General features: G+C 39.5%; 3 protein-coding genes across 3 annotated transcripts; 2 read left to right on the top strand and 1 right to left on the bottom strand.

The window, feature by feature from the left end:
- Positions 38216-40174, top strand: LOC109235459. The gene is made up of 2 exons (XM_019401578.1): positions 38216-39220; positions 39987-40174. Exons 1-2 carry the CDS (start codon positions 38626-38628, stop codon positions 40172-40174), a joined length of 783 nt encoding a protein of 260 aa, XP_019257123.1. The 5' UTR covers positions 38216-38625.
- LOC109225369 lies at positions 51000-53763 on the top strand. The gene is made up of 3 exons (XM_019390009.1): positions 51000-51735; positions 52463-52758; positions 53319-53763. The coding sequence occupies exons 1-2, from the start codon at positions 51154-51156 to the stop codon at positions 52754-52756; spliced, it is 876 nt and encodes a 291-aa protein (XP_019245554.1). The 5' UTR covers positions 51000-51153; the 3' UTR covers positions 52757-52758; positions 53319-53763.
- On the bottom strand, positions 55612-61083 carry LOC109225361. The gene is made up of 4 exons (XM_019389998.1): positions 60288-61083; positions 59561-59748; positions 56397-56468; positions 55612-56312 (listed from the first exon to the last, which is right to left on the bottom strand). Exons 1-4 carry the CDS (start codon positions 60955-60957, stop codon positions 55932-55934), a joined length of 1311 nt encoding a protein of 436 aa, XP_019245543.1. The 5' UTR covers positions 60958-61083; the 3' UTR covers positions 55612-55931.

Raw genomic sequence — 72089 nt, 5'->3', positions numbered from 1 at the left:
AGTCCTCTCCCTTTAGTGTCCCCTAGGCTAATCCACCAGTGACTAGTGACCAGTTTCCAGTTTATCTCTTCTGTTTCGATGACTCTATGGTAGTTGTTTTTGTTTATATTTTTTGTGGTATGGATGGAATTCAACTGTACTGCTCTCGCTGTTAACAGTCCAAATCTGCCTTTTCTATAATGGCAAAGGCTTATGTTTTATAAAAATTAATGAAGACTCTCCTCTTTTGCTATAAATGCTTATGTTACTCTGCTTCTCTTTTCTATCATGTGGTGTGCACATATGTGGCATGAGTTAGCTAGGCTAGACTTCTTTATGTTGATTGCTTGCTTGTGTATTTTTAATGATGCGAAAAGGGGGAATGTAATTGAAACAGGGGATCTGATTAAGGGGGAAGCATAAAGTCAGGGGGAACTTGTGAAGTTCCTGTTACTTCATCTGGTTTATTTTGCTCTGCATATGGGTTATCAATTTCTAAGTTTGTCATCATCAAAAAGGGGAAAATTGATGGGTTTACAGTACCTTAGCTTTATTTTTTGATGATCTAACAAACTTACTGTCAAAGAACCAGATAAGGGACCTGACACACTTGGTACACAACTCAATCATCTGACTCGAGCTAATGTGAGTTGCTATGACTTCAGAAGATAAAGAATCAACAAAGGGACATGATCCCCTTGTGTTTCCCCGACAGCAGTACGAAGTCAATTGTCTACAGCTGGAAAGTGACTGCCTGCACTGTACACGCAAACAGTGCAGCACAGTAAAACAGTCACTCCCTTTTGACCAACCAAGTGATTATATCATTCAAGTGATGTCATCCAAGTTGTATTAACAAAGAGCATTATAACAAAATATCACTTGAACACTCGAGAATTCATTCAAGCACTCCAACCGTTCATCTATCAAGCATTCAATTCTCAAGTGCATCAAGAACAAAGTACAACACTACTACGGACCAGTTCCTATAGCAAGTCTATTGAATGTCCTTAGTTGAGTTGTAACTTTGAAATTGTTCTTCATTGTAATTCCTACTTTGCTTATCTAGAAGCTCTAATTAGGAAACCCTCAAAATCCATAAACTTTCAGTGTTTGTGTCATGACTAGAGTTAGTCATGAGTTGAAGTCTTTGTAATAGGTGTATTGCAAAGTGGCTTGCAATAGGTGTATTAAAAGTTAGTGAGGGATTAAGAGTTTAATTCCTAGATTGCATAGGTTGTAATCTAAAGTTTGCTCATAGTGAAGTTGAAATCCTACTAGTGTAGGTCGTGGTTCTTTTATCCCCTTGAGTAGGGATTTTTCCACGTAAAAGTTCCATGTTCCATTTACTTACTGTTACATTAGCTTTATCTGTGAAAACCTATATAAGACCTGGTCTCTATATAGTTTGGTGGACTCATATATTCGATCATCCTTCTAGTTAAAATTTATGTACATCAACTAACAAAGAAATTGGCTTTGTCATATCTTGTTCTAATACTAGGCATTTGACATTTGTCTAGATGATATGCTCCTCTAGCTTGTCTTGGAAGTTGTCGGTGATCGTAAATAATCATACTCTCATTTTGCATAGCAGCTTGTTTGGTCAAACAGTCCGCGATTTGATTTGCCTCTCTGAAGCAATGTATGACATCTACATTGGCTTGTTCTATAATCCTTGTGATCATGTCCATAACATGTTTAAGCTTGAGGTTCCTGGAGTCTCTATTCTTTAGCATTTCTACAATTATCATGGAGTCAATTTCCAAAGAAAACTTAGTGCAGCCTTGTTGGCTACACCATTTCCCTTCAAACTCGGCTGCTAAAGCCTCTGCCATATTGTTACTGCTATAAATAATAGGGACTGAGAAAGCCATAATCATATCACCATTCCAATCCCTAATAATGCCGCCAATACTAGCTCTATTAGTTTCCATGAAGAAGTTGCCTTTAGTGTTTATCTTAACTGTACCTTTTTATAGATTGTTCTATCTGACTTGAATACACTTTATCCTGGATCTTAGTCTTTCCGCCATAGCGCAAATGTTAGGCTAGTGAGTAACATTATCAATACAAGAAACCATCTTAGATATGGCCATTCTTATGTTCCAAATTCCCTGGTATTCCATCTTGGATAGCTGAAATTTTCTCTGTGTGCAATAAGTGTATGTGCACTTTTGTTTTCACAATTCCCAGCATATAAATATGGGGGTAACCGGTAAAATCAACTTTTGAAAGTTGTTGCAAGGTTTCATATCCCATCACTTCTTAAAGACTCCAATTACTGATGCATTGTTGTGCTTTATTTCAAGTGGATTACCAATCACATTCCACATGAATTTAGCCGCATCACTTCCCACATAGACATGTTGTATAGTTTCACGTTGTGGATGCCTACAACAAGAACATCTTGAAACAATGTTAGTACCAAACCTGTCCATAGTATCGTCAAAAGGTAATCTTTTTTGTAAAAGCCTTCAGTTTAGGAAAGAGATTTTAAAAGGAATTTTGGCATGCCAAACCATACTTAAGAAGTCATTTTTTGATTATGAATTCTAATGACCTGCCAGGCAGACCTATTAGTAAATTGGCCATCTTCTGTGATATTCCACACCGGATAGTCATTGTCTCTTTGATTTCCAATAGCAATATTGGAGATTTAATTGATCAAGTGGCTAGTAGAGCATGATGAAGCTTTTCCATATTCCAAGTTGCATTCTCAATGAACTCGCTAATAGTGAGCTTAGCAGAGTTGCCAGGACCCGGACAAAGTTTGGCTAAAGCACATTTTTCCGTCCAATTGTCCCACCAAAAACTAAAATTCTCTGCTTGAATTTTCCAAATAATATTTGGCTATGCTTTGATTTTGATTTCATAAGACTTCTCGAGGAATGAGAGTTTGCAGATGTAAGCAACCTTAGTGACTGGGTGATATCTTTTGCAATATTTAGTTTTAAGAAAGGAGGCCCATAGGGATGGCTGAGTTCTAAATCTCCGCCCTCTTTTCAAGATGAGGGACTCCGTAATGTCGTCAATTCTTCTTATCCCTATCCCACCTTCCTTTTTAGGCCTGCATATTTTGTTCCAAGAAGTCCAATGATACTTATCCTTCCCTTCTGAGGAACTCCAAAGAAAATTAGCAAAATATTTTTCTATAAGTCTTAGAGTGCCTTTGGGAGGGTTCATAGCAGATAAGGTGTAGATAGGCATTGATTGGAGCACATTCTGCCACCATAGGAAAGCATCTTACCCCGCCAACCACTCAATCTTTTAACAACCGCTTAACTAATTAACTTCTTTATGATGAGTCAATGTTAATGGCACATATCAAGCTTCTCTTTAGATAAATAAAAGAATATAATAGATGAATAAATAGAATGTGAGTCAGTCAATTCGTGCAATGTTTACCTACATGTAGTATACAGGAGTTTGAGGTATCTCAAGGATTATCTTGGCAAAGTTATGATCATACTAATCATGGCCCACATGCATCTTTTTTTTTTTCATGGGCTCTTGTCTGCTCCGAGTGCATAAAAAGCTATCAACTTTCGAGTTTTCATAGCTCTTTGTGATAACAGAAAAACAAAAGTTACTATGTGTCTGGCTTGACATTGAATGGTGGAGATATGGTTAAATCAGATGCGTGATGAAAACCAAGACTCCAAGCCTATGAGCTGAGAGCCTTTTGTTGGATGAAGTTATTAAAGATGTCTTGCCTGAGGCTGAGGATTTTATGTAGTTGCATAACATGTTTCAAGCCAAAGCATATGGTGTTGTGATCCATCAATCGTGCACTCGGCTAAATTGAGGGATTTAGTCCTTTTCGATAAAGAAAATAGATGTATTGGGCTAAAACAGCATAATGATACTTTTAACATGGTGTAATATTATTCGCTTTAGGCCAAGCCGATATAGTTTTCCTCAAAAGGCATCACACCATTAAAAGATCTCTACACCTTATATGTAGGCTCCCAATTTTCAGCTACCAATATATGACTTTGTTCACACACCCAATAAAATGTTGGGGCTAGCTCAAACCCAAAAGATAGCACAGAAAATAAGGATTGCAAAATACCATATAGGAGGCAGCAGCTCATTTCCTCAACCAACCTGGACACTAACATTTCATAAGTGAAAATTGTGTTGCATTGTTACGGGTTCCTTTTTTGGTGTCTTTACTATATATCAGGGTGTTACTTGTTACTTACTATTTTTTCTTCTTGTTCTTTTTATGCATATGTCCTTTTCTCATTTGGTTTTTTTTTTTTTTGTGAAAGTTAATATAGTAACATCTTCTACCTTATATCTGCAGACTCCACAGGCCTTACTGGCCACAGATGCTATATGCAAGTTGACAAAGATATAGAACAATCTCTTCGTCAGCAGTATGGTTTTTTAGGTCAAAAACCATGGCATTGCCTAAACGGCCCTAACTTCTATTCTTGTTTTAATCAAAGCCGTTCTTGTAATTTAGGTACGTAGATAATGATATGTCAAATTACCTAAGGATATTTAGCAATTATATATGTGATGCTCTGCGAGCATTCCAAAGTTGTCCAATTATAAATACACTTACACTTATGTTTCATTACATTCAATCAGGTTCACTAAGTAATTATTAAGAAAAATTGAACATGTCAGGAAGCAGCATTAAGTTTCTGGGAACACGACCAAGCCCATTCGCAAATCGAGTTGAAAATAGCCCTCAATATCAAGTCTGTGGACTATGAGTTTATTACAGACGATATCTTCAACAAAAGTGAGCTTCTCCTTCAATCCAACCCTGTCCACAAGAAAATCCCAGTTCCGATCCATGGTTACGATCCCATCTGTGAATCGCTAGCCATTGTCCAATACATCGATGAGACATGGACAAATGGCCCTTCTATTCTCCCTTCTGATCCCCACGACCGTGCCATCGCCAGATTTTGGGCCGATTATGTTGATAACAAGGTACTCTTAAATTTACTTCCATATTTGCAACTTCAGAATAGAATTGACATGAGATATTTTTATACTGGTTCAAATGAAAAATGCTAATTCTCAAGGTACTGTAGTAATTTCTTGTTTAACTCGCTCATAAGAAACGGTTTTTACACAATCAGAAAAATGTGTGGTTTTCACTGGAGCACCAAATACCTATGTTGTTAGAACTCTCCAAAATGTAATCGCACATGTGTTGGTCTTCCAAAAAATGCATGGCTTTTGAAGGATATCCGACACACACAGACAGCATTTTTGAAGAGCCCGAGCAACGTAGCCACAAATAATCACAAGTTGATTTTGACCTCTCGCTAGCCGAGAATGAATAGCCTGATGGTTTTAGCTCACTCACCCAAAGTAAACGTACTGTCATGATTATACTTAATAGTAACAATTAATTGGTATCACCTTCCTATATATATATATATATATATATATATATATACGGGGCAGATTCAGTTCAACAGCTACGGGTTCCTGTGAACCCAGCTGCTTTTGTCTGGAACCTGTATTTGTATTGAAAAATCCATTAAATGTATAAAAATATTTAACTTGGAACTAAGTTATCTAGTTAGTATTGTATATTAATTCAAGATTTATGTAAGAACCCATAAACCTAAAATCCTGGATCCGCCTCTGTATATATAAATCTTTTTTCTTCTATTGTGCCTTAATTATTTCTTGATGTTGAGATTACTTCAAGATGACAAAAAGAATGCATGGTTATCAGTGGTTCCCTTTGATGTTGGAAGTAGGAGAGGCAGTTGAAAAGGATACAAAAGAAGCAGTGCTACAGAAAATCATAGAAGGGCTATCCCTGCTGGAGGAAGCATTTGTCAGGTGTATCAAAGGGAAAGATTTCTTTGGTGGAGAGACTATTGGTTATTGTATTGGGGAAAATAAATATTACATGTGGAATTAGTTATGTGGATAACATGGCAAGACATGTGGATCACTAGAAAACCGACAGTTGGGGAAGAGTATTTGAAAAGACGTGAGTCTTAATAGGTACGAGCATAACGTCTAAAAGACAAGAAGAAACGGTTGCTCGAGTCTCTTTAGCGATTAAAAAAGGCACCGGGTGAATGAACCAAGACCGTAAAAAGGGGATATTCATTGATCTTTAATTAATGAGCAAGAATGGTTACAAACATTACAGAATCTTCACGAAATAGTTACGATTACCAATTATAACGTTTCATTAATGTCATTAATGCTCATAATGACTCGATCATAAAGGGGAAAAACGTTGTACTTAGAGATGACTATGTAAGGAACAGAAATGTCATATGTATGGATACGTTTTGATTATTACTGGAATATAATTAATTACTTTTGCTTTCTACTAATTACTTGGCTATTCTAATTTTCATTCTTTCTTACTGCAAGAATATCAATTTCTTTGGTTATCAGTAACCCGTGTACTTCTAAAATAGGCTTTGACCGAAATTCCTATTTTTTGGTTAAATAAATTGATTCCGTTACCGGGAAACTAATAATCCATTCACTTTCCAAATTCTTTTTCCTATCAAAAAAAAAATCATGTCGAATGTTAACGACAACTACCAACAAAATCAGCAACACCAGTTGAACCAGCAAAATCAACAAGGGGATGGAACTCCAGTCCCTTCACCACGAAACTCTCCTCGACAATCCCGAGAAGGAACACCTTACAGATCTGAATCATATGTGAATGACCAACATGGGGATGATCAAGCTATTGATGAAGCATTAAAGCAATTAATCATAGAACAGGTCAATAATGTTCTTCAAGCTTTTGTTAGTGGGTTGCCAACTGCACCACCGACTCCACATCTGAATAACACCGCAACCATAGAAAATCCACGCTTGGAACTTGCCAATTCGGGCAGTGGAGGAACTCCCAGCGAATCTCATGATGGAAGGTCAGGTATTCTAATTAATTCTGATTTACAAAGTTTAGTACTAACTTTGCAGAAATAGCTCAAGGAGCAGAACGATCGCATAGAGCAGATACCTCGTGTTCCACCTATAATCAAAGGAGTGGACATGGATAAATATTCTCAACAGCCTTGGAAGCCAAGTGCTGCTCCTTTACCTATTCCAAAAAAGTTCAAGATGCCCGATATCCCGAAATATGATGGGACAACTGATCCACGAGACCATGTAACCGCGTTTACAACTGGCGTGAAAGGCAACGATTTGACTAAGCAAGAGATTGAATCAGTGCTGGTCAAAAAATTCGTTAATAAAAGCACACTCAGGAGCTCAGAAAGTTGGGAAGAGGATGGAAGACATCTTCAAAATAAAATAAGGAGATACGGAGCTACTTAGAGAATTCGTGGATAGATTCCAACGTGAGAGAATGATGCTACCACGCGTACCTGACAATTGGGCGGCTATGGCATTTGCAAGTAATCTGAATGAGAAGAGCTCGGAAGCCACGATGAGACTCAAAGAAAGCTTACGAGAATTCCATGCAACAACTTGGAATGATGTTTATAACAGGTATAGCATGAAGCTGCGAATAGAAGAAGATACTGTCACTCAATCACGGGGAGATGAAAGAGTAAGCTCGAGGCGACCAGAAACTAAAAAAAGGTCTGGTAAGAACAGGTACGAACCGTACATGGGGCCTGCAGGAAGGGCTTCATGTTCAAAATAGGAGAACTCAAGGTACAATTCCAGATCAAGGGACAGAGATTCGGGTTCATCATCCAAGTTCGGGAAGGAGCGAGACACACGAGATACGCGGAACAACGACAGAAGTTCAAAAGCAAAGATTGGCGGTTACAGTTTCAACGTTAGTACATCTGAGTTGATAGCTGTTTTACGAAGCATGGAAAATAAGGTGCGGTGGCCGAAAGAAATGAGATCGAACCCCAACAGAAGAAATCCAGATTTCTGGTGCGAGTTTCATAATGATCACGGTCATAAAACAACAGAGTGCAGATTGTTACAAGGTGAAGTAGAGCACTTATTAAAATAAGGTTACTTTACTGAATTGTTCAGTGAGAAGGGTAAGCAAGCATATATGAAGAATAGGCAGGAGCCCCCGAAACCTCCATCACCAAAGAGAACGGTTAATGTCATAAGCGGAGGAGATCAGGTCAATGGTGTGACTTATACGGCTGCTTAAAAGGTATCAAAAATCACAGTCACCCACGAGAAGCGAGTTCGCCAAGTTTTTGATGAAGACAGTATAACATTTGATGATGCATATGCCGATGGCGTGTTAACCCCACATAATGATGTACTGGTAATATCTTTACTTGTACATGATAGTAATGTGAAACGGGTTTTGATTGATCCAGGTAGCTCTGTCAATATCTTCTTTTAAGAGTGGTAAACGAGATGCAAGCTGATAACAAATTGGTACCCAAAGCACGTACCTTATCTAGATTCGACAATTCAAGCATTGTCTCAAAAGGGGAGATAATACTCACCGCATTCGCAGAAGGAGTAATCAAAGATACGAAATTTCAAGTAATTGATATGGACATGGCATACAATATGATTATTGGCAGACCTTGGATTCATGAGATGGATGTCGTTCCATATACTTAACATTAGGTTATTAAGTTCCATTCTCAGTGTGGAATTAGGCAAATCTGTGGTGATCAACAAGCTTCTAGAAGTATCAATTCAGTGGCAGATTCAAGTATACAAACTGGCGTGGCAAATGAAAAATAGCAACTACAGAATTCGGTTGAGAGAATAGCAACTCAAACCTCAACTGAAGGTGGACAAACGGATGTATACTCAAGGCCAGATACTATTCAAGAGCCAGAGGAAAATGAAAACATCAAAACAACAATTGAGGAACTCGAAGCTGTAGTGATGTTTATACATTGGCCGGATAGAAAAGTTTACATCGGAACCAATCTGAGCCTAGAGTTGAAACGTAAGTTAATTGAATTTTTAAAAGCTAACGCAGATTGCTTTGCTTGGTCGCATTCAGATATGACAGGTATACCCCCGGAAGTGATGATCCATAAGCTAAATGAAGATCCAAAACATCCACCTGTCAAACACAAGAAAAGGAAGCAAGGATCCTTCAAAAACCAGGTGATTCAGGACGAGGTACAAAAGCTTTTAAAAATTGAATCTATCCGAGAGGTAAAATATCCTAATTGGCTAGCTCATATTGTAGTGGTACCTAAAAAGAATGGTAAGTGGCGGCTTTGTGTAGATTATACTGATTTAAATAAAGCCTTCCCTAAAGATTCTTTTCCTTTACCGCACATAGATCAACTAATTGACGCTACTGCGGGATATGAATTGTTGAGCTTTTTAGATGCTTATTCTAGATATAATCAGATAAAAATGGATCCTTTAGATGAGGAAAAAACTTCCTTTATTACAAAAAGGGGGACTTACTGTTATAAAGTCATGCCTTTCGGTCTAAAGAATGCATGAGCCACATATCAGAGGTTAGTAACGAAAATGTTCCAGGAGTACCTGGGAAAAACCATAGAAGTCTACATTGATGACATGTTAGTCAAGTCAACACAGGCGGAGGATCACATCAAACATTTGTCAGATACATTTCAGATTCTCCGCAAATTCAATATGAAACTAAATCCCGAAAAGTGTGCATTTGGCGTGTCATCGGGTAAGTTCTTAGGTTTCCTTATTTCTAACCGAAAAATTGAAGTAAATCCAACGCAGATTAAATCTATTGAGGAAATACCGGATATACTCACGAGCAAAAAAGAAGTGCAAAGATTGACAGGTAGGATAGCAGCATTGAGAAGATTTATTTCTAAATCTTCGGAGAAAAGCTTTAAGTTCTTTTCGGTATTGAAAAAGCAAAGCCAATTCGAGTGGGCTGAAGAATGCCAACAAGCGCTCAAAAATTTAAAGGCATACTTGTCAAACCCGCCGTTGCTAGCAATATCAAAGGACGGTGAAAAGCTACTTATATATCTCGCCATGTCAGAAGTAGCGGTAAATGCAGTATTAGTTTGAGAAGATAAAGGTAAACAATCTCCAATTTATTATGTTAGCAAATCCTTATTAGATGCTGAAACTCGATATCCTCATTTAAAAAAAACTTGCTTTAGCACTAATAATGGCTTCTAGAAAATAAAGGCCATATTTTCAATGTCACCCTATCTCTGTAGTGATTGCCTACCCTTTACGAAATATATTGCACAAGTAAGAGTTATCAGGTAGATTAGTTAAGTGGGCCATAGAATTAAGTGAATATGACATCACATATCAACCTAGAACTGCGATAAAATCACAGTTTTTAGCAGATTTCGTGGTAGACTTTAGCCCAGGGATGGTAGTAGAAGCAGAAAAGAACTACAGGTATTTAATGGGTCCAATCCAGGTACTTGGACACTGTTTACCGATGGCTCCTCGAATGTTAAAGGAGCGGGTTTAGGCATTGTCCTAATCCCACCTTCGGGAGAAATTATAAGGCAAGCCATAAAATGCCATCCCATCACTAATAAAGAAGCAATATGAAGTTGTGATTGCAGGTTTAGAATTGGCACGAGAGCTCGGAATAGAGTAGGTTATAATAAAAGCGACTCGCAGCTCGTAGTTAATCAAATGCAGGGGACTTATATAGCTAGAGAGGCGAGGATGCAAAAATATTTGGAAAAGGCACGAGACTTGATGAGGCAATTCCAAGCTTGGAAAATCGTGCAAATACCGAGGGAAGAAAATGTCAAAGCAGATGCGTTGGCTAATCTTGCATCCGCTGCAGAAGTAACGAATGAAGAAAACGCTTCTGTAATACATTTGTTTCATTCAGCACTCGATCAAATTAAAAACGAGGTAAATTTCAATAATTTAACCTGGGATTGGAGAAATGAGATCGTTAACTTTTTGCAGTATGGAATCTTACCTGAAGATAAGAAAAAGGCTCAGGCACTTCGACGAAAAGCTGGCCGTTATTGTTTGGATCGAGGCAATTTATATCGCAAGATGTTTGGTGTTCCTTTAGGAAGGTGTCTCAGACCTTCTCAAACAGAGTATGTGATGAGAGAAGTACATGAAGGACATTGTAGAAATCACGCAGGAGGAAGATCCTTGGTAAAAACTCTAATTGGAGCAGGGTATTACTGGCCAAAAATGGATGAAGAGGTAGAGAACTTCGTAGCCAAATGTGATATATGCCAAAGATATGGTAACAACATGCATCGACCAGCAGAGTTATTACATCCGGTTATTGCACCATGGCCTTTTATGAAGTGGGGGATGGATATCGTGGGTCCACTCGTACAAGCCAAAGGAAATGTACGATTTTTATTAGTACTCACTGATTATTTTACTAAGTGGATAGAAGCAGGTGCCTTCAAACAGGTAAGAGAAAAAGAAGTCCGAGACTTCATTTGGCCAAATATCATTTATCGGTTCGGGGTTCCAAAAGAAATCGCATTTGATAACGACCCGCAGTTCGTAGGAGCAAAAATCCTAGAATTCTTTCAAAGTTGGCAAATTAAAAGGATTATATTAACACCTTATCATCCTGTGGCCAATGGACAAGCTGAATCAACAAATAAAGTTATTATTAATAACATGAAAAAAAGGCTAGAGGAGTCAAAAGGTAAGTGGCTAGAAGTGTTACTGGGAGTCTTGTGGGCTTATCGAACAACAGCAAAAATGAGTACGAGAGAGACACCATTTTCACTTGTGCACGGTGCTGAAGCCTTAATTCCAGTTGAAATAGGCGAACCAAGTACAAGATACAACCAAGCAACCGTAAAATCAATTGAGGAGGAGATGCGAATAAATCTTGATTTGCTTGAAAAAAGGAGAGAAATAGCCTTGATAAGGATGGATGCACAGAAGCAAATTATCGAGCGATATTACAATCGGAAAGCTCATCTTAGGTACTTCAAGATTGGGGACTACGTACCCAATAAAGTTCTTCAGTCAACAAAAGCAGCCAATGCAGGAAAAGAGTCCAAATTGGGAAGGGCCATACAAGTTTCGAGGTATCACTAGAAAAGGTGCATACGAGTTGGAAACCATGGATGGCAAGGTTCTACCCTCGAGTTGGAATGTTATTCATCTGAAGTACTATTTCTAAGCAAGAGAAAAAACCACGGTCAGGTATCGCTCAATTACGATTTTATTTTAAACAGTTAAAACTATACTAACAATTTTAGATGATAGGCAAAAAGCTAGCCCGCACCAAATGATGATATTAGACCTGAAACGCACGTGGAAGTAACATAATTCCTGGTCTAGGGTTACAAACTTTCTGATGGAAATATAAAGGGTTAAGCAGTCGTCATCTAAATTATATATCCCTCCGAGTCCCGTACGTTTTTCCTTTTTCAGGAAAAGGACCACATAGAAGGAATAATTAAGTGCTCGAGATTTCATACTTCAAAACTCAAACTCTTGGGGGACTATATCTATATAAAGATGGCAAAGAAGATTGGAAAAATCAGAATTCAAGTCAAGCTTAAAAGTCTATCCAACAAATTGAAAGTTCAGAGCAAAGTCACGAGCAGCCAAAAACACAAGCCTGATTCAAAAACTTGTGAAGAATACACTCGTGGATGTAAATTTCAAAATCTTACGAATGTTTAGGCTAAAGGCAATATTTAGTCATGGGTTGCAAGATATACCCTTGAATTTTTCACAAATTTGTTGTAAAGAAAACAGTTACGAAAAAGTTATAGATGATACTTAAATACATGTAAAGCATTACATAATTTGAAAGTTCGAATGATACAAAACTTTTAACAAAGTTATTTAAAGAAATGTGTATGTTCCTTTCTCTTCTTTCGTATGTTTACACCATCATGAAGTTGAGACGTCTTCTTCATTAAGTGTCGTATATAAAAAGGCCCTCTTTTATAATTCGTGCTTGTTCAAAAGAGCCATGAAGAAATGAAGCATTTTTAAATGCAAAAGTTAAAGTAACAAAGGGTAAAACAAGAACCCAAACATTAAAATAAGTGGAAAATAAAGCCCAGACTTATAAGACAAAGCAAGGGTAAACCACTAAGAGAGTAGAACAGAAACTCTAAATAAAGGTATTATAGAAGTTAGACAGATATTTCATAATATTATAATAACTTGGTTAAAACTAAGTATGAACTTAGTCCTAACCTGACTGTCTTATACAAAAAAACCTAAAATGGACTAGGGGTATGATTTCCCAAAACATTACCCCCAAATGGGACCAGGGGTAAACTTCCAAATGTTCCACCAATAAAAAAAAACACTTCAAACTTTCTTAAACTTTCACTGAGGGGCAGAATCTGAACCAGTAGGATGAGGAACGGCATCATTAGAAGCAGGAAGAGTAACTTGAGCAGAAGGAGATTGAATAGCAGCCTCACCAGGAGTAATTTCATCTCCCTCAGGAACGTCAGTCACGGGTGAAGAATATCTTTGACTTTGTTGGGTTTTCTCAATAGTCTCTTTGATCTTTGCAATCTCAGCAGCTAAGTCAAAGCCTTCCCGGCTTGCTTCTATCAAAGTGTCATGGCGTGTGTTCAAGAAAGCCCAACTTACTTCAACGGCGGCCTTATTTACAAGAGCTTTGTAATCTCTTTCCCAATGCTCAATCTCATTCTTATGTTCTTCCTTCTTAGTAAGGCAGCATCATAAGAAGCCTACAATGGGGCAAGTGAGTTCTCCAAAGATCGAACTCTGTAAGAAGACACTCGGAGATCTTCTTGAGCTTGGGTGAGCGTTTGAACAAGCTCACCAGCATAAAATTCTTTTTGCTTCAATAGGTCCTTTAGACCTCTGATCTCTTCAGTGGCTTTAGAAAGTTGTTCAGCAAATGAAGACTCCAGAAGGTTCTTATCTTTACCCGCCTGATTAGAAGAGGCTCTCTCAACCGCTAGTTCCGCGACCATAACCTTTACTTACTACTCCAAGGTACACTTATCTTCCTCTAAAACCTCCATTTCAAGTGGAAGACCCTCGTACTGCTCTTTCCAATTATCTACCTCAGTATGATAGTCATTCATCAGCTGCTCCATATGGACAATTCTTTTCATCATCTCCGTACCGATGAGATTGAGCTACCACACGTCAGCTTGGCCTGATTTCTTCAAAAGGATGAGACTTTCTAGTTTAGACTTCTCAACTGGGCCTATCAGTGGTTTCAACCACACGTCAGCTTGGCCTGATTTCTTCAAAAGGATACCATCTGCAGGAATCTCGATGGTAACTTGTTTCATTGCCCTACTACCACTAGAGGAACCAATTTCAGCATGAGAAGTTGTGGCAATAGGAACAGTCGAAGAAGTCAAAATAGCCACGGGCGGAGCACTAACAACAACAGTAGGTACAGGCAACTGAGACTCAATTGGAGTAGACACAGGAAAAGAGCAAGAGGTGTCTCCTCAGAAATAAAGCCAGAGCTTTCTTCATCAAATCCACGAGAAAAGAGTTGTTCAGTAGAGTCACGGGGTGCTGCAGGCATATCTTCATCATAACTCACTAAAGTAGCACTTTCAGACTCGAACATGGAAACAGGACGAGGAGGAGGAGTAGCTTCGTCTTCTGAAATGACCTGTCTTCTAGCTCGTGGCTTACGAACCAATGAGTCCTCATCTCTCTCCTCTTCATCTTCAGAGTCCTGTGGCCTATCAGCTTTTCTTTTTTATGAGGAGCTCAAGATTATCTCTTGAGCTCTTGATAGAGAAAGCCTCAAGTAATTGAAGCAGCACTCACACCCCGAATGGGAAATCCTAGTAAAGAAAAGGGTTAATAAGTCTCAGGGTGAACATGAAAATAAAGAAGAAAGTAAAAGAGAAAGTTACCGTGAGTCTTAACTTTCCATCCAAATCTGTTTGAAAGGTATTTCCAGGACCTTTACTCATTGGAGCAACTGTTAACAATTTTTCTACCCAACCACGGAAATTAGAAATTTCCTCAACAATTCCCATGGTTGCTGAAAAAGAAAAGTAAAACAGTTATGAGAGTACAAGTTCTTTTTTCTTTAAAAAGAAGAGAAATAAAAGATCGAAACAGAAACCCACGTGCAAGGTTCCACTTCTTAGGCAAAGGCATATTTTCTTCACCTACTAACCTACTTGTAGGAGCGGCAACAAATCGGGCATACCAGCCACGGTCTTTGTCGTCTTCGGAGCTAACCAAAACTCTCTTACTTCTCGCCACGAGAGTAAAACCCCATGACGGAATAATTTCGGAGAGTAGAGATGAATCAGATGGAAAAAAGTAAAGGGTAACTGAGCCAGATTTGACAAATATCTAAGGCATGCCACTGCCCTCCATACAATAGGGCCAATTTGTCCTAAACATACATCAAAGAAACGGCAAAATTCAATGATAACTGGGTCAATAGGTGGTCTAAAACCTAATGTGAAGGGATATGTATACACGAAGGAAAAACCAGATTTAAAGGAAGTGATAATTCTCATTAGGGACCAGAATTGGGAAGTCAAATTTCCAATGGCAATCTTTACGCACAACAGAAACTAAACTCTCAGTGATCTGGGAAGGATAAACATCAGCGTGATCGTGAGAAGTCATGGAAGTAACCTAATTTTTAATTGATTCTCTGTCTGTGACAAAGTCAAAGTTAAGCAGTAATAATCTCATCGACAGTAGGTTCATGAAGCGGTTCACTAGAATCTCTATTTCGAGCAGAAGATCTATGTGGAAAAGAAGCCCTAGTTCTATAAGAAGATGGAGGAGTAGAACTGGTTGAGAAGAAGAATCACGTACAGAAACTGACCCTAAACTACGCAACCTACCACCTCTCCTACTTCTAATAGGAGCAGAAGAAAGGGGAAGTTTATCTACAATGAGAACTTTTCGAGGATCTGGATTTGAAGAAGACATAATTGTATGAAGAAGTATAATGTATTGATGAACAAGAACAAGAACAAGATATGAATAAAGGACACTGAAGAAGAAAAAATTATGAAAGTGAAGGCAAAGGATGTACTTATATACAGAAGCAACCGTCATGCAAAAAAGGTAATGATGGAAATGCCATTATGAAAACTGTCACTTCGTGACTGATGCAGCCGCAAAAAAGCCCTAGAACCCGATGAATAATTGCAGAGCCAATCGATCATTGCCACGTGTCACATGCATTAAATGGAAGTGACATACGACGCGTCAATTCAGAAGAAGGTATAATGGTACGTGAGAAACGACGGCAAAAAATTTCGCCTTAAATGAGATCTACTTCCCAAATATACAATTGCTGAATAATTGGAAAGTGGGGGGACTATCTGTATTGGGGAAAATAAATATTACATGTGGAATTAGTTATGTGGATGACATGGCAAGACATGTGGATCACTAGAAAAGCGATAGCTGGAGAAGAGTATTTGAAAAGACGTGAGTCTTAATAGGTACGAGCAAAACATCTGAAAGACAAGAAGAAACGGTTGCTCGAGTCTCTTTAGCGATTTAAAGAGGCACCGGGGAATGAACCAAGACCGTAAAAAGGGGATATTCATTGATCTTCAATTAATGAGCATGAATGGTTACAAATGTTGTAGAATCTTCACGAAACAGTTACGATTACCAATTATAACGTTTCATTAATGTCATTAATGCTCATAATGGCTCGATCATAAAGGGGAAAAACATTCTACTTAGAGATGGCTATATAAGGAACAGAAATGTCATATGTATGGACACGTTCAAATTATTACTGGAATATAATTATTTACTTTTATTTTCTACTAATTACATGGCTATTCTAATTTTCATTCTTTCTTACTGCAAGAATATCAATTTCTTTGGTTATCAGTAACCCGTGTACTTCTAGAATTGGCTTTGACCGAAATTCCTATTTTTTGGTTAAACAGTTATGTTGACATTGCTTTGGGCTGTTTCTTAGGATGCATAAGAGCAATGGAGATGATGTTGGGTGTGAATTAAATATATGAAGCCAAAACACCAAGCTTGGCAGGATGGGCTGAGAGATTCTTTTCAGAAAAAGCTATTAAAAATGCCATTATGGAGCCACTGAAACTTGTTGAGATTTACAGTTTACTGCAGGCCAAAAAGCAAGCTCTTAATGCTAACTAGTGTATGGTGTTTTTTGGTTCTTTCTAGGAAATAAGCATTAGCGTATTCAGAATTTAGATGTTGAGAAGATAGATTTTGAAATATATATCAAACTTTATCTATGATTGTTTTTTCCGCGGCCTGAAACACTAGCGTGTTATGCCAAACCGCAAATGCGATGTTGGATCCGTCGCTGAAAGTAAGGATTATCTAGAAATACCATCGTTGCTTTAGAAAATCTTTGTATACATAGGAATTATCAACTTTTTGTTGCTTGCTTTCCTCTTTTTGGTCTTTGTAATCGTTAATGCTTGCTAATCAGAAACTTGGTTGTCATCATCAGAAACAGAAACTTGGTTGCTTGTCTTGTCTAAGAAGATAAGTTTGAAAGAGTCTATGAAACATTTGTTAGATCTGATTTTAATGATGAAAATAATATATTTGCTCTTTGTATAGGAACTCATGGAAAGCATTCAAGATTGAAGGAATCAATCAGAGAAGATCAAGGAAAGCATCCAAGATTAAAGGAATCTTTGATAGTGTCCAATACTGACAGAATCAATTAAGGCTAGACTGAAGGAATCAAACAATCAATCAAGAGTATCAAAGATCTTGAAAGATAATCAATCAAGTATGCTAAATCTGGAAGGACCAAGATTCAAGGAAAGATATCCGACGCTATCAAGTCATGTATAAGGGAACTCATTAAAGCCCTCTCGTCAAGACAAAGTCGTTGCTGAATAACCTTATTCTTGGAAAGAATCAATCTCTTTTTGAGGATCAAATCTCTTGGGTTGGCAAATCTCTTCAGAAATTAAGCCTCTCTCAAAGTATTTAAACTCGTCTATGTACCTTAGCACATATACTTTGATCGAACCAAATACCCTCTCTTTGTTCTACTGCAAACAAATATTGTAGCTCTACTAGATTTGTTGTGTAACAAGTTAGAGAAGAAAGAGAGAACTCACTGGTGAGGCATTGTATCAAAGAGAAACGAGTGATATAGGAACTGAGCTATCGGTGTAGATCACACCATTCACTGTGTACTCGAGAAACTTATTCACTGAAAGAGAACTCCCTTGCAACCCAAGGGGACTGGACTAGGATTCACATTGAATCCGAACCAGTACAAAAATTCTGGTGTCTTTAATTCCTGCATTTAATTTCTGCATCTTAAATTTAGTCCTTACTGTTATCAAATTATTACATCTAGTCGACTAATTAGACAACTAGTCAACTGGTAGCGATTAATATTTAAAGACAAACAATTCAACCTCCTCTTCTACTTTCAACATTGACATATGTATGAACTTTTGTTGACGCCTAATTGCCTATGGGCCCTTTACTTAAGATCACAAGCTAAGTGGGAAAACTGACAAGTATCATTTTATCCTTGATGTTCTAAACGTCAATACCACACAAGAGGGGGGGTGATTTGTGTGGTACCCAATTTTCGCTCTAGAAGAACCTGGTTCTTCTAAGTGTTCGAACTACTGCTGTTTGCGGAATAATAAATACATAAAATAAAGAACACAGAGATTTTTACGTGGAAAACACCTGGCTCAAAAGGTGAAAAAACCACGACCTACTACTCAGTAGGATTTTCCCAAACTTCCACTAAAATCACTGAGCCAAAATAGCATTTACAAAACTCTTTGTAAACCTAAGAATTAACTTTAATCCCGTTGTGGCAACCAGCCTCTAACTGCTGCGACAACTTCAAGTTAACTCTAACTTGAATACTCGAAATACCTATTACAATTGCTTCTAGATAAAGCTGAAAGGTACAATATGAAAACACCTACTACAATTGAACTAGAAATAAAGAAAGACACATAAAACTCTTTATGGTGCTGATTCTTCAATCTGGTTCTTGTAGCTTCAGGAATGCACACTTGAATCTCACATAAATTGCTTGCAAAATTGCCTCGCTCTTTTGCTCTCAATTTAGTTTTAACTTTTGCGTTTGTGCAATACCTGTAAAAGAGAACAATCACTGTTATTTAATGAGTTAGTAATTAGAGTTTGATTAAGACTCAATTGCTGATCTTCCATCGAAGTTGAGTCCTTGAACAACACAAACTCCAACCCTATCCTTTATCCGGATTGTGTTCTCTTCTTATAAGGAGACTTTCACTCCTTATCCAATATGCAACCTTTTCGATCAGTTCAGGAGATATTGATGCTTGATCACTGAGACTTATCTCCTTCATGTGCATCTCACATGTATAGGTTGATAAATATTGTGCCTCACATGATGGACCTGGTCCATGACTGAGTTCATTTGTCATTCTTCAAAACTTCACCTGAACTTGGGCCAACAATCCTCCATTTATTTATAATTATTGCTAAGTAGGGTTGCATTGGCAGTTTCAAAATTGGTTACGATAATGGGTTTAGAATTAGTAAAACTCAATTATATATAGGCACAGATCGAGCAAAAAACTCGCACATGTTACCTTAATATACATTCACCTATGCTACTAAAGAGTTGACTGACAGAAAAGTTTCACGGCCCGGAATTCCCATCGTCGGGATCGTGATGGCGCCTAAGATTTCACTTGCTAGGAAAGACAACGTTAGAACAGTTTATCCATTTTTAACAGTTTGAATTAACTACTAAGAAAGAACTGAAATCATTGAAATAATCTAAAGTATAAATGCGGAAGCAAAAACTGCCAAACGTCTGTTATAAATCCCTGAACCCGGTATCACAAGTGCACGAGCTACTAGAATAATACATACAAGGGTTTGAAATAAATACAGAGTTGTCTGAATGAAAATACACAGCTAAATAAAGGAAGAGAAGGGGACTCCAGGAGTTGCAAGCGCTGAGCAGTTGTACCTTAAGTCTCCGTACGTTGTCTGATCCGAGCTCACTGATAACCACTATTGGGACCGACTCCAAAATCTGCACAAGAAGTGCAGAGTGTAGTATGAGTACAACCGACCCCATGTACTCTGTAAGTTTAGAGCCTAACCTCGACGAAGTAGTGACGAGGCTAAGGCGGGTCACCTACACTACAACTTGTACGTAGTATATAATAATGAATGAAAATTGAAATATTGGACAGGATAGGACAATCAACCAAAAATAATAACTACAGCTTCAAGAAGTAAACCCATGTCATCCACAAGTTACCGTCCTTAGCATTTCAAATGAGAATACCGAAAATCAAACACAGCTCAAGAAATGGAAACACAAAGATTGTTGTGGCACGTAATCCGATCCCACTGTACAACACAAAATCCTCCCTTATTTCATCATATGTGACGACCCGACCCGTCGTCTCAGGAGTTACCGCCCCGTTTCCCCAATTTTATGCTCCTTCATGTTTCATTATCAGTAATTGGTGTGTTAGAGTTGATTTGGATTGATTTTGGTAGGAAATGAGACACTTAGTCTCTTTAAGGAAGGCTTGGTTTGGAAAAGTCAACCGGAGGTTGACTTATGAGTTATAGGGCTCGGATGTGATTCCCGGTGATTCGATTAGCTTCGGGGGATGATTCATGACTTAGGAGTGTGATCGGAAGTGATTTTGGAGGTCCGGTGTAGAATTAGGCTTGAATTGGCGAAGTTAGTATTTTGGCGATTTCCGGTTGATAGGTGAGATTTTGATCAGAGGGTCGGAATGGGATTCCGAGAGTTTCTGTAGCTTCGTTAGGTGATTTTGGATGTGTGTGCAAAATTTCAGGTTATTCGGAGGTGATTTGGTTGGATTTTTGATCGAATGCGTGTTTCGGAAGTTTTTGAAGAACTTAGGCTTGGATTTGATGTAATTTGATGGTTTTAGTGTTACTCGTGGTGTTTTGATGATTGGAGCAAGTTTGAATAAGGTATTGGATCATATTTGTGTTTTTGGTTGAGGTCCCGGGGGCCTCGGGGTGAGATCGGATGGTTAAACGGAGAGTTTTGGAATTTTTGGCATGTTAAAGATCTGCTGGTATCTGGTGTTTTCGCACCTGCGGTTATGGGACCGCAAGTGCGATCACGCAGAAGCGGGTGAGAAGGTCGCAGAAGCGGAAATGGACTCAGGGCAGGTTCCGCAGAAGCGGAAGTGAGGACCGCAGAAGCGGTTCCGCTGGTGCGGAATTGGAGCCGCAGAAGCGGCCGAGGATTTTAAAGAGGAAACCGCAGAAGCGGAGTAGTGCCCGCAGAAGCGGTCCCGCATCAGCAGAAATGGGACCGCAGATGCGAGATGACAGGGCAGAGTATTAAATTAGTCTTCTTCGCGAATTTTTGAAAGAGTAACATATTGCACTTCGAACTTGGAGAGTTTTTGGGCGATTTTGAATAAGGTATCGAGAGCTTTGATCAGGTATGAATTCTTGGACTTAGAACATGATTTTATGGTGTAAATACATGGATTAGAACTGAAAACTCAAGGAATTAAAGGTCAAAAATGGTGGTTTAGGGCTTGAACCTAAGAGAGCTTAAATTAGGAATTTGAGGGGTCAAATGAACCCCGATTCTGGTAATTTTGACATGTATAGACTCGCGAGAAGATGAGGAATCCATTGATGTTAAATTTTCTGATTTCCGAGAAGTGGGCCCGGGGCTCGGGTTTTGCTAATTTCGAGATTTTTGCTATTTTTTTCGATTATTTTCGATTCGGTATTGTCCCATTGGCATATTGTGATGTATTCGCTCTGATGTTGGATAGATTCGATGCGCATGGAGGCCGGTTTGAGGGGCAAAGGCGTCGCGAGCTAGAGGTTTCACCGGTTCGAGGTGAGTAATGATTGTAAATGATATCCTGAGGGTTTGAAACCCCGGATTGCACATCATAGTGCTACATTGAGGTGACTTGCACGCCGGATAGCGAGCGTGGGGTAGAGCACCGTTGGGGATTGTGACTTGGTCCGTCCCGATTGATGATTTTACCGCATAATTGACTGGAACTTATTTGTTATTATCATGATTTGGGTTGATTGCCATATTTGGGCTTCGCGCCGATTATCTGAACCCTTCGGGGATTTTATCACTGTTTCCTCACTATTTTGACATACTACTTGAACTCAGTCCTGTTGATTATACTGTTTTACAAACTCAGCCGTTTTTTTTAATTGAACTTTGAAACTTAAATGATATTTCCACTGTTGTTTGGGCTGAGCACTACCATTTTATTGATGCCCGAGGGGCTTATGATGTTTTCTAGACTGAGTGAGGCCGAGGGCCATGTGTGAGGATATGTTGAGTGATGTGAGGAGGCTTTCAGGCCTCGAGTGTATTGTGAGGAGGCTTTCAGGCCTCGAGTGTATTGTGAGGAGGCTTTCAGGCCTCGAGTGTTATGTGAGGAGGCTTTCAGGCCTCTAGTGTGATGTGAGAAGGCTTTTAGGCCTTGTTTTATATGCCACGAGGTGGCTTGATATTGCGCTTGGGCTGTAAGGGGCCCCTCCGGAGTCTGCACACCCATAGTGAGCGCGGGTACCCATATGGATCAGGCTGCACGCCGCAGCGATATGTGGATCGGGCTGCACACCGCAGCGGTTACTATATGATACTGTTCTGAGAGTGATCTGAGAGAGGGAACCCGAGGGGCTGGTACAGTTTGAGATATTTCCCGAGGGGCGAACTTTTATGTGCTCATCTTGCATACTTACTTGCCTTTTTACCTGTTATACTGTGGTATTCGTGCCCGAGGGGCGGATTTTCTATGCTTATCAGCACTTACTGTTTTGAAATCGTTTTCGTAATTATTGAAAGGATCATTTTCAAAAGAGATTTGAGCTGAGCCAAGGTATTTCTAAAGATTTCACAGATTTCACTATTTTCTCAGAAAATTGTACTCGGCTTCTATACAGCATGTTGGTTGCTTTACGTGATTTCTTGCTGCTCAGTTATTATTTACTTTTATTACTCACTGAGTTGGAGTACTCACTTTACTCCCTGCACCTCTGGAGTACTCACTTTACTCCTTGCACCTCGCGTGCAGATGCAGGTATTTATTCACCCGGTAGCGGGTTTTGTGCTGATTAGAGTCTATGCTATCAAAGTTGAGCAAGGTGGCCGCCAGCGTTCGCGGCACCGCATTTCTTCCTTTTATTTGTAAATTCCTATTTTGTACATTTCCAGCGTTGTAGTTATAATTTTCCTCTATTAGATGCTCGTGACTTGTGATACCCCGGTTTGGGCTGTGTCGGGATGGTTCTACTATTGTTATCTTGGTTTCCGCATATTATTGTTATTTAATCATGTTTCATAATTGCTTAATGACGATTTACTGCGTAAAAGAGGTGTCATGTGTTGGTCTGGCTGGCCTCGTCTTCACGAGAGGCGCCATCACGACCGGGTTTGGGAATTGGGTCGTGACTAGTTAGTATCAGAGCCTAGGTTACTAGGTCTCACGAGTCATGAGCAGGTTTAGTAGAGTCTCGCGGATCGGTACGGAGACGTCTGTACTTATCCTCGAGAGGCTGCAGAACCTTTAGGAAAACTTCGCATTCTTGAATTCTTATCGTGCGTCCTTGATTCAGCTTGAAAAGAAACTCTTGAAATTCCTTCCACGCGTTTGTAGGCGCGCATGAGCGCTCAGTATCAGATGTGCCTTGATGGCTTGTGATTCCCCGATCGAGGGGCGAGATGTAATCCCTGTGAGCATATATTGGGCCAGTATGGAGGACTTGAGGCCGGATCTTTGCCTATACCTTGAGAACCGAGGTGCTGATTGTGTGAGTAAGTGATTTGAGTTTATATGTTCGATATATTCCCTATTAGTAGAAGTGACAGCTGGATAGCCATGTGATGAGTATGCTAGCACTGCAAGATGTATCTATATGACTTGGTAGTGACGAAGAAGTCTGCTGGATGATAGATGAACTATTAAGTGTTCGATTCCTATTGTGATTTGATGTGTAACCCGAGTTATGGGCGCGTGAAGAATATTATCGTGTCTCCTAGTTGGGGAGGGAAGTGCATTACATGTGGCGGTGTGAGTTCAGACCCAGGAAGACTAAATGACTGTGTAATGAGTATGACGGTGGAAGGTATGCAGAAATACTAAATTGAGGCGAAGCAGGTGGGTTATCTCCTGCGGAGTTTTCTTAAGTGGTATGATCCCTAGGGGTATGTTAGAAGATCTCATGTGCAATTGAAAAGTACGTGTTGAAATTTGAAAATTCGGGTCGCTTAAGAAGGTGGACTCAACTGATGTGGGGATGAATGCGAGATTTGTAGAGGATTACAGTACTAGATGATCTGTGTTTTCACAAACCTGTAAATGATTTGAGTTTAATCTCACTATGGTATTGTGGCATCATTTGAGTAAAAGTGTTATGGGTTATTGAGTGTGTCCTGATATATGGCTTCGAGCCAAGTTAGGGAGGTTGCTGTGGATTAGCTGATTGCACGGTTATGTGCTATGTTGGTTCCGGTTGAGGCATGCTGGCGAATTAGTTCGGGTCGCGGAAATTGAGCCGAGGATGGCACGAGTGAAGCAAAATTGTGATAGAGGTCATATTATGCTTTATAGAGTATGAGAATCACGGAATGTCTATAGTGTTATTGGTAAAGGATGCTCGGCGCATAGAGCGGGGAGTTGCTTGGTTGTATTGGGATGAGGATTTTATTTTTGCGGTATCGGAGTGCCGATGAGGCACGGGTGGTTCTGTTCGTTAGGTCAGGTAATTTGCAGTTTAAATAAGAGTGAATGACTTTCGAGAATGGTTCTAATGTGTTCAAGATTCTGCAGGAAACAATCGGGTATTTTAAAGTTGCATGTGTGGTTAGAAACTGTGTTTTCATTGGAAGAGGTTCAGATTTATGGTATTTCTATGTTAATTATGGGGTTCTATGTATCAGTATCAGGAAATTAAAGGTAACAGATTAAGAATTTGCAGAAAGTTCTCCAGAGAAAAGTATTCTGGAATATGGTGTATCTTGGAATATTTGAGAGAGTATTCAGTGGCTCATGGGTCTTAGACAGTGTGGTCTTATGCTTGGGTCTCGTGTGGTAAGCCTGGGTTGAGGCATTGTGGTGCTACAGCAAGAGGGAATATCAAGTGGATCATGAATCAGAAGGGAAAAATCAAATATATGGAATAGCTTGACAGTAGACCGAATCGGTATGGTAAGGATATGATTAATTTCTTTGTGTGTGTTCGAGGTAATGAGCCCTTACAAGTATTTTGCAGCAATGCTCTTGGGTTTTGATGGCTTGCTTAGCTTGGTCGAGTTAGAAGGATTCCGTCCTGGCAGTTTAATTTATGCAAACGGAATTGAGAGAGTTGTTGTTGATTTCTACCGTGGTTGAAGAGGTGCATTTTCTACGAATATAAGAGACATGGAATGTGTAATGATTTTTCTTCTAGATGGGATCAATGGAAGTTCTTGACTAGTTGAGTGCGTAGATGTCTGTGGCTCGGAAGGGAGATAAAAGTTTTTTTCTGCTATCCTTGGATGGTATGGCATATGCGGTATGTCATGGAGGATCGAGATTTGCGTGTGCGAGGTTTCAGTTCAGTTCTGAAAAGAAGTTCATAAAACTCTTAGACAACGGGTAGCCTCAGATAATCAAGGAAAATGGTACTGCCAATTGGAAGTGATTTGACGAGAGTATCTGTCTCGGAAAGGGGTAATGTGATTAAACTGATGATACTTCGGTAGTATTGCGGCGCTTTCTTGTTAGATCGACTGCGGATATCTGAGATTGTTTGATGGCACAGGGGAAATTTTAGAATATCTTTCGTGGAATGATTGGGTACTTGAGGTGTGATATGTATTCATACGGCGGAATTCGGGACCAGGTATGGTGATTCGTGTGCTATATGGAGTTGGAGACTGGAAGTTCGCAGGTTTAGACTATGTAGTGGTTGTGGATCGTATGTATTGGTACCGTTTAGCGGCTATTGGGAATTGGAGGCCCGAGTGGATCTTTCTTTGCTTGGTATGTTAGATTTTGGGTATGATGTTGGGGTGTAGACTGGATGTCTTAGTGTTGGGTTATTCTAGACTATTGCGCTATGGGCTATGCCGGAAAATGCCGCGGGTTGAGTGGCTGAGGTGCATCGGATTATGTTCTAGCAGAGAGGTTGTATTCAGAGACCAGCGGATGGCTGGGGAGGACTGCTTTTCTTAATTGGGCCTTCGTGATGGATGTCAGTGCAGAGGTTTCTACCATTGGTTTAGTTCCGGTGTTGAGGGACTTTTCGGATACGTTTCTTGTGGCCGGGCTTGTGGCCGGGCATGTCGCCGGGCGAGGTTGTGGATTTCGATATTGATTTGGTGCCGGGCACCGTATCGTACGGCTCCGACAGGAGTTGTAGTAGTGGAAGAAGCAGCTTCAGGCTCCTTGGTAATGAGTTCGTTGGCAGGCTGAGGTGGCTACGTATTCAGCTTGAGTTGCTTTTCGGTGTTGTGAGACGTTATGATTTATTGGTTATGGGCACATGTGGTGCGGTTCTATTGGGGATTCATAGTGAGAATCGAGCGGGAAGAGTAATTGGGTGTTGCTCGGTAAATGGAGTGTTGGTGATGACCTATCGGGTTACGTGTCGTATGTTATCTGTTTCACCGTGGGTGTAATGAATTTCTTGGGTCCCAGACATCAAATTGTGCGTGGCTGTCGATTTTGAGCATAGTGACTTGAGGTGTTTCATGTGTAACAGTATTTGGATAGGATCGCGCATTGTGGCGAGGCCACGTGGAGATATGACCTTTCGGGGTAGATTCAGGTGTTCAATTCTATGATGTGAGACGAGGTCTCAGCCTTGTGTTGTGATGGTACTGATGAGCTTGAGGTACAGCTCTTTCGTTTGAGTCATTTTTCATGATTTGCGTATATTCAGATCATTTCTTATTGGTGCGCGTATTATGCAAGTTGTGGCTTAGGCCTGTATTGAGGTGTCATATCACCAGAGTGGTGTGTTGGATTCGAGGTGATCGTTGGGGTCACTGATGAATACGAACGGATTTGATTTCAGCTTGTTGGAAGGATAATATCGAGGTTCGGCTCGGAATCTGCCGTGCTGTTAGTCAAAAGGGAAGTGGCTTCATGAATGGTTGATCTGAGAAATAGTTACGGTTTATTGTGTGTTTCATTCATCGTTGGCAGTATATGAAAGTGTTGGAATAAGACCTTAGTTGATAAGAGGTTTTCTACCGGTATTCGGGTTTTGTGGGCAACTGCTGTCAATGGAAGTTATCATTTCGAGTGTTTGGGTTATGTAAAATATCATATGATTGCACCTGAGGTTGCAGGTATGGGTTATTACAGCTGGTTCAGGCTTATTCTGAGTATAGATGTGAGGTTCTGATCTTGTGTATGATTTCGGAAAGTGAAATGTGGTTCTATGGTTTATGGACTAGATAGATTGTGAAATTTTAGCTATGTTGTGTTATCGGACCTATGCGAGATAGGGTGACGTGGGATCACCCCAGGTATATGCTTGGTAAGGTCATTCAGCTATTGGTTGGCTTCTAGGACAACTCTGGGTACGCTCGAGGATGAGCGTTTGTTTAAGTTGGGGAGGATGTGACGACCCGACCTGTCGTCTCAGGAGTTACCGCCCCGTTTCCCCCATTTTATGCTCCTTCATGTTTCATTATCAGTAATTGTTGTGTTAGAGTTGATTTGGATTGGTTTTGGTAGGAAATGAGACACTTAGTCTCTTTAAAGAAGGCTTGGTTTCGAAAAGTCAACCGGAGGTTGACTTATGAGTTATAGGGCTCGGATGAGATTCTCGATGATTTGGTTAGCTTCGGGGGATGATTCGTGACTTAGGAGTGCGATCGGAAGTGATTTTGGAGGTCCGGTGTAGAATTAGGCTTGAATTGGCGAAGTTAGTATTTTGGCGATTTCCGGTTGATAGGTGAGATTTTGATCTGAGGGTCGGAATGGGATTCCGAGAGTTGTTGTAGCTTCGTTAGGTGATTTTGGATGTGTGTGCAAAATTTCAGGTTATTCGGAGGTGCTTTTGTTGGGTTTTTGATCGAATGCGAGTTTCGGAAGAATTTAAAGAACTTAGGCTTGAATTTGATGAAATTTGATGGTTTTAGTGTTAATCGTGGTGTTTTGATGATTGGACCAAGTTTGAATAAGGTATTGGATCATGTTTCTGTTTTTGGTTGAGGTCCCGGGGGCCTCGGGGTGAGATCGGATGGTTAAACGGAGAGTTTTGGAATTTTTGGCATGTTAAAGATCTGCTGGTATCTGGTGTTTTCGCACCTGCGGTTATGGGACCGCAGGTGCGGTCACGCAGAAGCGGGCGAGAAGGTCGCAGAAGCGGAAATGGACTCAGGGTAGGTTCCGCAGAAGCGGAAGTGAGGACCGCAGAAGCGGTTCCGCTGGTGCGGAATTGGAGCCGCAGAAGCGGCCGGGGATTTTAAAGAGGAAACCGCAGAAGCGGAGTAGTGCCCGCAGAAGCGGTCCCGCATCAGCGGAAATGGGACCGCAGATGCGAGATGACTGGGCAGAGTATTAAATTAGTCTTCTTCGCGAATTTTTGAAAGAGTAACATATTGCACTTCGAACTTGGAGAGTTTTTGGGCGATTTTGAATAAGGTATCGAGAGCTTTGATCAGGTATGAATTCTTGGACTTAGAACATGATTTTATGGTGTAAATACATGGATTTGAACTGAAAACTCAAGGAATTAAAGGTCAAAAATGGTGGTTTAGGGCTTGAACCTAAGAGAGCTTAAATTAGGAATTTGAGGGGTCAAATGAATCCCGATTCTGGTGTCACAATGTTTAGTCATATACTAGTGCAGAATCCAACATACAACTCTACCCAAAATTTGGTGTCACAATCTCACGGACTATCTACGAATACTACAAACAGTGGTCTGAAAGATAAATACAAAGTTGTCTCTGAAATACATAGAAGAAACAGAATGGAAAGATAGAAGGAGACACCAAGGTCTGCGGACTCCTGCAGGACTACCTCGGGTCTCCGCCACTGGACTGAAGGCGGCAACCTCACTGTGGTCCAAAAGTTGCAGCACCGGGATCTGCACACAATGTAGAGTGTAGTATCAGCACAACAGACCCCATATGCTTGTAAGTGCCTAGCCTAACCTCGGCGAAGTAGTGACGAGGCTAGGACAAGACTACCAAATAACCCTGTGCAGTTATATCATATACAGCAAGAAATAATGACAGAAACTAGCAGTTAAGGGTGGGAAGGGGAAACATGCTCGAGGGAGATATCATGTACAAACCGAAATTCAGTAAAGAAACATACGGAACACCAAAATTCAACAATAAGCAAGAATAAGGAAAACAAAGACAAATGCACGGCATCGCTTTTACTCTCGTCCTCACCATAAGAATCAATATAATCGGCACGGCATCACCCTTCGTGCTTTTACCTCACATAATAATGTCACGGAATTATCCTTCGTGCATTATCACTCATATCAAGGCACGGCATTGTACATCGTGCGGCACGGCATCACCCTTCGTGCTTTTACCTCACAATATTGGCACGGCATCACCCTTCGTGCTTTTACACTCTTCCTTACCCAAGCAACAATCAAAAAGCAATACGAGCAAGGGAATCAATAAAATCACAATAGAATCCCGGCAAGGGAACAATAGCATAACAACAATATCCCGGCAAGGGAAACAATATCATGAGTAATAACATCCCGGCAAGGGAGATAATGTCAAAAGCAATAACGTCCTGGCAAGGGAGACAATATCATAAACCTCTTTTCTTTTCCACAATTACTTCACAACTCAATTCTCAACTTGAGCCAACGCTCTACAATGTTCAATTACCAACAATACTTCCACAAGCCTTGTTTAACAATAGAAATCATCATATAAAGCATGAATAATACGAAACAGAGTCACATCAATCATAGTATAAGACTCACGGGCATGCTTGACACCGACGTATAGATACTCATCACCACACCTATACGTCGTACTCAACGATTAACACATAGCAAATAAGACACGACTCATAATCCCTCAAGCTAAGGTTAGACCAAACACTTACCTCAATGCCACGAACACAATTCAAGCCTCGACTACCGCTTTACCTCTTGTTCCCACCACCAATTCGCTTGTATCTAGCCACAGTTTACTTAACGATATCAATAAATGCTAAATGAATCAATTCTAATGCATGAAAATAGGTTTTCTAAAGATTACCCCAAAAAAGTCAAAAAAATTGACCCCGGGCCCACATGGTCAAAACCCGAGGTTCGAACCAAAACCCGATCACTCATTCACCTACGGACTCAAATACATAATTTGTTTTGAAATCGGACCTCAAATCGAGGTCCAAATCCCCAAAAATTGAAAATCCTAAGTTCTACCCAAAAACACCCAATTCCCCAATGAGAACCCCTGATTTTGAGTTGAAATCATGTAAAAAGATGTTATAGATTGGAGAAAATGAGTTAGAAACGACTTACAATTGATTTGGAGAAGAACTTTTCGTTAAAAAGTCGCCCAAGAGAGCTTAGGTTTTGAGAGAGTTTGAAAAATGAAGGAAAATCCGTCTAAGTCCCAATTAACTGGTCACAGATGTCGCAATTACGAAGCTCGCAAATGCGAACAAGGCCTCGCATTTGTGAACCTGGGCATTGTCTGCTAACCTCGCAATTGCGAACAAGTTATCGCAATTGCAATACTGGCCCTCCTCTGATGACTTCACAATTGCGAAGGGAAAGATCCCAAATGCGATCATAGGCTGACCAGACTTCCTCGCAATTGTGAAGAAGTCCTCGCAATTCCCAGGCCTAATAGGCTCGCAATTGCGACATCTGACCTCGCAATTGCGAGATCAGAGCCTGCAACACATACCAGATGAAAATCTGGAACCTCCTAAGTCCAAATTCACTTCGTGGCCTATCCAAACTCACCCGAGCCCTCGGGGCTCCAAACCAAACATGCACGCAAGTCCAAAAATATCATATGGACTTGCTCGTGTGATCAAATAATCAAAACAACATCAACAACTATGAATTAAACCTCAAATTCATGAAATCACTCAAGAACATCAAAATTACTATTTTCTTAAATAAGGGTCCGATTTATACTAAACGAACTCCGATTCTTATCAAACTTCACACATTCAACTTAATTATTATATAGACCTGTACCGGGTTCCGGAACCAAAATACGGGCCCGATACCATCAATTTCAAACCTCTTTTCATTTCCAAAAACTCTTATAATTTCAGTTCAACAATTTCTTTCAAAAATTCATTTCTCGGGCTTAGGACCTCGAAATTCGATTACGAGCAAACGCCCAAGTCCCATATTTTACTACGGACTCTACGAGACCGTCGGATCATGGGTCCTGGTCCGTTTACCAAGAATGTTGACCAAAGTCAACTTTAATTAATTTAAAAGCCAATTGCCTTATTTTACTTAGATTTCACATAAAAGCTTTCCGGAAATGCGCCAAGACTGCGCACGCAAATCGAGGTGAGACAAAAAGAGGCTTCTAAGGCCTCGAAACGCAGAATTTACTTTCAAAACGAGTGATGACCTTTTGGGTCATCACATGTGTGGACACATACATAGGAGCACTCAAAGAATCACGAGGCACAACCAGATATGATGCAAAATAGGATGACATATAGGAATAAGTAGAGCCCGGATCAAATAGAACTGAAGCATCTCTATGGCAAACTAAAACACTACCTGTGATAACAGCGTCAGATGACTCAGCCTCAGGCCTGGCTGGGAAAGCATAACATCGGGGTTGGGCCCTACAACTCTAAACTACATCCCTAGGACGGCCTCCTGCTGGCTGGCCTCCACCTCTAGCGGCCTGACCTTCACCTCTGATGGCTTGACCTCCACCTTTAGCTACCTGACCTCTACCTCTGGCTGTCTGACCCATACCTCTAGCTGGCTGAGGGGGAAGTGGTGCAACCGGTGTCGGAATCATGGCACGAGAACTCTATTGTGGCGTGCCACCCAATAATCTCGGACAAGTCCTCCTGATATGTCCAAAACCACCACACTCAAAACATCCATCCTGGTGTTGTGGCTGCTGAAATTGAGACTGGCCCGAACGGGCTAGATGACCACGGTAGTAACACTGAATAAGAGGTGCACTAATAGGAGCTGGCGGTGCACTATAGGGTGGCTGCCCAAAATGAGGCACGTAAGGACCACGACTCCTAGAAGCACTATGGGATGCCTGAACTGCTGACTGATATGGCCTGGGAGCATGACCCCTACCAAAGGTACCCCTGCCTCTAGATGAGGCACCACTAAAACCACCGGAATGATGAGGCCTCTAATCAGACCCCTGCCCTCTCTCCTGTGAAAGAACATCCTCGATCCGCCTGGCGACATTAGCAACCGTCTGAAAAGAAATCTCACTCCCAGTCTCCTTGGCCATCTGCAACTTGATAGGATGAGCAAGTCCCTTAATAAACCTCCTCACTCTCTCTCTCTCTCTCTCTCTCTCTCTCTCTCTCTCTCTCTCTCTCTCGGTAGGAAGCAGAAGAATAGCATGACGGCTAAGTCCACAAAGAGAGTCTCGTACTGGGTGACTGACATGCCTCCCTGGTGGAGGCGCTCGAGCTGCTTGCGGTAACTCTCTATCTAGGTGATAGGAAGGAACTTATCAAGAAATATCTGAGAGCACTGGTCCCAAGTAAGAGCAGGCGACCCAGCTGGTCTGGTAGATACATAATCCTTCCACCATCTCTTGGCGGAACCCGTCATCTGAAACACAGCAAAATCGACCCCATTGGTCTCAACTATACCCATGTTCCGCCCTTATGGTAGCGGTCAAGATAATCCTGTGGGTCCTCAGAAAATGCTCCACTAAAGTGATCTGGAAAGAGCTTGGTAAACTTGTCCTATCTCAATAATCCCTCAAAAGACATGGCATGACCATCACCGGCCTGTGGCGCAACAACTGGCTAAACTACCCCAACTGGCGGGGCTATTGGAGTCTTATACTGGGGAGCCATCTGCTCCGGAGTGTGAGTAGCGGGAGTTTGTGCTCCTCCCCCAGCTTGAAAGACGGGTGGTGCCATAGGAAACGTATCGTCCTGGGCCACACTCTCCATAAGGCCCACCAAACGGACCAAAGCATCCTAAAGCATTGGGGTGGCGATGAACCCCTCCGGGACCTGAGCTGGTCCGACAGGAACAGTCTGGGATTGAACCTCCTCGTCAAACTCCACGTGAGGCTCCACTGCTAGAGCTGCTTTTCGAGCTCTAGGTTGTGCTCTGCCCCTACCTCGACCTCTGGCGCGACCTCGGCCTCGACCTCTGCCCTCGTAGGAGCTACTGCGGGGGGCTCCGGCTGTTGTCCAGCTGGTGCGTGTTCTCGCCATCTGCGAGAGAACAAGAATATAAGGATTCAATGAGCAATGATAGAATAAAATCGCACGACAAAGAAGAATAGAAGTGAAATTGTTCCTAACTCCACAGCCTCTGGAAGATAAGTACAGTTGTTTCCGTACCGATCCTCCAGACTCTACTAAGTTTACTCGTGACTCGTGAGAACTATGTAACCTAGTGCTCTGATACCAACTTGTCACGGCCCGGCATTCCCACCGTCGGGATCGTGATGGCGCCTAACATTTCACTTGCAAGGCAAGCCAATGTTAGAACAGTTTATCCATTTTTAACAGTTTGAATTAAATACTAAGAAAGAACTGAAATCATTGAAATAATCTAAAGTATAAATGCAGAAGCTAAAACTGCCAAACATCTCTTACAAATCCCTAAACCTGGTGTCACAGGTGCACGAGCTACTAGAATAATACATACAAGGGTTTGAAATAAATATAGAGTCGTCTTAATGAAAATACACATCTAAATAAAGGAAGAGAAGGGGACTCCAGGAACTGCGAGCGTTGAGCAGCTGTACCTCAAGTCTCTGTACACTGTCCGATCCGAGCTCACTGATAACCGCTACTGGGACCGACTCAAAAATCTGCACAAGAAGTGCAGAGTTTAGTATGAGTACAACTGACCCTATGTACTCTGTAAGTGCCGAGCCTAACCTCGACGAAGTAGTGACGAGGCTAAGGCGGGTCACCTATACTACAACATGTACGCAGTATATAACAATGACAGAAAATGGAAATACGAAACAGGATAGAACAGTCAATTGAAAATAATAACTACAACTTCAAGAAGTAAACCCGTGTCGTCCAGAAGTTACTAGTCCTTAGTATTTCAAATGAGAATACTGAAAATCAAACACAGCTCAAGAAATGGAAACATATAGATTAAGGGGGGGCGCAACCTGGTCCCACCGTACAACATAGATTCCTCCCTTATTTCACTGTAATAGCATCAACAACAGAGATAATATATAAATATGTTGCGGCGCGCAACCCGATCCTACCGTACAGTACGAATCCACCCTTATTATACATGCTGCGGCGTGTAGCCCGATCCCACCATATCAGTACCAAATACTCAATAAACATAGTCAAATGAACAGTTCAAGCCACAAAACCCTTTACGATCAATAAATACCAAACTGAACCAAAGAGGAAACCTTGTACAATATAGGAATCTACACAAGTAAAACTACACAGCGAGACCAATCCAGTAATTGAAAGTGAGAAAGTGCAAATAAGTCCTGTTAAGCAATTAGCAGGGAATCATGAAACTATGAAAAGAGCTAACGTCATTAACAGGAGAAAATATTGATTAACAGATAGCAATTGAGCATGGAAAGCATTTAGGGCACATAACAGCTAAAGCAGGGAAGAAAATAATCAAGAAAATATGAAAAATCAGGGAAAACAGATAATTCGGCGGCGTATAGGCACTCGTCACCTCGCATATACGCCGCTCACATGAGAATCACATAGCACATAGTTCGAGGGTTCCTAATTCCGTCAAGTCAAGGTTAGACACAACACTTACCTCGCTCCAAAGACCACTCAAAGCTCAACTACATCTTTGCCTTTCATACAAGCCTCCGAACCAACAATATCTAGCAAATTACCAACTAAACGATTCAAAATAAGCCTTAGGAATCACCCACGATTTCAAAAGATTCAATTTAGGTCATTATTGAAAAAGTCAACAAAAGTCAACTCTCGGGCCCGCTTGGTCCCAGCCCGAAGTTCGGACCTTAACCCGATTAACGTTCACCCCCCGAGTCCGGTTATGTAATTTATTTTGAACTCGGACCTCAATTTGAGGTCTAAATATCAATTTCTCAAAAATCCCTAATCCTACCCAAACCCCCAATTTTTACCATGAAAACACTAGATTTTAGGTTGAAATCTTAGGAAATGTGATGAAAGATTGAAAGAAAATGGGTTAGAATCACTTACCAATGATTTGGGGAAGAAAGGGTCTTGGAAAAATCGCCTCTAGGGTTCTAGGTTTTGAAAATTTGATGAAAGAGAGAAAAATCCCGTCTAACTCAACTTTTACACAGCTGCACCTTCGCAATTGCGAAGCCTCAAACATTTCTGCTTCCATTGCAAATGCGGACAAATTGTTCGCAAATGCGAACCTAAGGGGATCGCAATTGCGACCCCTGTTTTCGCAAATGCGAAAAGTTCCACCCAGCCCACTACTCGCAATTGTGATGGTCCCTTCACTAATGCGAGGCTCGCATCCAGACCTCGGAAATGTGAAGTCTGCAGATCTGCTACACCAGCTATGATTTTCTAAGTACAAATCACTTTGTAGCGTATCCGAAACTCAGCCGAGCCTTCGGGGCTCCAAACCAAACATGCACATAAGTCCAAAAATATCATACGAACCTGCTCGCGCGATCAATACGCCAAAATCACACCTAGAACTAAAATGAAATTTTCAAGAAAATTTTAAAAATTATATTTTCACAACCGAACATCCAAATCACATCAAACCAACTCCGTTTCTCACCAAATTTGATCGACAAGTCATAAATATAATAATGGACCTGTGCCGCGTTCCGGAACCAAAATACGGACCCGGTATCAACAAGATCAAACATCAGTCAATTCTTAAAAATCATTAAACTTTCAGACTTTCAATTTTCAACAAAATTAATAACTCGAGTTAGGGATCTCCGAATTCGATTCAGGCATACGCCCAGGTCTCAAATTACGATACGGACCCACCGGGACCGTCAAAATACGGATCCGGTCTGTTTGTTCAAAACGTTGACCGAAGTCAACTCAAATGAATTTTAAAGGAAAAAAATTCTTGTTTTTAACATATAAGCCTTCCGGAAAAACACCCGGACCACGTACGCAAATCGAGAAAGATTAAAATAAGATATTTAAGGCTTCGAAATACGGAATTAGGTTCTAAAACATAAGATGACCTATCGGGTCATCACAGAAGGTCGAGTCAAGGACTCGATCGAGCACAATGAAAAACTTAGTAACTGATGAAACCATAGCATGCAACTCAACATAGTATACTAGTGAAGGGAAATTTAAATTCTCTTCACTAATATAGAGTCGGCTATCAGTACAAATATGAGGGACTTATGTTATGTACTTTTACATATGTTAGTGTGCGTAATTTAACTAATCAATTACTAGATTACTTCCCTTCACAATATGCCAAATAGGGAAGTGTTGTCTCATTATATATAAATACGTAGTTTTCAAATCCTTCTGGAGAATACATGACGGCTTATTGTTTGTTTACCTTTTGGTGATACCATCGTTCAATCTGGAAAAGTAAAGATTAAAAAGAGCGAATTCTTCCCCTTTCAAACTACTAGCAAATTTGGTCAAAGTAAAAGAATTTGTCAACGCCCCTCCCTCCCCTCCCTATTTGAAGGACAAGCAACTTCTTATGAATGAGAAAAAGCTACACCCGTCCTCGTTTCAAAAAGATTGTTTAATTTGATTTGGCACAAACTTTAATAAAGAAGATAAGACTTCTAAGATATGTAATCTTAAATAAGCCATAACATTGTGTTACTGTAAAACTTTTGAAATGTGCCAACCTTTCCAAAACATATGGGGTATCAAATTGCTAGGAAATTGAAGGACTCATCTTGATGTTTTACGAATGAGGGAAAAAAGGTCAAACGAAGAGACAAAATTCAACAATAAAGAAAGAAAACATCTAAAACGACTACTTGTACGCAACTCTTGCTACTATTCCAACAAACTTCTTTTATCAACAGACAGACCAAAAAAGTTTACAAAATATGGGTCCTAGCACAGCTAGACTACATAGATAGACCAAAATATGATAAGTTTACCAAAAATAGCTAAGAACAAAACACGTTAAATATGTCAGCACGGCAAAATACAAATGAATTATGGGTTCCGAGAAAGCACTTTGTTTTATTTTCTGTTTTTCGTGTTCATTTGATTTTCGGAAATTAAGTCTCATTTTACAAATTAACTTTATTAAACTATGTTCTCTGTTTTCAAAATACGAATAAGGATCTGGCCATGAGACTATAGTAAAATACGTGGTAAATATCTGGTATTTAAAACTACACAAAATGAGGAAAAGTATTAATAAGTCAATAAATGCATGATATTTTTTTTGCATATTAGCTTTTTATTACTTAACCATGGACTATTAATACCTGTCACCCCATTTTCATACTATATTTTTTATTAGCCTGTTTCAAAAAGAATGACATATTTAATTTTTTCTTAATAAAATGTTTTTATATCCACATATATGTTATGATATTTTTAAAATCATAAATTTCAAAAGTTTTATAGCTACACCAAATATATGAAATATTTAAAATCACAAATTTCAAAAGTTTTTCTTTTTTATGAAACTTTGTGCTATGTCAAACTACAAAGTATATAATTATCCTTCGTTCTCTTAATCGAATTGCAATTAATCTCAATCAGCCCAATCTTATACTAAAAGCATTGAGCCGAATACACCTAGGGCATGCAATCGATGCCCTTGGGAGTACCTATTAATGTAAGGGGGCTCTAAGCAATCCTGAGTGAAGACATGTCGAAATGAAAGATAAATCTATGCACGAGCTTACGTAAACATAGTTAAAAGCGGTAGATAGCTTGGTTCCTCTATATATATATATATATATAAAAGTCATGATTAACGAGAATTTATAATCGAACTTTGACAAATTGAAGCGGAAGGAGTATAATTTTGTGCAAATATTTTCCTACGATGACAATATCATATTCAAATCAAATAACCACTATCACTAGTACTAATTAACGTAGAATTTCATAGAAGTTTCAGCTTATATGAATGAAAGGCAAATATGGGGAAAATTATAGGCCTTAATTGAACGCGTTAACAATCTTTCGCCTGCTTATTACTACGTGATGTTGACAACGATAGCCTCCTTGTAATTTCATCGTTAACATAATTCAACAATTTCTCTTCTATATAATCTTCCTTCTGCTGATTAAAAAAAGTCTTCCTTCCATTGATGAAAAATTGTTACTCCTATAAAAAGAGCAAGTCTTCCTTCCACTGCTTCTGAGTTCTGATTCTTAATTAATTTCTTTTCACACTTCGCAATTAATTTCCACCCTTTTGGTGCCCTCACACATGGGACATGGCCTATGATCCACATAAACACCAAACCAAATTTATACTATAATATATATTTAACAATCACACGCCACAAATTTTAATCACATATTCTATAAAAGTCCAATGATCGTCTTTTTCTAGCTATCTTAATCACTTTTCCAACAATACAAGAAACTATCAAACAAATATTATCTTTCCCCTTATAAGTTGTACATCACTTGGTTTATTTTTTCTTGATTTATTAATTAGTCTCACTTTGCTTTATTCATTTCTCTCTTCCATACACACCATCACCATTTTATTAACAAAGTAATGGATATATTCCGCAAAGCCAAGGCTGTAAGATTCAAGAGTCATCTGGACAAGTACCTAGTTGCAGATGATGATCAAGAAAACACTCGTCAGAGCCGCAACGGCTCGTCGAAAAAATCACGGTGGCTGGTGGAACTTGTCGAAGGAAGCAACCACCTTATCAAACTCAAGAGTTGTCATGGCAAGTACCTCTTGGCTTCTGATATTGCATTTCTTCTTGGCATGACGGGAAACAAGGTTACTCAGACTTCACCTGAAAATACGAACGACTTGAGAATTGAATGGGAACCAATAAGGGATGGATTTCAAGTGAAGTTAAAGGCTTTTGGTGGAAGATATTTACGTGCAAATGGAGGGACACCACCTTGGAGAAATTCTGTCACACATGATAGTCCTCACACTGCGTCTACACATAATTGGATTTTATGGAACGTGGAAACTGTTGATATACCGGAAAATGAAATGTTGACGGATTATTTATCGATGGTTTCGAGCTTTTCGTCGGTTTCCGATGAACTTTCCGGCTTGGATATGGGATCTCCGGTCATGAGTACACGTTCAAGCTTCTCTTCCTCGCCAAAGATAGCAAAGGTATGTTTCTTAATTATGTCAATTTAAGTTTTTTTTTTCCTTTAGAGTAAAAAAGATTTCTTAGAAGTCAATAAAAGTTACTACAATCTTTCGTAAATCACGGTTATGTAGAGTCTATAAGTTACGTACAATCGTGGTTTATTAACATGAAGTAATTAGGAACAAAATAAAGCTCTTTTTTCTTCTCCAACATGACAAGTAACCGTAATGATAACATGTAATATGAAGACAAAGTACGTGCGATCCAACGTTGATAATAAAAGAGGGAACAACATTAACACGTGAAGGGGTCTTTCATTATGTTCATACGATGTCAAAATAAAAATACTATAGCAAGATAATTAGAAATCTTTCGGTACTAACATATGAAGGTGTCTTATTACTTGCATTAAATGTGTTCTCACAATATTAGAATATAAAATTCAACACAAAGATAATTATAAGTCCAATTATTAGCATGTTGTCACAAATTTATCTAAATTTAATGTCAAAAACTAACTCATGAGGTCGAGAATTGCGGTTTTTTTTAAGTTGTTTAGGCCTCTCTCTTATCCCAATGTAAACTTATGAATCTCACATGTATTGGTCCGTCCATTCAGCGTAATTGAAGAGGAATGGGAATAGTCCCAAACACCAAATAACTAGCAACAGTTGAAAGTTATAAGAGATCTTGGAAGAGGAAGGAAGAGGATGAGAGGAAGAGACAGAGGAACAGACATAATCCTTGAGATAAGAAGGTTGATGGACTGTTCTGGTTGACTTTCTCAAAGGTGGAGGAAAAGAAATAATAGGAGAAGAATCAGATGTAGGAGAAGGAGAAGGAGAAGGAGGTGAAGGAATATGGGAATCTGGAGATGTGGAAATAGCAGGAGTAGGGGAAGATGAAGAAGAGGAGGAAAAGTCTACAAATTCAGACATGGAAGAGGAGGAAAAAGTAGAAGGTGGATCAGACTTATAGGAAAATACATGTTCATGAAAGACCACATTCCTGGAAAAGAAAATGGAATGGGTATTAAGGTTAAGAAGTTTGTAACCCTTTTTACCAAAGGGGTACCCCAAAAATATAGAGGGAATAGCTCTAGCTTGGAATTTATCTCTGCCAACTCTAGATGAAGTAGCAAAACACAAACAACCAAAGGACCTTAAATGATCATAAGGTGGAGGTAGACCATGAAGTTTTTCATAAGGAGAAAGACCCTTTAAAACAACAGATGGAAGTCTATTAATGAGGTAAGTGGCAGTCATAACACATTCACCACAATACTTGAGGGGAAGGTTAGATTGAAAGAGAAGGGCTTTGGAGATTTTAAAATAAATGTTTGTGTTTCCTTTCAACTACCCCATTTTGTTGAGGGGTGCGAGAAATAATGGTCTGATGGAGGATGCCTTGGCTTGAGAAGAACTTGGTGGCTTCAGAACTTCCACCAAGTTCAAATGCATTATCAGACCTAAAAGTTTGGACATAAGATTTAAAATGGACTTTAACCATAACAGTAAAAGCTTTGAGGATAGAAAGAGCATTGCTCTTGCGGGAAAGGAGATGAGTCCATGTAGCTCTAGTGTAATCATCAACTAAGGTTAAAAAATATATGAAACCATTGTAAATTCTAGTGTTATATGCACCCGAAATGTCAATGTGCACTAGTTGAAAAGGGGCAGAAGTGTGGATAACACTCTCAGGAAAAGGCAATCTCTGTTGTCTTGCTAGAGGACACACGAAATTTTGTTTAGAAGACACCTTATCAGATAAGAAGGGAATAGTTTTCATTCTATGATAAGACATGTGCCCTAACCTTTGATGCCAAAACAAGTCCAATTTATTATGGCAATAAGATTTATTACAATCAGGAGTACCATTAGCATGTGTAAGAACATGACTTGACTTATCAGATACAACTGAAGCAGAAGCAGGTAAAACACTAGAAGTAGAAATAGAACTAGGCAAACAACTAGAAGAAATATTCAGAGAATCAGATGGAACAGGAAAGAGATCACCATCTGGATGGAGGTAGTATAGCTTGCCTGCAGCTTTACCAATTTCCAGTGGCCTCTTCAGAGAAGGGCCCTGTAAAGAACAAATAGATTTGGTAAAGAGTGCTTGACAATCTAGTTGATGAACTGATATCAAATTGAAATGAAAAGAGGGCACCAGAAGAACATGAAGTAAAATTATATCATGACTAAGATAAAGAGATCCAGTTGACACAACTTTAGCTTTATATCCATTAGGTAGAGTAACAAGGAAAGGTTTGATTAATGGTTGGACATTGAAAAGAAGATGTTTATGTGGGGTCATATGGTTTGTGGCCCATGTATCTAAGATCCAAGGGTTGACACCTAAATGGGAAGATGCACACACATAAGAAGCCTCAGAATCTACAGCATACTTGCTAAACAAACCTGCAAAGTGTGCAAAGGCAGATTGATCCACATTAGAGGCATCAGATGTGGAAGTGTTTGACATTTGAACTTGTTGGAACAAAGTCAGCACGTGTTGATACTGCTCCTTGGTAAATCCATGTGCTGAAGGTTCGGCTTGCTGAGAAGTAGTAGTAACAGCAGTGTTGGATGGACTTTCAGTCTGAACACAGGAGGCATATCTCTTACTTTTAGTGAACTTGAAATCAGTAGGGAATCCATGAAGTCTGTAGCACTTATCTACAGTGTGGCCAGGCTTCTTGCAATACTTGCAAGAGACATTTGGAGCAGCTTTCCCGGCCTCAAAGTTCACTTTTTGACTGAAAGTTCTGTTTGTATTAGAAGGACTAGGAGACACCAAAAAGGAAGTTGCATCACCAGATAGGTTAGGAGCAGTAGAGTGAGCTTCCCTTTGACTCTCATCTTGTTGTAAAAGACTATAAGTTTTGCTGATTGGTGGGAGAGGGTTCATTAACATGATAGCACTTTTAACAGTTGTTATGAATCATTTAGACCATTGAGGAACTGAAATAATTGTTGGTCCTCTATGAATTTAGGCAAAGCGCCACATGAGCAAGTGGGTCCTACATATGAAGAATTCAGCTCATCCCACAAACTTCTCATCTTTGTGAAATAGGAGGCTATATCAGAGGAGCCTTGACTAGTAGAGCTGATTTTTCTTTGTATTTGAATGTATTTAGACCCATTTGATTGGCCAAACCTTTCATTTATGTCTTTCCAGACTTCCTTAGCAGTTTTAAAACACATTACACTAACAGCTATTTCTCTAGATACTGAATTGGTTATCCAAGCTTTAACCATATCATTGCACCTTTCCCAATATGGATAATAAGGAGATTCAGGAGTGGGTTGACTGACTCTACCATCTAGTAGGCTGAGTTTATTCTTTGCAGAAAGGGAAGTAATCATATTGTTACGCCATAATACAAACCCATATCCATTAAATGGAAAAAAATACCAATTGACTTCCAGGATTATCTGAGGGATGGATATAGAACGGATGTGAAGGATCCAAGGAAAAGGGAACAAAACCGTTGGAAGTTGAAGAGGAATTAGTTTCATCTACTACAGACCCCATTTTCACCAGAAACTAAGTTTGATACTAAGAAATTACGGTACCATGTTGAATTTATCAGAAACAAACTCAAATCATGTACATGCAAGCAACATCGACATAAAAAACAACAAAACTTGTGATTAGGAGTGGCAGAGATACCGTCCTTCTTCTAAGAACCCGAAGAAGTAAGGTCTTGTATAGCCATGAACCCTAGGTTGAGCAAATCCAGCAGAAAATACCGTGTATTTTGAAGATTATCGACGATTCTCTCAATAGAAGTCGAAAACCCGTGAAACTTGAGCGAAACCCCAAACTTCTACGAACGAATTCTGAAAACCGACGATCTGGTACGATCCTTAGCAATTTCAAACGAGGCTACCATCGGAAGAAAGGTTATGACGAGAAGAATCTATATTCCTGCTCTGATACCATGTTAGAGTCGAAGCTCGATAGTCATGGCGGAAGTTAGTAGAAGAAAACCCTAGAAGGGTTGAGAGAAGAAGGAGACTGAAAAATGAGTCGGTCAAGTTTTTAATTGACCAAAAATCCAAAATGTATTACTCAGTATTCTCTATTTATATTTACATGTGTAATAAAGCATAAAATGTAATATAAAATATAAAGTGTAAAACTATAAAAGGGCCTTCTGCTTTCCCTTGGCAGATTGGGCCTGTGACTGTTGGGCCTGAGCTGTATCTGGGCTAACAGAAAGTGCAACAATGATGTCGTTGGTTCGAAGATAAGTTATATCGGGATTAGTTATGTTGGGATTAATTATACTGGAACTAGTTATGTTAAGATTAATTATCCTAGTAATATTTCTTATTGAGTGTTTGGTATGTTATGTTAATCCTGAGATAGTCAATTTTATTGCTTTATCCTGGGACAACTTATCCTAGGATTACTAGTCCACTCTCCGGCAGGTGTAAGTTATTCCGGTACAAATTTTAATTCTGGAATAACTTATTCCAAAAATAGTAACCAAACAAAGGATTAGATGATACTATATTTTTATCTCATGATTATTTTTATTTATTTATCGTACCAAACGATCAGTTGAGGATGGACTTATATAATTAGATATGTGATAAATAAGTAATATGTTCTTCTACGAAAGAGAAACTCAAAATTCTACACACAAAAAAGAAAAACAATTAACCCATGAACCGAACAAAGCCCTTTCTGTCTACTTTTTTCACAGCCATCATAATATCATATATTCCTTCCGTTTCAATTTATGTGAACATATTTGACTGGATACGGAGTTTAAGAAAAAATAAGACTTTTGGAATTTGTGGTCCTAAACTAGTCAAAAAGAGACCCAGAGTATTTGTGCGGTTATAAAAGCTTCTCATTAAGGGTAGAATTGTAAGTTTAAGCTAAATTGTTACCAAATTTAAAAAAGGGTCATTCTTTTTTGAACGGACCAAAAAGAAAATAGGTTCACGTAAACTGAAAGGGAGTAGATCTTTTGGGTAGACGGTAGAGATCTAGAAGGTTCAAATTGCAAGTGAGCTTCCTAATTCCTCTTCTTCTTTTTTCTTACATCTAGTTCTGAAAAAATGAAATCCACTAGAAGCATGAGGTTTGTTCTTCCACTAATACAATTTTTTTTGGCTTTTTCTACCATTAATATAAAAAGTTGTGTAAATGAAATAATACGTAGTAGGTCTACAGTAAACCACAGCATTTATGTAGAACAGGACTGACCTATTTCATGAGTTGGAAGGTCAAACCTTTGACTATGAGTCAGCAGGGCTGCTAGATCTTATCCTTGAAAGTAAATAACTACTTCATTTTTACTTGACACGTTTTGATTTTTCATGCCCCTTAAAAATAATAAATGAAGCGTATAATTTACCATAATACCCATATTAATTGATGTATATTTTATTGGATTTGAAAAATTAATTTGAAATGAGTAATAAATATAATGGGTATAACAAGAAAAAAAAATATTTTCTCTTGATTTATATAAAGTGACAAGTAAAAATAAAAATCTATTTTTAATATACACGTTGTAAAAGTGAACGGAGGGAGTAATTATGATATTAGAAGCCTTGGTCGTTTAAAACAAAGCTTGTTTTTGTTCAACTATCTTTTCCCCAAGTTTTTTCTTATTCAACAAAGATGGCTCAACAGTAAGGGACGTTTATATCAGAGTTTGTATAACCTGAGTTGAAATTTTCAAAAAGGGCCGTTTGAGCTTTTCTTGTAAAAGAGATAATATTAAGGTTCTATTTGTTTGGAGTTTCCAGAAAAACTTTGCAAAGCTCAGTTTACGTTTTTAAAAGTAACTTTTTTCTTTAAATAAAAATTCACTCAATTTTTTAAATCTTCCAAAAATAATTTGATGAGGTGGTCAATGGGGCCAAATTTTTATGTTATAATGCCCCAACATTAGAACACAACTTCATTTCTTTTTAGCTTGTTTTAAAAAGAATAATTTTTTTTTTTAAAATTTGAAAATAATTCAACTTAAATATATTAATTTAGCCTCAATGAGAAGCTTATATAGTAATACAAATATTTAATATACTCTCCGTTCATTTTTACTTATCCACAATTAACTTGGCACGCTCCTTAAGAATAATAAATTAAGTACATATTTTACCATAACACTCATAATGATGATAGCATTTTAAAAAGTCTTGGGAAATGATTTACGGAATGAGTAGTTTTTTTTGGTCGAACAAAAAAGCTTTTATATATCAATTGTCAATTTACATCTCAATTACAATTATGCTGCTCTCTAATTGTCCTATCTATCATTTATTTACAGTAAGTCTATACATTTTCTCTAAAGATGTTTTCTATCCATTTTTTCTCACTATTGGTATGACTTCTTCTTATGGCTTCCATTTCTCTTAACTTGCACTCTTGTTTGATATGTTTGAATAACTGCCCAGGTTGAACCACCTTGTGTTCCCATAATACTGTATTCCTAGCTTTCCATATGTGATACACAGCTGTTGATAGCACTGCTAGCACCACAGCCCTGCATGTTTTCCCTTTGATCTTCCTGGTCAGTCTTCTCCCCAGCCCCTGCAGCTCCAAGTTTCTAATTTCAGTTTTTAGCCACCTCTGTGAGTCTTCTATACATCTCCTCGCCAGTGGACATTCAAAGAATAGGTGTTTAGTAGTTTCTTCTGCACTTCCACATATCTCGCACAAACTGTCTTGGCTGATGCCCATCTATACACCCTTTCCTTCGTCATAAGTCTGTTTTGTGCCACCAGCCAGCATATCATACTGTGTTTAGGCATGTTCAATTGATTCCATACCCATCCTCGCCAAGGCCAATCTTCCTTGGTCCCTTTCTTCCAGTCATAACCACTCTTAATAGTATATAATCCATTAGCTTTTAGCCAGTGATTTTGTATGTACCCTCCAGCAAATTTATCTCTTGTGGAGCATATTTTCCTCCAGTACCAACTGCAATCTATAGGTACTTTGTATTGCCACCAGTCTCTTCCTTTTAAATAGATATGGTTTACCCATCTCACCCACAAGTTGTCTGTTTTAGCTGCTATATTCCATACATATTTTGCTATGGCTGCTTCATTCCATATTGCAGTATCCTTCACCCCCAAGCCTCCTTGCCTTTTTGTTCTGCATACCAAATTCCATGCTACTAGTGATGGCTTATTGGAGTAGACTTTCCCATCCCATAGAAAACTTCTACATACCCCTATGATATTCTTGATCACTTTCTTAGGCAGAACAAAGATAGATGCCCAATAGGTGTGTATGTGCATTAACACAGCATTCACTAGAAGAACTCTCCCTGCATATGACAAGTTTCTTGACCCCCAACTTTTAATTTTCATTGTCATCTTGTCCACAAGGACTTCACAATCCATTGCTGTCAGCTTCTTTGGTGAGATAGGTACTCCAAGATACCTAAATGGTAGTGATCCCCTCTTATAGCCTGTCAGTTCACATAGATTCTGCAGACTTTGGTCCTCCATGTTTGCACTGAAGACATTAGATTTAGCAGCATTTGTGGTTAGGCCTGATGCATTTGAGAAGCTTTGTAGTCCTCTTAACATTAGGACTATAGCTTGATACTCCCCTTTACAAAATAATAGTACATCATCTGCAAAGCATAGATGATTAAGCTGCAGCCCTTTACATTTGGTATGATAAGCAAATCCCTCTTGAGTAGCCACCAGTCTCATGATACGAGTAAAATACTCCATACAGATCACAAACAGCAATGGGGATACTGGATCCCCTTGTCTCAGTCCCCTTTTACCTTTTATGCAACCATACAAGCCTCCATTGATTGCTAGAGTATATTGAGTGGTTGTGATGCACTTCATAACCCATCTTATGAACTGGCATGGGAAATTCAGTGCATATAGCATTTCTTCCACAAATCCCCATTCAATTGAATCATAGGCCTTCTTAAGGTCTATTTTTATAAGACAACTTTTTGTAGTGTGCTTTCTATCATAAAGTCTCACTAAGTCTTGACATATTAGGATGTTCTGAACAATGGATCTCCCTTCTACAAAAGCACTCTGATTTTCTGAGATGATTTTAGGCAGTACCTTCTTTAGTCTTTGACATAACATTTTTGATATCACCTTGTATATTGTGTTGCAACAGGCTATTGGCCTATAGTCCCCTACTGAATCAGCATGTGTCCCTTTTGGAATGAGTGTTATAACTGTGTTATTTATCACTTTCAACAGCTTCTGAGTCTTGAAGAATTCTAATACTGCTGCTGTGACATCTCCTCCTGTTATATTCCAACTGTCTTTGAAAAATTGGCTGCCATAGCCATCTGGACCAGGGCTCTTATCCCATGCTATTGCCCATAGAGCTTGCTTTACATCCTTCTCTGAGTAGGGTTCCTCTAGCATTTTCCTGTCTTCTTCATTCACCACAGCTCCCTACTTCACTAAGTAACTACACACATGAACTCTATCATCCTTACTTGTGCCTAGTAGGGATGTATAGAATTCTATGAAGGTGGTAGCTACTTTTTCCATTTCTGTAACATTAACTCCATCAGCATCCTTTATAGAGAAGATTCTATTGTTGTTTCTCCTTGCTTTAATGCTGTTGTGGAAGTATCTTGTGTTATGGTCCCCTTGTTCTGCCCAAGTTATTTTGCTCTTCTGCCTTAAGTACTGGTATCTTGCTTCTTCCCATCTGCTATAATCCCTTGCTAGCTCCTTCTCTTTTTTGTGTAGTTCATGATCCCTAGGATTTGCCTGAATTCTAGCTTGACAGTCTGTAAGTTCCTGCTTTGCTTGGTCTGCTTTCTTTTCCACTTCACTAAACCTGTTCTTATTGATCATCCCTAATACTCTTTTTAGTTTGTTCATCTTCCCCACTAGTTGGTACTGCTTACATCCTGTTATCTTTACTTGCCAGCTTCCCTCTACTTTCTCTGAGAATTCTGGTGCCATACTCCACATATTGAAGTATTTGAACTGCTTCTCCTTCTTATTCTTTCCCTTCTCCCAGCTAATAATAGCAGGGCAATGATCATACAACCCTTCTTCCATATAATGTACCGTGGAAGCCAGGAGGTTTGTTACCCAAGCACTGTTAACAAGAACTCTATCTATCTTACTCATTACCTTGTCATCCCCTTCTTGTTTGTTATTCTAGGTGAAATAAGCACCAGTAGACTTTAGCTCATGTAGGTCACACTTCTCTACACAGCTCTTAAAGTCTCTTATTTCAGCTACTGTAACAGGGCTCCCTAGCCTTTCCTCCTTAAGTAATACACAATTGAAATCCCCCATTACACTCCATGGGCCTTGAACTTGACTATGGATTTTACTTAACTCCTACCATACGTCTCTTCTAAGGGCCTGATCATTAAAGCCATACACCACTGTTATGTGCATCCTCTCATTCCTTCCTCTATGCTTTACTTGACAGTGAATCATTTGTGCATTTACTGTTATTATATCAACCTCATAGATGTGGGGCTTCCATAATAACCAAATCCTACCCCTAGGATGTTTATGCAGGTTTGTATTGAATGACCACCCATTACAAAGATTAAGAGAGGCTTGTTGAGCCTTTGTTCTCTTAATCTTTGTCTCCAGGAGCCCAAATAGTTCAGCCTTAACATTGTGCAGAAATAGGTTGACTTCTTTCTGCTTAGCTGCCCTATTTAGGCCCCTTACATTCAAGCATCCAATATTATCCATTAGGTAGGGGGTTGCCCCCACCCTTTCAGTGTCATGGCCCTTACTAGCATGCTTATCTCCAGGGTTAGATGAGCTTGCTTCACTTCCATTTCCTTTGGTATTTTCATCTATGTTCTTTGCTAATACTGTATATGTGTTCCCTAATGATAGAGTCATCTCCTTTGCTCTCATGATTGTATTGCTTTTCCCTTTCCTCTTTTGCTGCATCATCCCTTCAATCTCCTTTTCTTTGTTCTTTACATTATCTGATTTATCATTGCTCCCTTTATTCTGCTCTCCTTTATCCTCCATTTTCTATTCATCTTGTTGTTGTTTTGGATACTCCTTTGCTTCCTCCTTTTTCATATTCCTCCTACAATCATCTTGTTCATGGCCAAAATTATTGCAGGTAGGACAATGCACAAGTTTTCATTCGTACACTACTTGTTGCTCTATGATCTTCCCATATTCATTTTCAAACATAATCATTGAAGGATACTGTTGATTAATTGATACCTCAACAAGTATCCTAGCAAATGTGAGCCTTTCCTTCTGTGAAGTAGCACTATCTGCCTTCAGTGGTTTCCCCACCATGCCTGCAATTTTTGTTAAAGCACTCTTTCCCCAGTATTTAATATCCAGTCCAATGAGTCTAATCCATATTGGAATCCTGTCAATAGTCTCCTTCTTCATATCTATATCCTGCTTCCAAGGCTTGATCACTATTGGCTTTTTATCAAACATTTGGACTCCTTCCTCAACTGTTCTATTTTTTGCATTTTCTGATTGAAATCTAACAAGGAACACACCTTTATTCACTACTGCAACTTTGTCAATTCCTCTATTTCCCCTAATTCTTTTGAAATATCCCTCCATAACTGCTAGCGGGGGATTGGATCCCAGCACATAGCAGATCACAGCAGTTTTCCAGTACTCGACCTCTTCCTGTATGTCTTCAATTGTGATCTTCACATTCTGTTGTGTCATTTCCACATTACTCCATTCAATTCCTTCAGTTTGAGGAATTGGACCAACTACCTTGCTCCATGACTTGCCATTTTGTTGCAGTTCCCCTGCCTCTTCTTCCGCCATTGCTTCTTCCTCAACCACATTGTCCCATGAACTCTTCCCGCTGCTTTGCATGTTACTGTTCTCACTTCTATTTGGCAATTTGCACTGATTTGGAGTTTGATCCATTATTCCTTTCGCTAGATCCAGCGGAATGATTCCTTGTAGCACATTTATGCTTTTTGTTTTCTTCGCATCTGTGAATTGGGGTACAGTTTCCTTTCCTCCATTAGTAGTGTTGTTCTGCCATTGTTTCTCGCCTGCTACAGCTTTCGATTTCCTTCCTATGGTCAGTTCTCACTGAGGGGAGGTTTTCATTCTAGAGAGAGAAAAAATGCAAAGAGAAGAGGTTTTTTCTAATGGAATGAGTAGTTAATAATAAGTGTAAAATAAGAAGAAAAAAATTAATTTTCTCTTGATTTGCTAAAATTAAAATTAAAAATAAAAATAAAAATATATTTTTAATATACTCCCTCCGGTTCACAATAAGTGTCCAATTTACTTTTAGCACGCCCATTAAGGAAATACTAAATTCTATACAAAAATACCTACTATGACTAAACTACCCCTAATTAAATATTTAATGTGAGGAGTAAGAAAACTTTTTAGGGATATGTACATAGGGGTTATTTTGTAAAAACAAATTGAATTCTTTCTTGATTACATAACTGGACACTTATTTTGAACCAAAATAAAAAAATAAATTGGACACTTATTGTGAACCGGAAGAAATAATAAATAAGTAAAAGTAAACAAAATATATTTAAGACCATGAATTTCAAAAGAATTATAATCATATTCACATGATTCATATGTTTAACTAATGGGGTCCAGTTATTTCTGTCACAAGGCCCCAAAACAGAAACATGACAGCTGAAAAAGTCATAAGATTTTACTCACATGACAAACCTTAATTTAATCACGCGGTTGGATTATCCGTGTCGCAATTGCTTAACTACCAATTTTCATGGCTGGCGCCGCCTGTCAACTCTCATACCCTTGAATTATTCAAACACCAATCTTTTATACTATATCAACTTGCTATATTAGACTATAAATACTGAAAAATATTATAACATCAACCCAATTGTCACCATTTTCAACTCTCTTATTAATCCTCTAATCATTATATCGTATTCCAGAAACATTTGTTCAACAACTAACCTTGTTATAAAACTTTTATAACAGAGTATTCCTGTGACCAAAAAAACAGCAATGGACCTCTTTTACAAGGCTAAAGCAGTACGCCTAAGAAGTTACCACGACAAATACTTAACAGCAGAAGAAGATGAAGAAACAGTAATCCAAGATCGAGATGGTGCATCCAAAAATGCAACGTGGACAGTAGAATTCATCAACAACAATTCTGAAAAAAATATCATACGTCTCAAGAGTTTTTATGGCAAGTACCTTACTGCTTCTAACCAGAGATTTCTTTTAGGGATGACGGGGAGGAAAGTGTTACAAACTCTGCCAAGAAGACTTGATTCTTCAGTTGAATGGGAACCCATTAGAGAAGGGAATCAAGTGAAGCTTAAAACAAGATATGGTCAGTTCTTGAGAGCTAATGATAGTATTCCACCTTGGAGAAATTCAGTTACACATAATATACCTCATCGTACTTCAACTCAAGATTGGGTTTTGTGGGATGTTGATGTGGTTGAAATCTTGGTTCATTCTCCTGCTCCTAAGCCTCCTCCACCATTGATTCCTCACGAGGAATCGGTTGCTGCTTCTGAATCTAGTTCACCATCAATTGTTTCCTCAGCATCTCCGGCCAGCTTTTCTAGACAAGAGGTATTGTTATTTATCTCTAACTTCGATGTTGAAGTTCATGGATATTTTGGTGGTTATTGTCAGGGGCGGAGCCACAGTGCTTGTTACGGGTTTGATCGAACCTTGTAGCTTTGGTCCAAACCCTCTATTTGTCTTAAAATTCATTAACTATATACAAATTGTTAATTTAGAACCCAATGTTAACTTTTGTAACCAACATTTTGCGACGAGTTCCTTTCACCATTTTGAAACCTGGTTATAGATATGAGATCGGTGACTTAATTTAAAAAAGATGATGAGAGATCTCCTTGGCTCACGAAGTGGCTTTAATTGATAGGGAATTTTAATCTAAAGACAACGTAGGAGATAGGAGAGTCAAAGGAAAGTTAGAATATTGAAAAAGAATCTTTTCGGATCGAATGAACTTGTGTTCTAAATGGCAGAATTTGACAGTTTACAACTTAGAGTAATTTTCAAAAATCAGTATATCAATTTTTCAAGAAATGAATAGTTTAATCTAGCTCTGAAAACTAAGTCAAATTGACTCTTTGTAAGTGAAAGTACCATACAAAATGGTAGGAGTAATCAACAATTGCTACTACTAGGCCTACTGAATTAGTTAGGGTCGGTTATATGAATCTTCAGTATTCATTTTGTTACATTGGTAACATACTATAAGTTGTCTTTTAGGAGAGTTTGAGGTTCTCTATTTCGTTATGATATTGAAGCCTCCTATTTTTCTTGGCAGTCAGGAGAGTTTTTGGCTAGTTCATTGATGAAGTTTGGAGATGGGAGGCTGATTTATTATCATATTGTCGACGAATATGGAGAAATCAATGAGGGAGTGGAGGGGCTTTGCATACCTTTCAAGGGAAATAGCGTTGAGGAGCTGACGAAGACATTGGAGGAAGAAACTGGGCTTGAGGACATTACTGTGTGTACTAAGAGTCCTTTGAATGGGAAGCTTTACCCTCTTCGTCTGCAGCTTCCTCCCAACAATGCAAATATGGATGTCATTGTTGTACCATCTGGCCTCATCTAAAGGTGAGAATTTTAACTTATCTTGAATTTGTGAAATTTATAATCTATGCGTTGAGGATGCTGGTTCCTATCTCTGTCTACTGTGATTAACCGGGCTGATTAGGCATGTCAATATGCCTTCTGTTGTGACATGGATGATAATAAGCATAAGCTATTTTGCAATATTACATTGTCAATAAGTAGCATCAGGATCAAGTTTTAAGATAGCAATTTTGTTCTGTCACTGAACAATGACATTCTTTCCGCCTTATTTCATTCTTAACGAGTCTTCTTCCTTCTATACTTCTTCTTAAGAGCAGCTGTTTGTACCTTCCTTCCCCTGTACATGCTATTAGTATTATTGAATTCTGAACTTATTGAAGCTTAGTATAGTAGGATTCGCAATTTGTTCACTCTGACAACTATTTTTGTCTTTGTGGTGCCTTTACTTCATGTTGCTTGTACAATTAACTGCAATTCTATTCGTGCTCATCAATCTAGTTAATTAGCTTTAGCATAAAGTGTGCTGATTATATTACCATTGATCTTTCGACGTATCTCTAAACTTTGTTTTCGTGTATCAGTAGCAGGAGATTTTCCAAATGCAAGGATGCCAATGTAGAGCAATTTGGAGGGCACTATAATTGGTGCAACAGAACATCATCTTTCTAGCATTTTGGTTCATCAACCTATTCAGTCCTCAGTGGTTATAAAGCATGTACATATATTGTTTTGTGAAGGGAGTTGAAAGATAGTTGTCACTAAATTAGTTAGTTTGGCAGATATATACTATATCCTTGCACTGAATAATGAAAAATGAAGGAGAATAGGTGGAAGAAGGGAGATTCTTTTAATTTTTTTCTCCCTTTTCAGAGGGGGTGGGTGGCATTGTTTCTTGAACTGAATTTTGTAGCTAGAGTTTTCTATTGTTTGGCTGTAAATTCTTTATCATTGAGATCCAAGTTTACCACTTTCTCTTGATTGTCTTGAAGGGATTGCATACATGTGTTACTTTTGCCCTCCAAAAGACTGCAAAAGCAACTTATGGAACATTGGCTTATATATACTTTGGCTAATTTGGTTCCCCTTCTCTAATAAGATGGTGATCTTTTATTAGACTTCGAGGATCAGCTTAAAACTACCGTAGAAGCAAAAGAGACTCAAATTAGTCATTCAAAGATTATATATTGATCTACTTTTTTATATCATTAACATTTCTGGAATTTACATAGAAAAGAAGATAGTAATATTATGATCCACATCGCTGCCAATGAAAATGGTCTTTACCGCTCTCATGTGGAAATGAACATCTTTTTGACTAAAATTCACCTTCGCTATTAAGGAATCATTAGTCTAAAAGCTGAAATCACGGACAACAAAATTGGATAGCTGTTTATTTGCCAAATTGTCGCCGCGGTTTGTTAAATCATAACAGCTATCGAAGGCAACAGCCAGTTGTAAGAGGCTCAAATAGATATGCTTGAGATGGTTTTGCCCAACTACAGCAACTAACATGCAATATCAGCAAGAACAGAAGCTAACTTGATTTTTGTTATATGATTATGCTTAATTAACATGCATTCTCAAATAAAATGTGTCCACTAAATACATTTTTATTACATGATTATGATTATTTTTCACAATTTAGTCTATTTTTACGACTCGGGTTTGACTGGTTGATCTTCTGGCTCGTGGGGGCTCACTGACAAAGCACTTGATTCTGTAATCAAACACTAGACTCATTTTGGATGCAACCAATCAGTTGAGGCATGAAAATATTCAGTGCAACCAATCAGTTCAGGAAAGTTTTACTCAAATATACAAGCGAAGGTGTGGAGGTCGAGTATTAGGGTTATAGGTTAGAGGGTAGTTGAGCGTTTTTCCTCTTTGTACCAGCTAGTCTAATAGTGCTTTGTCTAGGATGCTAGCGGCATATGTTGTGTTCACACTTCTTCTTTTTTTCATTTTTCATAGTATTGTGTTATTGCCCTTCAATTTATTTGTTATTTCTTACGATGTTGATATTATTTTTCTGATTTCTGTTATTGCTACGGATCTATTGTCTCATTTCGTTTTCTTGAGCCGAGGGACTACCCTCCCCAAACCCCTCTAGTGAGATTCTACTGGATTGTTGCAAACAAGCGAACTTTGAGCACTAACGGAAAAGGAAATATAAGCAGCGGACGTGAATAAATTTTCCAATGGAAAAGTGTGTATCGGGCGAAAAGCAGTGGCGAAGCCACATGGTGATAAGGGTGGTCAACTTCGTCGAAAAATTACACTATGTACATAGGCAAAATATTACATTTGACCACCCTTCGTCGAAAAATTGCACTGTGTACATAGGCAAAATATTACATTTTAAAAGTATATAACACATTGAACACCCTTTGTTGAAAATGTTTTTCACTTTTTTTTAAATTTGAACACCCTTGGAGAAATTCCTAGCTTTGCCACTGGCGAAAAGTTGTCACAACAATTCTTTGGTAAAACAATCTTACCCCTTAAAAATACCCGAAAAAAAAGAAGTAAGTTCATATGTATGACATGATTCAATGATATCAAGAATCATTGCAAAGCATAATAATTTTTAAAATCACCAAAAAGACAGCCTAAAAACTTACTATAGATAATAGAGCTATTCATCTACTCTTCCCCGGTTAATACTAAGCTTTTAATTACAATCCAAACTCGTGACATGCGTCTACTCCACACATCACGTTTTTGCATTCTTACCACTACACCAAAGCTCTGAACCGCCAAGCATAATAATTGCAGTTAAAAACATTTACCAAAGCAATTAAATTTTCTTATGTGGATTAACATTCAGTTGTGCTTTATATAATTATCACCTCCCGCCTAAACTTAGCACAGTCATCAGCAAATAGCACCTTCACATTTAATATCAGAAGCCGCAAGATAAAACTAGCAAATGCTAAGAACGTTCAGAACCAAAAACGATCTGCAAGTAATGATCTTTGAAGAAGCTACAATGGCTCTATTCTTTCTCAAATTGACAATAAGATTTCCCAGTTCTTTTTTAGGTAATAAGATTTCCCAATTCTTTCAGCTACAAAAAGCGTTCCAGGATGATGCACAAGCAAGCAGAAAACACTTTTGTGATTCCATGTAAAGGGAAACAGCTTGACCACCTCCACGAAGCTAGCAAAAGAAATTGTATAACCACCTAAACATGGTCATACTTCAGCAGAGAAACTGCCTGCATGATCACCTGAAGCATAATGATTGTAACTCCCGCCACCACCTGTACCCCTGCCACCCCTTCCCCTATAGTTATTAAAATGGTTCCTCTGGTGGTAATTACCAGATTGGTCATAGTATTGACTGCGGCCGTTCTGGTAGGACCCTCCCCTGCCACGTCCTCCGCGGCCATTGGAGTTTCCACGACGGCCACCCCCACCCCCACCACGACTACCCCTGTAGCTCTGATAAGACCTCTGGGGAACAGATTGTTGCCGATTGAAATCTGCATCCTTCAAATTATCAACACCTTCAGCATCAGGTGTGACTTCTTCTGGTTCAGCAAATTGTTCAGAAATGTTGTCACCCTGCTCCCCCTACAAAGTGTATAAAAAGAACAGATGTTACATATGGCGGGTCCAACCACTAAACTTCAATTCTCTTAGAAAGGTCAAGAATACCTGCTGCAGTTCCACATTGCTAGCGTGAATTTCGTTACTTTCAACTGCTTGAGAACTTGCAGCATCTTCCTCCTGAAAACAGTTAATGTTCACAGTTGAATGATAACATGAAGGAAAGCATGGACCGCTGAACAACAATGATATCAGACGAGAAGTGCTATAGAAAAACTTCTATACATATTCAATTCCCTGTAAATGCACACAATGTAGTAGGGGTGTGCATTCGATTTATCGATTCGATTTTGACCCTTGTCGATAATTACTTATCGATTATCGATTTGTACATATGCTTATCGTTATCGTTTCAATAAGGTTTCGATTTTTTCGATTTCGATTTATCGATTTTTGGGGCTTATCGATTCGGTTATCGATTACACCAATAAGAAAATTTGCGGGATTCCACGGAAAGTATATCGCTATAAACACGCCTAACTAATATGGACCAAAAGAAGCTAAAATAAGACGAACACCTTTTATAACATAAAAATTGTGTCAACAAGCACATGCAACGAAACTAAAGTAAGGGATCAAATGTTTGCCACCAACACTCCAACGGTATAAAAAAAAATACATCATCACGGCTAATTCTATTTTTCATTAATTTGAACTTCATTCCCTTGGGCTTTAAGTATGATCATTCCTTAAATGTGGTAGATGAAATAATAGGGTTAGGGACTTAGGGTAAAGGAAAGGGTATTATAGAATAAGGGTAAAAAAAAAAAAAAAAAAAAAAAAAAAATTTAGTATTTCTTATCGGTTTATCGATAAACCGATAAACCGAAGAGGACAAAATCGAAATCGAAATCGATAACTCGATAAGGAAAATTTCGAAATCGATAAATCAATAAACCGATAACAAATAATCGATTCGATTTATCGATAAACCGATTCGAATGCACACCCCCACAATGTAGTCCCCTTTTCAAAGCCAGGTAAATTAAAAGAATAGATTTTAATAAGAAAACAGGATTTACACACTTCAGATGCCAAAAGTAGTGACTACACTGAAACTTGAGTCTGACTCATAGTTATCATTTATCAAAGAATGACTCTGATTATCAAATGATTGAACAATCAGAAGCAACACATATATGGAAAAGAGTTCTCACGTTTTATTTTAAGCAGATGTAAGTCAATTTTTTCTACGGCTACAAATTAAGGATAAAAGATTATTGTGAGAAAATAAATAGCTTCTCCTTTTACATACGTTAAATCAAATAGTTTCAGTGAAAACATTAAAATCTAGCTTAGGTTGCCAAAGAGTCTAAGAATACAAAGCCAGAAAATGATGTAAAAAGGTGAGGAAAGGTAGGATAACTCAGGACCAAGGTTAATAAGCTCTTTTTTTACACAAAATTCTTGCTCACACTCTCACCGGTATATAGCTTGGCCTGCACAGAAAGTGCTCAGAATTGAAGCAAAGAGGGTTCAGGATATAAAGACAAAAATGCAAATCTATCTTTGACCAGGTTTTCAGGCCTTTTCAGATTCGACTCATTAGCAATATATCGATCGAACAAACAACTATGACTCAATTCAAAACTAATTGGTTTGCTGTATGAATCCTCTCCATCTATTCCACTTCTTTAGGGAGCATTTCACGTCGATACTAAATACTGTCTTTTTAGGAAACTAGGCATTCTCTAAAACTGGTGCAGCTATAAGTCTCACATTTAATTCCTCCACTGGCATATATGTCTCTAACTAGACTAAACAGATTCTTGATGTATAGGATAAAATAATCTTGGTATAGAACTCAACATTAACAATACATTGTTTGGTTACAGTTTCTTTTCCGTATAAAAAGTACTTGCATAAATTATTCAGAAATCTATGTATTATTTTACGCAGGATAATATGTGGAATAATACGTGTATTGATAATACAACGGATTAGATAACTAAAACGACATAAGCACTCTCACGCCTTTCAAAGATACTATATCATCCATTTTGAGCAACCAAGAACGAAGAGGTCTCTGCCTCTATTGTTCTGCATACCAGTACCAAAAAGAGGAAGATCTAATTTTTTCTTTTTATGAGAATCGTAAAGTTGTATTCCTAACAGCACAAAGATTGTGCTAGAAATCTGTACAGTGAAGCAAAACACTGAAGCACAAATATGTCCCTTTCTAAAGCTATAGGGGTTCTAGTAGCTCTACCACATACTTAGCTTCATTTAAAAGCTCCAATCTACGCCAAAAATAAAACGAAAATATACTGTTGGCTTTGATCTTCTGAATGGAATTGTAACTGCCCTCAAAACATATACAGATTCAACATTGGCACAATGAAGTTGAGCTACTTTTTTCTTTTTATTTTCCTTGTTTTGGCCTTTAAATAGGGGATAGTCTTGACGGCAATTTCAGTTATGTTGGAGAAAGAGGAAAGCAAGAGCAGAGAGGAATTAAAGCTTCCTTTATGATGTTGGAGAAAGAGGAAGCAAAGGGGCTACTCTTCTGGGTTTCGTTTTCTACCTCCCCAGTATTGTGTAGAACTTTGGCAGAGAGGTAACTGAAGCTATCAACAATCGTATTTAGAACAGCTTTATAGCAAAGAACATCTTATTCAATATATTAAGACCACAACAAGAAAGTGCGGAAAGACCAATGTATGAGAAATTATGAGCTCTTTATGACACAAAAAAACGAACAAGGAAAACATGTATTATTGTTTTAAGAATAACAAAAGCGAAATCTACTGAGATGTACAACCCCCACCCCCAAAAAAATAAAGGGAAAAGCCTCATCACCTAACCTAGAGGCCAGGACACATGCAAAATCTAACAAGTTAAAGACCAACAAGCCAAACCATATGAACATCTCAGTTCCTTTAAAGGAAATGTGCGATGGAGGCTTGTGCTTTTGAAGTTCAGTTATTTAGCAATATGTAGAAGAATTGCAAGGTAGACACCAACTTAATCAGAAGCTTCATAAGGCCTTAACAATAGCGCAGCAATTACGTTATATACACCAATCTTCAAACAAGGGATATAACAGAAATATCAATGAGGTAAAGCTTTGCATTCAAACACAAAAACATAAACAAGCAAAACTCGTGTGCATCCAACAATCAATCATATTATCAAGGCAACCTTGCAAGATGTCTTTCAGACCTTAAATATAGCAAATAAGCTATAGATGCTTTACTTCTATAAGCATTTACCTTCTGCTCATACTGCACATTTGGATTTTCCGCTTGCAGTGGTACGTCGACAGGCACAACCTCCACATGCTCTTCTACTGGCACAGGATAAGACCCATATTTACCAGCAGTTGCCTCCACTTTAACAGGGTCTGTGGTAAAATATAGTGAACCAATGATCTTGTCCAGCTTTGATCTCAGCCCCGCATCTGCAAGAAAAGGGACATAACCAGTTAAAATCATCTATCAAAGACTGCCCTAAAGTCTTGACATGTCTTCCTAAAACGTAAATTTCCATAAAACAGCAACAAGTAAAATTCGTTTTAAACCAGTTAGGGTCCACAATAAGAATCTCTATATCCATTCCCTGGCAAATTAAAAATGTCAATGCCAGGATAACAATAACAACAACTCCAGTGGCGGATGTAACCTTAGTACTGACATGGAACATGTGTGTGTAAAACAAAATTTCAACAAAATATTAATTTTTTGAACCCATATTTTTAGAAGCACAGTTAGCTCATTGTTAAAACTGGTTAAACCTCAATCCCAAACAAGTGGGGCTCGAGCTAATATGCATCCTCTATATCCACTCCCGACAAAGTAACAACAACAACAACAACAACAGCAACAAACCCAGTACCTTGGGGTCTAGCCTTACCCCTACCCCTAGAAGGGCAAAGAGGCTGTTTCCGATTCCCGACAAAGTAAACAAACAATTTTATCTGAGAAGAAAAATGACACTCACAAGTAGCATCGGAATTGGGTTCGATGGGCTGATCAGACTTCGAAAGCCATAGCTTAGCATGCTCAGTACATTTCTGAAGAGCGTGCTTGTGTGACAAGGGAGAGTTAACAGGGCGTGAAACAAGCAAACCGCTAAGCATCGAAATCAAATCCAAATCTCTATCGCCTAACAGATCCATCACGTCGTCAGTCGATTCATCCTCCGGCATACAGTCGTAGCTCAAACAACACGCCCTCTCCATAGTCCTCGTCAGCATCGTCGCGGTTAAATCACTCTGCTGCAACGACTTCACGTCAAACATGCTACCAAAGTACAACAGATTAAGTAAATCCTCAACACATTCTCCTTTGATGTTAGAATCATCAATAGGCGTATCGGCGGCGGATTCTGACGGAGGAACTTGGCGTTGTTGTTCAACGGCGAGGTTGATTTCTTCAGCGACGGCTGCAGCGAGTGGCTGACGAAGCTTCTCGAGCTCGTCAATGCCGGCGAGAACAGCGGATTTGGAGCGGAAAGTTTCCTCTTGTTCTTTGTTGAGGGTTTTGCCTTTGGATAGAGATTCTTCCATTTGGACAATGCGGTTGTATTTCTTGCGAAGAGCACGGAGGCGCTTGTTGATCACGCTGAGTACTGGTCCATCGGAGAGTTCTGATGCCGGTGTAGATGCCATCGGTGGTGGTTCACCGAGGGATGAGGAAGAAATGAGAAGTGCGCCGCCGTGGACGGCGACAAGGGTTTTTGGAGGGTCTGTGGAGTGGAGAGGCAGAGGAGTTGAGACTGTGGAGTGGATTACCTTTCCCAATTTATAGATGAAAACATCTCTGCCTTATTTTATTTATTTATTTATTTTCTTTGCTTTCCTGTGAGGTTATTTAATTTGGTTCATCTAATAGGTCCACAGAAATTAAAATGCAGCAGAACTTATAAGGTGAATAATAATATATAAATTATTAGAAAAATAATCATAAAAATGCTTATGTAAGTATCCAAGGGTATTTTTAATTTTAAATGTTTTTTATTCATGTATTGCTAATGCCTATTGTCATTTTTTGTCTTATTTCCCATTAAATAATATTATATAAATTTTTTAAAGTTATGTGAATATTTAAGCTTAATACTATCAATCTAATGTTTTACTACCATTTTTTATGCAATCAGTTGAACATAATATTATAGTATTAGTTTATCTGAGATTCTATGCTGAGATTACTTTGTTTGTAATGGAATATTATTACATATTAGATCATTAAGATATAATCATTAAATCTAAACAGCAGATTATTAAGATTATTGTTTTTTCAGCATCTGAACAAACATAATTTATTTTTATTTTAAAATTCATGAATATAAAATATTAAAAGTTATATAATATATCTGTAAAATATTAGAATAAAATCTAATTTATATGGTATTATTAAAGAAAAGACTATTTAATGAAACACACCACAAAAGCTAGCGCCACAGGCAGCAAAAAAATGTGTCTATACTCTATATCCTTGTTTTCAGTTGGTATTCTGTAGTCAATAATCACAACTATTGACATGATTATTTTAAAATAATCAAATTTTCACATCAAAACAACATAGTAAATACAAAAATAAAGTTTAAATTGCGTACGGGTGAAATCGGGGCCAACGTCTACCCCAATTTCCCGATTAGAGAATGAAAGGGGAGCACAGAGCCGGGAAGTCACAGTCGAGATCAAAGGCATTTCGTATCGAGACCCCGGAAGAGTGAACGGTATATCCGACATTAGACATGGTAAAGCAACGCGCTTGAGCCGAGTGCGAGTTTCAAACCTCGGGAGACACGGTGAACGGTTATGTATGACGGATAGAGGCTGCGATACCCGCCCTCAACCGGATATCACAATGCGAATCTCGCTCAATATCAATTATGGTTAAACAACTACCAAAAAAATAAGATTTGTACCTTTTTTTGTCACGACCCGGATTTCCCACCATCGGGGATCGTGATGGCGCCTACTCGTAGAAGATAGGCAAGCCACACATCTAGAATCCATAAATGCTTTTGTTTAAAATCCATTTCTACCAATTTAATTAACAGGAAATAAATAATTAAACAACAGCGGAATTTGTAATTTAGCGGAAGACTTAAACGATATAAACCAAATAATAAGGAAAAATCCAGATGTGCCTCTACCCAGAATTGGTGTCACAACATTCACGGACTGCTAAGATTTACTACATACAACCGTTTGAAAGAAAGTAACACTGTCTGTCTCGAGTAAAAGAGATAACAGATCATAAATAGAAATAGAGGAGACGCCGGGCCTGCGGACGCCTGCAAGGCTACCTCGGTGTCTCAGTGAACTGAAGGTTGGCTCCCGAGCTACTACGGCTGTCCGGGACCTAGATCTGTGCAAAAGAGCACAGAGTGTAGTATCAGCACAACCGATCCCATGTGCTGGTAAGTGCCTAGCCTAACCTCGGCGAAGTAGTGACGAGGCTAGGACCAGACTATCAAATAAACCTGTGCAGTTATATAAAATATAGCGGAAAGTAAAGCAGGTATAAGCAAGTAAGGATGGGAGGGGGGAACATGCTTCGGGGGATAACAAGTAAAAACAGAATATCAAGAGAATAATAAAGAACATCAATAATTTAACTCTAACACGGATAAGGGAAATAAAAGCAGGTTTCACTGTCAGTACATATCTCGTTGCAGGCGTGCAACCCGATCCCATTTCATGTATCTCGTGGCAGGCGTGCCACCCGCTCCCATTTCATTATACCTCGTGGTAGGCGTACCACCCGCTCCCATTTCATTATATCTCGTGGTAGGCGTACCACCCGCTCCCATTTCATTATATCTCGTGGTAGGCGTACCACCCGCTCCCATTTCATTATATTTCGTGGTAGGCGTACCACCCGCTCCCATTTCATTATATTTCGTGGTAGGCGTACCACCCGCTCCCATTTTATTATATTTCGTGGTAGGCGTACCACCCGTTCTCATTTCATTATATTGTTGCGGCGTGCAACCCGATCCATATATAATATTGTTGCGGCGTGCAACCCGATCCATAAATATAATAGTGTCGCGGCGTGCAACCCGATCCATATATATATAACATTGTTGCGGCGTGCAACCCGATCCATATATATAACATTATTGCGGCGTGCAACCCGATCCATATATATAACATTTACAAATATAACAAGAGTCCCGACAAGGGATCATAAGGTCCACACTATCCCGGCAAGGGAAAAAGAAGTAGTTATAACCAAACTTGTCACAACACCTATCTACCTCAGTCCTACCCAAAACTTGTTACAACATCTAACTACCTCGGCCATACCCAAACTTGTTACAACACCTAATTACCTCCGCTATACCGCAAAGTTGTCCCAACATCTAACTACCTCAGCTATAACCATAATCCTTAACTAACACAAAGAATCATCAACCTGAGTATCCGTAATATCAATTAAGAACACAATACAAGGGAACCACAACTCACAATAGCCCGGCAAGGGGGCAACATAATGATCTCTTCTCTTTCTCACTTTTACTTCACAATTCATTTCATCACTCGAGCCACTGCTCTAGAGGTTCAATTATCACATATACTTTCAGCATTCATTATACAACTGGAGCCAATGCTCCTCAACGTTCATAAGTCACAATTCTTTTCACAACTTTACACAACAAATAGAAATTTTCACCAAGGCATGAATAATACAACGAAATCATGGAAATCACGATATAAGACTCACGATCATGCTCGACACCAACGTATAGATACTCGTCACCATGACTATACATCGTACTCAACAAGAAACAATTAGCAAATAGGACACAACTTCTAATCCCTCAAGCTAAGGTTAGACCAAACACTTACCTCGATGCCTCGAACATAATTCATGCTTCAATTATAGCTTTACCCCTTGATTCCACCACCAATTCATTCGTATCTAATCACAAATTACTTAATTACATCAATAAACGCTAAATGAATCAATTTGAATGCATAAAATGAATTTCACAAAGTTTTGCCCAAAAATTCCAAAATCACTCCCGGGCCCACGTGGTCAAAACCCGAGGTTCGAACCAAAACCCGGCTACCCATTCCCCCACGAACCCAAATATATAATTTATTTTGAAATCGGACCTCAAATCGAGGTCCAAACTCCCAATTTTAGAAAAACCTAGGTTCTACCCAAAACTCCCAATTTCACCCATGAAAATCCTTGATTTTAAGTTGAAAACATGTTAAATGATGTTAGTGATTGAAAGAAATGAGTAAAAATCAACTTACAATTGATTTGGAAGAAGGTTTGTTCTTGAAAAATCGCCCAAAGGAGTTGTGTTTTGAAAATGGGGTGAAAATGTCTTAAAAATCAACTAAGTATGAAAAATGCAGGTTGCAGATAAGGGAATTGCGAACAAAGTTTGGGAATTGCGAACTGGGAATTGCAAAAATAGTTTGGGAATTGCGAACTGGTAATTGCGAACAAAGTTTGGGAAATGCGAACAAGCCTGGGAATTGCGAGAAAAGTTTGGGAAATGCGAACCTGGTAATTGCGAACAAAGTTTGGGAAATGCGAACAAGCCTGGGAATTGCGAGAAAAGTTTGGGAAATGCGAAGCCTGGTAATTGCGAACAAAGTTTGGGAAATGCGAACAATCCTGGGAATTGCGAGAAAAGTTTGGGAAATGCGAAGCCTGCAGGCCTGCAATTCCTCAAGTCCAAAATTTCACCCCGTGGCCTATCCAAAACTCACTCGAGCCCTCGGGGCTCCAAACCAAACATACACACAACCTCAAAAACATCCTACGGACTTATCCGTGTGATCAAATCGCCAAAACAACATCATATACATCGAATTAAGCCTCAAAATCCATGATATCTTCCAAATTTCATAAAACATCAAATTTTCCATTTTAAGTCCAAAACATGTCAAACGACGTCCGTTTTCAACCAAACTTTACAGAAAGTGCTTAAACCACATATAAGACCTGTACCGGGCGCCGGAACCAAAATACGGGCCCGATACCATCACGTTCTAATCAATTTTCATTTCCAATTTCCTTAAATATTTTTAGAAAAACAATTTTACTCAAAAATTCATTTCTCGGGCTTGGGACCTCGGAATTCGATTCCGGGCATACGCCCAAGTCCCATATTTTCCTACGGACCCTCCGGGACCGTCAAATCACGGGTCCGGGTCCGTTTACCGAAAATGTTGACCGAAGTCAAATTTATTCATTTTAATATCAAAACTTAGCATTTTCCACAGAATTTCATATTTAGACTTTCCGGCTACGCGCCCGGACTGCGCACGCAAATCGAGGCGACCCTAAATGAGGGTTTCAAGGCCTCAGAAGCACAGGATGAATAAGAAAACAAGTGATGACCCTTTAGGTCGTCACATTTTTACACTTATACTAGGGCTGAAACTCTCCTACTATATAAAGGGGAAGTTTTTCTTATATCTAACACATTGTAACACGTGATTCAAGGCAATAAAAATTTATTTTTTACCTCCTAGCTACTGTTAAGAATTTTGCTCACTTGTTCTATTCTTCATTCACGACTTGGCTCGAACCAAGGTCCAATCAACGGCTCGAGAAGCGCCCAAAATGAAGGTGATAGGGTGAGCCTACAGTTGATTTTTGAGATGTTCCAGGCTCAACGGCAATAACACAGCTACAGAGTCAAAACCACGCCCCAACAGGGTGGAATCTGAACAATCCCGGGAAAGCACCCGAAGAGACGAACGAATTACCGAGGGACCGGATGAAGCCGAGCCCGGGGTGAGTCCTGAGGTAATGAAAATGCTCGAAGCATTGACGAAACGGGTGGAGTCAAGTGAGAAAAGGATTGAGACTAATGACAAGAAGGTGGAAACATATAATTCCAGGGTCGATCAAATCCCGGGAGCACCCTCGATATTGAAGGGGCCGGATTCTAAGAAATTTATCAAGAAGCCTTTTCTTCCGAGCGCGGCACCAAAGCCGATCCCAAAGAGGTTTTGCATACCCGACATCCCCAAATACAATGGGACCACGGATCCAGATGAACATGTGACCTCCTATACATGCGCGATCAAGGGGAACGACTTGGAACACGATGAGATCGAGTCGATGTTACTGAAGAAATTTGGGGAGACTTTGTCGAAGGGAACAATGATATGGTATCACAACTTACCCCCAAATTCCATTAACTCAATTGCTATGCTTGCAGATGCTTTCGTAAAGGCTCATGCCGGGGAAAGTGAGATCTCTTCAAGCTCAAACCAAGGGATAACGAGATTCTTAGGGAGTTCGTGTCAAGGTTCCAGATGGAACGGATGGACCTACCACTGATTGCAGATGATTGGGCCGTTCAAGCATTCACTCAGGGGGCTCAATCATCGAAGTTCCTTGGCCTGTCAACAGCTAAAACAAGATTTGGTGGAGTACCTGACGGTAACCTGGGCCGACGTCCACAACAGGTGCCAGACGAATATCAAGGTCGAGGACGACCAACTAGGGGGCCCTTCTGGATCTGTTTACCCTATTGGGGCCGATAATAGATCCAAGAGAGCCATTGATCATGAGCTAAGATCAGTCCGAGATCGGTATCAACCATATAATGTAGATCGAAGGGATAATGGATCCGGGCATCACCTCGCAAGGAACGAGAAGAGAAGCAATCGAAGGCCTAGTGGCCGAGATCTGATGAGCAAAAACGGGTTCGATAGGCCGCTCGGGAGTAGGGAAGCACCGAGATTATCAGAGTACAACTTCAACGTGGACGCTGCCAGCATCGTATTATCCATAGGGCGCATCAAAGAGACCAAGTGTCCCTGACCATTGCAGTCCGACCCTACCCAGAGAGACCCTAATTTGACATGTAGGTATCACGGCACTCATGGTAACAGGACCGAAGATTTCCGACAGTTAAGAGAAGAAGTTGCCCTATTATTCAACAACGGGCACCTCCGAGAATTCCTGCGAGCGATACAAAAGCCACTTCAGGAATAGGGACGCCGACAAACAGGTCGAACAAGAGGAACCTCAGCATGTGATCAACATGATCATCAGAGGGGTCGATGTCCCCCAAGGACCAATGATGAAACCCACTAAAGTATCTATCATAAGGGAAAAACGCACTCGGGAATATATTCCGAAGGGAGCCATTTCGTTTAGCGACGAAGATGTCGAGGGAATCGCACAGCCTCACAATGATTCACTGGTAATATCCGTACTTATCAACAAATCTCGAGTTAAACGTGTATTGATTGATCCAGGTAGCTCGGCCAACATCATCAAATCAAGGGTCGTAAATCAATTGGGGTTACAGGACCAAATCATACCAGAAGTCCGGGTATTGAAATGATTTAACATGGCGTGTGAGACCACAAAAGGAGAGATAACCTTGCCAATAAACACCGCCGGGACAAAACAAGAAATGAAGTTCTACGTGATCAAAGGGGACATAAGGTACGACGCTCTGTTCGGAAGGCCGTGGGTTCACAACATGAGGGTGTTACCCTCGACCTTGCACCAGGCGTTGAAATTTCCCACACCGGGGGGAGTCAAAATGGTTTATGAAGAACAGTCGGCCGCTAGGGAGATATTTGCCGTCGCCGAGGTAATCTCGATGCCCGCGGTTTTCGACGTCAAGAAACACGGGATCGACTAGAAAGGAAGAGATTAAATAGCAATCTTTGATACCGGCCTCGGCCGAACCGGAGAAACAGGGAGAACAAGGAGCAGACGAGGAGGACGATTATGGCGCCCCGAGATCATTCGTAGCTCCTGATGACACCGACGCCACCAAATCAACGGTTGAAGAGTTGAAACATGGCATATCAATTGAACATCTACCGGACCGAAAGGTATACCTGGGCACAGGATTAACCCCCGAGCTCAGGGAAAAACTTATTGATTTTCTTAAAGCTAAGGTCGATTGTCTTACTTGGTCCTATCTTAACATGACAAGGATCCCACCGGAGGTAGCCACTCACAAGCTGAGTTTGGACCCGAAGTTCCATCCGGTTAAGCAGAAGAGGAAACCATAATCTGAGATCAAGCACACATTCATCAAGGATGAGGTATCCAAACTTCTAAAAATATGATCCATCCGGGAAGTTAAATACCCGGATTGGCTAGCTAACATAGTGGTAGTACCTAAAAAGGAAATAAACTTAGGATGTGTGTAGATTATAAAGACCTAAACAAAGCGTTCCCTAAGGATTCTTTCCCTTTGCCTAACATCGATCGAATGATTGATGCGACGATCGGGTACGAGATACTCAGTGTTCTCGGTGCCTACTCTTGGTACAACCAAATTTGGATAGACACGGACGATCAAGAAAAGACTTCTTTCAAAACCAAATTTGATACGTACTGTTATAACGTAATGCCGTTTGGATTAAAGAATGATGGTGCCACCTACCAACGCCTAGTAAATCGAATGTTCGAAGAACAAATAGGAAAATCAATAGAAGTTTATATTGACGATATGTTGGTCAGGTCCCTGCGAACAGAGGACCATTTGAAACATTTGCATGAAACCTTCGACATACTAAGGAAATACAACATGAAGCTAAACCTGGAGAAGTGCGCATTCGGGGTCGGTTGAGAAAATTCCTCGTGTTCATGGTATCCAATCGAGGGATATAGATAAACCCCGACAAAATAAAGGCCATAGAGAACATCACCATAGTGGACAACGTCAAGGCAGTTCAAAGGCTGACCGGACGTATAGCTACATTGGGCCGGTTCATCTTGAGGTCCTCGGACAAGATCCATCGATTCTTCCAACTATTGAAGAAGAAGAATAACTTTTCCTGTACTGCGAAATGCCAACGAGCTTTGGAAGGACTCAAACGGTACATGTCGAGCCCCCCGCTGCTGCACACTCCGAAGGCATACGAATAGTTGTACCTCTACTTGGCGCTGTCGGAGGTGGCGGTAAGTGGTGTCTTAGTTCGAGAGGATGAAGGTACGTAATTTCCTATTTACTATATCAGTAGAACCCTAGGCGATGCCGAATCGAGGTATCCTCACCTGGAAAAGTTAGCACTCGCTTTGCTAAGTGCTTCCAGGAAGCTAAAGCCATACTTTCAATGCCACTCTATATGTGTCGTAACCTCTTACCCGCTGAGGAATATCATGCATACGCTGGAGGTGTCGGTCCGATTGGCCAAATGGGCCATAGAGATTAGCGGGTACGACATTGAGTACCGACCCCGAACTGCCATAAAATCTCAGATTTTGGCAGACTTCGTGGCGACTTTACACCGGCCTTAATACCCGAAATCGAAAAGGAATTACTACTCACCTCGGGGACTAACTCAGGAATCTCGACCCTATTCACAGACGGTGCCTCCAACGCGAAAGGTCCAGGCTCGGTATCGTGTTAAAACCTCCTACGGGAAGTGTAATCAGGCAGTCTATTAGAACTTTAAAATTGACTAACAATGAAGCCAAATATGAGGCCATGCTTGCAGGTCTAGAACTGGCTAAGAGCCTTGGGGCCGAAGTAATCGAAGCCAAATGTGACTCCCTCCTTGTCGTAAATCAGGTCAATGGAACGTTCGAAGTAAAAGAAGAACGGATGTAGAGGTACTTGGACAAACTACAGGTGACCCTGCACCAATTCAAGGAATGGACTCTGCAACATGTACCCCGAGATCAAAACGGTGAGGCTGATGCACTGGCCAACTTGGGGTGTGGTACAACTGATGAACTCGGTGGAAGAAGAAGGCCACACTGAAGTAAAATCGACAAGTTTAACTTGGGATTAGAGAAATAAATACATAGACTACCTAAAAACAGGAAAATTGCCCTCGGATCCTAAGGAATCGAGAGCCCTCCGCACCAAGGCTGCCAGATTTTGCTTAGTCGAAGGGGCTTTGTTTAGGAGGTCCTTCTTCAGTCCACTGGCCAAATGCTTAGGGCCGGGAGAAACCGAATATGCCATAAGAGACGTTCACGAGGGCCGTTGCAAGAACCATTTGGGGGCAGAATCCTTAGTACGGAAGCTAATCAGAGCCGGCTACTACTGGACCAAAATGGAGAAGGATAAGAAAGACTTCTTATGGAAATGTGACGCATGCCAGAGACACGCCTCGATGATCCATCAACTGGGAGAAATGCTCCATTCGGGTCCTGTCTCCGTGGCCATAAATAAAGTGAGGAATAGACATCTTCGGTCCCTTGCCGCGGGCACCCGATAAGGCCCAATTCATAATATTCATGACCGATTACTTTGCCAAATGGGTCGAGGCTTGATAACTAGGGATTCTAGTTTATTTTATACTCCTTTTTGCTTGAGTTTTGGATTAAAAATGTATACAAGTAATCCCGAAAACTTACATGTTGTGCTTGTTTGCAGTGTTTGGTCAAAAAAGTGACAAGAAGTCAAAACCAACTCAAAAAGGAGTGAAACCTGCACAAGTGCCAAGAACAAGTCAAAACATCGCAGCAGCATAAAATCCACTGTGGCTGCAACAGACCCACCACGGCCGCAGTCCATTTAGTGCGGTCCGCAGTGGCAAAGATCGGAAAGGATGCTATTTTAAAAGTTCAAGCAACGCGGTCCGCGGTCGATTCTTCGCGGCCTCATCGCGGCCGCAGTCCATTTGTTGCGGTCCGCAGAGAAGAAATTCAGAGAATGTGAAATTTGGAAGATTCAAGACATCGCGGCCGCATTCCATTTCTCGCGGTCCGTGGTGGCTAGATTCAGAGAACAAAAAATTGAAGCTAAAAGCCCCATCGCGGCCGCGCTCCATTTCTTGCGGACCGCAATACCTCTGTCAGGGGTATTTTTGTCCAGAAAATTCGGCCTTGTATAAATACTTCTTTTTCAGATTTTTAGGGTATCTTTATATTAGCTGAGCACGTGAAGGCCGTTTTGGACCTATTTTGAGTAATTTTGTATCTAGTTCAACATTGAATCTTTAAATCTTAGCTTGTAATTATATTTTATGGGTTATTCTTCATCTAAATATATGATTTCTTCCATTATTATGAGTAGCTAGACCCATTAGCTAGGGTTGTGGCTCTACCCTAGTGTGGGTATTTGATGGGTCTTTTGTTTTAGGGCTTAGATGTTTATGGGTGGTTGATATTTGGACTGATTTGTGTTCTCCATGTTGAATTAGTGGTTGCAAACACTAATTTGTGCCTTTTTGATTTGGGATATTCTTGAGAAAGAGAGCTTGAGTCTAGGAAAATCAGTCCAACAAGGAATTGGGGCGTATTCAAGAGATTGATAGCCCCAATTAACGGGTTAAATCTAGAGATAGTAATACCCGACTTGAGCCTATATTGCTTGCACAATTTGATACCCAATTGGTCTTGAGAAAGTCAATTGGGGCAAAGTCACTCAAGCTACCGAGAGGTATAAGGTGAGTAGTGTCGTGCATTGGCTATATCGCGATCCCAAACATAACAACTTTGCCTTAGGCTTTAGAACCTGTCAAGTATTCACCTAGGAGAAAGTCACTTCCCTAGTGCCTCGTTAACCATTTAGAAAACCTTACAAGTATTTATACTTAGCTTAATTTCGCACATCATTAGTATAAAATTAGAAGTAACAAACAAACAATTAAGATTGGAAGTGTAATCAAGAGCACTACACACTGCTAGTTTAGATAGGAATCCAACTCCAAACATTCTAGCTCCATGTGGATTCGATCCCGACCTTCTCGGGTAAAAGCTGCATCGACCGCTCTTGCCACTTTATAGTGGTGTAGGGTTGGACTCGATCACTTTTTGGCGCCGTTGCCGGGGAGCTAACAGTTTTGGCTATCTATCTAAATAGTTTTGTGTATTGTTTTTC

Source organism: Nicotiana attenuata, chromosome 1, assembly GCF_001879085.1.
Source record: "Nicotiana attenuata strain UT chromosome 1, NIATTr2, whole genome shotgun sequence".
In the NCBI taxonomy this organism is placed as follows: Eukaryota; Viridiplantae; Streptophyta; class Magnoliopsida; order Solanales; family Solanaceae; genus Nicotiana; species Nicotiana attenuata.
This window is presented reverse-complemented; position numbering and strand designations above follow the sequence as displayed.

Bases quoted from the DNA above. Each gene is read 5' to 3' on its own strand.
- LOC109235459 (XM_019401578.1), top strand. From the start codon at position 38,626: ATGGATATATTCCGCAAAGCCAAGGCTGTAAGATTCAAGAGTCATCTG. The intron at 39,221-39,986 runs GTTTCTTAATTA...ACTTTCTCAAAG, and splicing joins GCCAAAGATAGCAAAGGTAT to GTGGAGGAAAAGAAATAATA.
- LOC109225361 (XM_019389998.1), bottom strand. From the start codon at position 60,957: ATGGCATCTACACCGGCATCAGAACTCTCCGATGGACCAGTACTCAGC. The intron at 59,749-60,287 runs GTGAGTGTCATT...CTTTTCTTGCAG, and splicing joins ACCCAATTCCGATGCTACTT to ATGCGGGGCTGAGATCAAAG. The intron at 56,469-59,560 runs GTAAATGCTTAT...AACTGTTTTCAG, and splicing joins ATGTGCAGTATGAGCAGAAG to GAGGAAGATGCTGCAAGTTC.
- LOC109225369 (XM_019390009.1), top strand. From the start codon at position 51,154: ATGGACCTCTTTTACAAGGCTAAAGCAGTACGCCTAAGAAGTTACCAC. The intron at 51,736-52,462 runs GTATTGTTATTT...TTTTCTTGGCAG, and splicing joins CCAGCTTTTCTAGACAAGAG to TCAGGAGAGTTTTTGGCTAG.